Genomic DNA, 72,089 nt, shown 5'->3' with positions numbered 1-72,089 from the left:
CTGTTTTTTATATCAGAAATATATCATTTTGTAACTATAAATTTATTGAAATATTATGCCTTTATTAATATATTGAAACAGCTTATATCATGTCCACATTGTGGAGGAAGATAATTTATGGAAAGTAGAATTAAGATGTTAATAGTAGTCAGCAATCTGAAGTAGGGTCAAATACTTCATGAAAGAAGTTTTAAAGAAAATTTACATGGTACTTTAAAATGTTGCAAATATCTTGAGAGCTAAATAGTTGCAATTTGTAGAAAGGCCTCAGATAAGTACTGTTTTCTTTTTAACTCACCTGTTTATCATGCTTATTATGGGCCATAGCCAACATGAATACAGAAAACAAGAGAAGAATAAATGGGAATAGTTGCTTGGGGGTATGAGGATTTATAGAAGAGGAATTGAAATGATATATTGGAAAATTTTTATTTGGGGAGAAACTGTATACTTATACTAAAGTTGATTTTCCTTATTTCTTCCAGTTTACCTTCAAAATAGTCTTCCATAATATTTCAGTCTTACAAATAGATCCTACCAAATTAATCTATGAAATGATACCATGGGGATAGAATAGCATGAGTATGCAGAGGAAATCATGACATTTGAAACCTTAAGATCACTTCACCTGTCAGGAAATCATGTCTAGAAACCTCAGCTAAGGAAAATAGAGAAGTTTAATGAATATATGTCACAGTGTTCCATTATATTACTCATGAGACTAACAATCATTAGATCCTCATTCCAAGACTATTTGTATACGATTCTCATAAGCTTGAACATAAAAATGTACATAGCTATAACAAATTATAATGGATTTGAGAGACAGTTAAGAGATGAAAGAATAATAAGTGACAGCAAAGATCCTGAAGGTAAAGGAATTATAAAGCATGAGAGTAGTCAATTAACTTTAAATGTAGCTTTTCTAGAATCAGAGGCAAGAATTGTATTCAAATAGAGTCTCAAATATGTCATGAAATTATCTCAACCATTACCATGACTGAAATTTGTAAAGAAATAGAATCATCATGTAAGCATTAAATTATATATATTAAATATGTTGAATTTATTTAGAAAACCAAATATTATCAGTATCAAAATAGAATAATATTCCTCCATACTATAAAGCAATATCTATTTATCTATATCTATCATCTATTTATCATCTATTATCTATCCATCATCTTTCTAATTTCTATATACAATGACATACTGATAGCTACATGCTTGTTTTACTTCTCAAATTAACACCACCTGTAAGAGTCATTAATCTAACCATTATTTCATGTCCCAGCTAATTATAAATGCTGTTGAACAAGACATGACCTAGCATTGATCCATACAAGTCTTACTACAAATTTCCTTAAAATGCAGTGTACTGCCATTCATCATGAAATTTGCTTAGGAAGTGTCCTTTACATTTCATTTCATGCTACAGTACTCATTTCCAAGTTGATCCTTGGACTAGATTTTCAGCTGGTCTGAGCACAAGTCTAAGGTCAGAGAACCAATCCTCTTAACTCAGCTAACTTTTCAGGGAGCAAATCTGTTCCCAAGTCATAAGTTATGTCTCTCTCTCTCTAGTTGACAACAGTATGTTTCTATGTGGACACAGAAACCTCTGGGGAAGTATTTCTAAAATTAGTTCAAAGAAATGATAAGTGTACTCTTAATCCCCTTTATCTCTTTCACCCATCCCCTGCCCACCTCCCCTCTGGTATCTACCAGTGTGTTCTCTGTATTTAAGAGTCTGTTTTACTTTTTCTTTCTTTCTTTTTTCATTGTTTGTTCATTTGTTTTGTTTGTTTCTTAAATTCCACATACAAGTGAAGTCATATGGTATCTGTCTTTCTCTGACTTATTTCATTTAGAATTATACCCTTTGGTTTCATTCATGGGGTCACAAATGACAAGATCTCATTCTTTTTTTATGTCTGAGTAATATTCCATTATATATTTGGAATATTTCTTCTTCTTTATCCATTTGTCTATTGATGCACAGTTGACATAGTTGAGCTATTGTAAATAATGCTTCAGTAAATATAAGGATGCATATATCTTTTCAAATTAGTGTTTTTATATTATTTGGGTAAATACCCAGCAGTGGGATTACTGGATCATATGGTATTTCTATTTTTAATTTTTTAAGGAACCTCCGAATTGTTTTCCACAGGTGTGTACTATTGCATTCCCAGCAACAGAGGGTTCCTATTTGTTCACAACCTCAACAACACTTGTTATTTCTTGTGTTTTTGATTCTAGCCATTCTGAGAGGTATAAGTGATTTCTCCTTGTGGTTTTAATTTGCATCTCCTGGTGATTAGTGATGTTGAGCATCTTTTCATGTGTCTGCTAGTTGTTAAATATAATGTTTTAAGACAAACATAATTAAATTACAAATACAATTAATTTTACTGTATTGATTAGCTGTTTTATTTTCATTACACCATCTTTTTTGTCCTGTTTATAAAATTCCACCTACTGGATTCTTTTCTCTCTAACTTACTGGAAATAAAAAACAAACAAACAAACAAACAAAAACAAAAACAAAAATTTCCAGCCATTTATTTTCCTACTGAAGGGTCAGCTTCAGTTGATTGAAGTCCTTTCTGCTTAAGCCAAAATTACTAGATATATTTTGTTTCCTCAGTCCATCTTCTGGTTTGTGGGGGAAATAAAAAAGCCTGTGTGGGGATTGTGAGACAGGATAAAAGGCAAAACAAGCATGTTCATCAAAGAATAAGTTTAAGAAGAATAAGAAAAAGGAGAAGAAGGTGGATAAGGAGGAGGAAAATTTAGAGTATCAGAATGCTGTATGTGTGCCCTTTGTTACTGCACGAGCCTTAAATGTCTTTACACACTTACTCCCTGCAACAATGATAACCATTAGCAATATTGTTAACTCCATTTTATACATGAGGAAGTGGAGGCATAGATCTTTCAGATAAATTGCTCAAGATTTCACAGTTATGAAGTGGTCAAGCCTGGGATACTCAGTTCAAGAATTTGTGCTCTTAGCCTCTAAGTACACTTCCTCTACATGCAGAATCCACACTATCTTTGCTGACACCTATATTTTTCCCCTAAAGAAGCACAAAAACACTTTTACCTGGTAAATATAGTAAAAGAACAATTAAATGCTAGCTGCTATAACAGATAAATCTAAAGAAACCTAAAGAAACAAAAAACAACACTCACAGTAATATAACTTAGTAATTGTATTTATCGCTCAAGTTCCACTCCAATGAGGTGTTCCTGGTTGGGTGGTGCTTATCTGAGCAGTAATTCTTTTTTTTTTTTTATAGATTTTATTTATTTATTTGACAGAGAGAGACACAGTGAAAGAGGGAACACAAGCAGGAGGAGTGGGAGAGGGAGAAGAAGGCTTCCCACTGAGCAGGGAGCCCCATGTCGGGCTCGATCCCAGGACCCTGGGATCATGACTTGAGCTGAAGGTAGACGCTCAAGGACTGAGCCACCCAGGCGCGCCTATCTGAGCAGTAATTCTGATGACAAAGTTTCTTCCATTTTGTGACCAGGCCATTTTCCATGTCATAATGCCAAGTACGTGTAGACTCATAAGTCTTCAAGAGCCAGGCCTGAAAGTGGCACACATCATCACCCAAAGCTCATCACATGAGCACTCCTAATTTCAAAGGAAACTGGAGAAATAAAGTAGCTGAGTGCCCCAGAAGGAAGAAGAGAATGTTTTATGGAATATTTAGTTTTCTCGACAACTGGGAATATTAATATCCTATGATTGTGTTCTTTCCATGTAGAGAATAATTTTTGAGTTTTATCTTAATTGTTCAATTACCTATATGTCTATCTGCCTGCCTACCTATCATTCTATTCTATATTCTGCTATTATTTTAAATTTTATTATGTTATGTTAATCAGTATTGATTTATTTGGTTATAATTAGGCCATTCTCTAATTCAAAAACAAACAGATGGGTCCAGCCTTGTTAATAGCAAGAAATTTGTTCTGACAAAATAGGATCAATGCTAGAAAGTATTATTCACAAATTTGTAGTTAATTTTGTGATCAAACCTTTTAGTAGATATTATACAGAATTAATGCATTAATAAAAACTGTGGGGTATTGTCAATTTTGAAGTTTGTACAAAATTTAAGCAAGATTAAGTAGTAAATTTAGTTTCCCAAACAAGGACCTTCTACATATTTTAAATATTCAAATTATCATCACTGCCATATTCTTTTCTGTAAATTTGAATCAGTCATCCATATTCATATTGCTTCTCTCTTGTTTTTCTATTCCTCTGTAACAAATTACTCTCAAAGTTAGCAGTTTGAGGCAACATGCATTTCTTTTCTCACAGTCACTGTAGTTAGGATCCTGGTAATGGCTAAGTAGGTGACTCTGGTGCAAGATTTCCCATTAGACTGTAATCAAGAGGTCAGTCAGGGATAAAGTCATCTGAAGGCTCAACTGGGGAATGATCCACTTTCAAGTTCACCCACATGGCTGTTGGTAGGTTTCATATCCTCCCTGGCTTTTGCCTGAACACATCAATTCATTGCTGGGTGGATAGTTTCTTCCTCTCAGTGCAAGAGCTTCAAGAGAGCTTCAGGAGAAAAATATAGATGTCAGCAAATAATTACTTCAAGAGTAAATAAGGGCATCCATGATGAAAGCTTCAACCTTTTTACAATCTGATCTGAGAATTGACATCCTGCCACTTGTGCTATATTCTAGTCATTAAAAGTGAGTCATGAGAACTGCCCATAGTAAGGGAAGATTTCAGAAGAGCATGAGTATCAGGAGGCAGAGATCACTTGGTACTATTTTAGAGACCTACCACACCTTTAAAACATTCATTAAATTATTTAATACTATAAACCATGCTTGCTAGAATAAAATTAAGGAAAAAATATGCTATCTTAGAAATTAATCAAATAGTCCGAGATGCTTCCATTAGAATTCTTTGAGTTAATCTTGTACCCTTTGCACAATTCTAAATTTAATATGTCCTTCCAGCATATACAACAGAATATTTCCTTTGAAATAAATTGCTCAAACTTTGTGATTTCCTGTGGCAGCAATTTACTTTTATTCCCATTGACATTTTGTAGCTTCCTTTTTTCTCTTTTCTCCCCAGTGTTCCCCTTCATTATTTGAAAATCCCAAAGTGGCCTTGCTTTGATCTTTCTTTCTGGACTCAAAGTTCTCTTGTCTTTGGGATTTTTAAGCTAATGCATATTTTAATGTACAAAAGATTATTATATTTTCAGGGACCTCATGGAATATGTGAACTTGATCATTGACCTTATTGTTTAGGAGCATTTGTTTAAGTGGATAAAGTAATGAGTTGTAAAATAGAAATCATATCATGGTTCTTCGTGCCCATTCAGGAATGCCTGTTTTAAATATTCTTAAAAACCTCAAAATATATTATAAATGGTATAGAATCTTCTATGGACACTATATTATACTACTTGGAATATTTCTTAGTTCTTTTTTCCTCAAAAGATAGACTATTTTTCTTTTGAAGTGAATTTAATGAGTTCATCATAACACTTCCCATTTTTCTTAACTTATTTTAATAATAAACTGATTGTAATATTGCATACAGCCTATTTTAATACTACTATAAGGCAAACATGTATCACATTTATTATATGGCACTTAAAGAAGAGACATCACTCTAATGCAGAATAATTTTAACTAAGATTAGGAAACATGAATCTTTCCTAAGGGGTCTTGCAATTCTTTATATTTGAAAGAAAATTAGGAAAACATTAAAATGAATATTAATGGTATATGTTTACAGCGATGTTAATTTATTCCATGGTTAAGAAAAATTGAATACCACATTGTAGCTGATTTATATAAAGTAATGGTGTTTAATATATTACATGATATTTGTGGCATAGATCAAAAATATTTTTGATTCATCTGTCTTTATAAATCCTGTGATGTAGCTCACCAAAGTAAAATGAGGTTTGTTTTTGTATCTATGAGAGAATAATTAACGCTTAGTGATAGAAGGGATTTTAAGCATCATGTAATCTAATTAGTTGGGGGGCAGTCTGGTGATAGAAACCACACAATATTTAGAACAGGAAAAGTTAAAACAAAAAAAAATAACTATAAAAAGGATTCAAGTAATAGCAGATTGGATAGTGAGAAATAATGAGAACTGTAGTGAGTTGAGGAATCACAGATATAAAGAATAGCCACTATCTGTAAGGCTGAAGCAGAGTGCCATACAAGAGAACTCATTGGAAAGACACCCAGTGGAATGTTATTTATGGGTGGTCCCTCAACTGTGGCATTCCATGAGAAGATGGTGGGTGTACCTGAGAAAACTGCAGGTGCTATGCTCTGGAGAAGCCCTTCAATTTAGTAGATAGGTTTTGGAGAAATCATACCCTACCGGAGCTCAGTGGCTGGTGAAGCTATTCATTGCAGGAACAGACTTGGGAGGACCACTGAGCTGCAGGAGTTCAGCACTGGGGAAATTGCATGGTATAGGAATCTGGTTGAGAACAACATACTAGAACCTGGAAGAGAAAAGCTCTTTGCATCTCCAGTGTCCCTTCAACACCCCCTTCTGACAATATTTAGCATTGTACCAACTGGCAAAGGAACATTCTTTAAAGGAACCAGATCCACTTTTACAGAGAAAGCAATGAAGTATGGATTTGTAGTTGAGATGCAGTATGTTGATACCTGGGAAAGTCCATCCCTTTGGCTACTCAGCTTTTATATATAACCTTCTGCACACATCTGTATGACAATTAATGTCTAACCAGGTATTTATATCCACTGAACAGGGTATAGCTATCCTTATAAGTGAGAAAGTTATCACACTTACTCCCAGATTAAGAGAGGCATGGCCCAACAGTCATTATGTCCCCTGCTGACAATATTAACTATTCCTTAAATTTCATACAGTGCCACTGAATACTTACCACCCTACTTCAAAATCTTTGGTGGTGGCATTAATTTTCACAACTCGCTCAGGAATGTCATATTGCTTCTAGTTCATGTTCTTGCTAGGGAGTAATGTTCCAGGGACTGTCACCTAGACATTTCTAACATAATGAACCTCAATCAAAGTTCAGAGAGGCAATATGGGGATTCTGTAGTACCCAAGTATGTTTATTTCATTTACATATTCAGGAACTAGGGAAGTAACTATAAGGTGGATCTGTGGATTAATTGGTCTCACTGAGTCAGACTTGAGCTAAGACTATAGCTATCACTTGACTACCATAAAATTCTACTTGAGCAACACTAAAATTTTGGGTCCCCAGGAATTAATATCTTTTAAAAGCCAGTGTCTTGTAATCATCAAGAAGTCTGGGCTTTTCTTTTCTCCCTGTGAATAGTTCCTCTAATAAATGCCCATTGGCTAATTGGGGAAGGTTTAGAGAAACATTTGGGTATTATTTGCAGGAATGGTGCAGGATCCTTCTTCAAGAAATCCTATCTTCCTTTTCAATCTCTGTATTAATTTAGGTCTGGGAACTGGAGAGAGGCTGACTCTCCACTGTACGAAATCAAGTCAGGATGTTTTTGACTATAAGACTAAAGTTCTTACTCTTATGTAGCTCAAGTGCTATTCTAGTGGTTTTTCCATCTATTACATTCCCATGGACATCATGATCAATTAATCACTCACTGCTAAGATCTCTGAGGGTCAAGGCATTCTGTTTACCACTACATCCCTGCTTTCCTTTATAGTGTATGTTTCTACCTCATCTTTGGCAAGTTAAATTCTGCCACTTGTCCTCTGCTATTCTAGAATCTCATTATTCACATTAAATTAGAGAACTTATCTGAATACTGGAATCCTCTACAACTATATCTCGCCTAAAAAGGAAAACTATCTCAGAGTTTTTTAAGGATACAGGTCTTCTCCTCATTAATGAATTTCTCAATGCCTTATTGGAGGGTATGTCTTTTGGATTTTTTTTATGAATGTATCTCAGAGTTGGGTATGCATGTCATATATGACAAATCCTACCTTTGCGTTCTCTCCTCCACATCATGCCAGGAAAGATCTGGCTCCTTGACCTCATTAACTATAGGCTAGCTTTGTTCCCAAGGTTTAGTTAACCAATAAAGAAAGTAGTTAGAGCTACCTCCAGATGAATGAGCCAGCATTTTAGGTCCAGAGTCTCCATTACGTACATTCATATTAATAAGTTCAGCCTGATCTAACACTCTTAGACTCTTTCCTGATACATGTTATCTAAGTTTCCTGATACATGTTATCTAAGCTAATATTTTATTAAATTTTTTGATAATTTTTTTGATGTCTAACCTCTTTTGGGGGGTCAGTTTGTTTACTTGTCTCCTCTCATAACTAGGGGTTATGGGTAAAGTGACCACAAGGAGTAGTTATACGGAATCATGAGGAGAATTATTATTCTCTTTGAAGGCATCTACCTTAGTTGAATGTAAGAAAGTTGTTATTTGTTTTGTTTTTGTTTATTTTTTATTATGTTATGTTAAACACCATACATTACATCATTAGTTTTTGATGTAGTGTTCCATGATTCATTGTTTGCATATAACACCCAGTGCTCCATGCAGTATGTGCCCTCTTTAATACCCATCACCAGGCTAACCCATCTCCCCACCCCCCTCCCCTCTAGAACCCTTAGTTTGTTTCTCAGAGTCCGTAGTCTCTCATGGTTCATCTCCCCCTCCGATCCCCCCCCCTTCATTTGTCTCTTCCTGCTATCTTCTTTTTCTTCTTCTTCTTTTTTTTTTAACCTATAATGTATTATTTGTTTCAGAGGTACAGGTCTGTGATTCAACAGTCTTGCACAATTCACAGCACTCACCATAGCACATACCCTCCCCAATGTCTATCACCCAGCCACCCCATCCCTCCCACTCCCCACCACTCCAGCAACCCTCAGTTTGTTTCCTGAGATTAAGAATTCCTCATATCAATGAGGTCATATGATACATGTCTTTCTCTGATTGACTTATTTCCCTCAGCATAATACCCTCCAGTTCCATCCACATTGTTGCAAATGTCAAGATTTCATTCCTTTTGATGGCTGCATAATATTCCATTGTATATATAAGTGACTACTTCTTTATCCATTCATCTGTCGATGGACATCTTGGCTCTTTCCATAGTTTAGCTATTGTGGACACTGCTGCTATAAACATCGGGGTGCACGTACCCCTTCGAATTCCTACATTTGTATCTTTGGGGTAAATACCCAGTAGTGCAATTGCTGGGTTGTATGGTAGCTCAATTTTCAACTTTTTGAGGAACCTCCATACTGCTTTTCAGAGTGGCTGCACCAGCTTGCATTCCCACCAACAGTGTAGGAGGCTTCCCCTTACTCCGCATCCCTGCCAACATCTGTCGTTTCCAGACTTGTTAATTTTAGCCATTCTGACTGGTGTGAGGTGGTATCTCATTGAGGGTTTGATTTGTATTTCCCTGATGCCGAACGATGTTGAGTACTTTTTCATGTGTCTGTTTGGCCATTTGGATGTCTTCTTTGGAAAAATGTCTGTTCATGTCTTCTGCCCATTTCTTGATTGGATCATTTGTTCTTTGGGTATTGAGTTTAAGAAGTTCTTTATAGATTTGGATACTAGCCCTTTATCTGATATGTCATTTGCAAATATCTTCTCCCAATCTGTCGGTTGTCTTTTGGTTTTGTTGACTGTTTCTTTTGCTTTGCAAAAGCTTTTTATCTTGATGAGGTCCCAATAGTTCATTTTTGCCCTTGCTTGCCTTGCCTTTGGCGATGTTTCTATGAAGAAGTTCTAGGAAGAAGTTCCTGTGGCTGAGGTTGAAGAGGTTGCTGCCTGTGTTCTCCTTTAGGATTTTGATGGACTCCCGTCTCACCTTTAGGTCTTTCATACATTTATTTTTATTTTTTAAAGATTTTATTTATTTACTTGACAGAGAGAGACACGGCGAGACAGTGAGAGGGGGAACACAAGCAGGGGGAGCAGGGGAGGGAGAAGCAGGCTTCCCGCTGAGCAGGGAGCCTGATGTGGGGCTCGATCCCAGAACCCTGGGATCATGACCTGAGCTGAAGGCAGATGCTTAATGACTGAGCCACCTAGGCACCCCCTTTCATCCATTTTGAGTCTATTTTTGTGTGTGGTGTAAGGAAATGATCCAGTTTCATTCTTCTGCATGTGGCTGTCCAATTTTCCCACACCATTTGTGGAAGAGACTGTCTCTTTTCCATTGGACATTCTTTCCTGCTTTGTCGAACATTAGTTGACCATAGAGTTGAGGGTCCATTTCTGGGCTTTCTATTCTGTTCCATTGATTTATGTGTCTGTTTTTGTGCCAATACCATACTGTCTTGATGATTACAGCTTTGTAATAGAGCTTGAAGTCCAGAATTATGATGCCACCCGCTTGCTTTTCTTTTTCAACATTCCTCTGGCTATTCGGGGTCTTTTCTGGTTCCATACAAATTTTAGGATTATTTGCGCCATTTCTTTGAAAAAAGTGGATGGTATTTTGATAGGGATTGCATTGAATGTGTAGATTGCTCTAGGTAGCATTGATATCTTCACAATATTTGTTCTTCCAATCCATGAGCATGGAACATTTTTCCATTTCTTTGTGTCTTCCTCAATTTCTTTCATGAGTATTTTATAGTTTTCTGAGTACAGATTCTTTGCCTCTTTGGTTACAAATCAGGTCTCAATCGGTACCAAAAGATTGGGATCATTCCCTGCATATTTTCAGACCACAGTGCTTTGAAACTAGAACTCAGTCACAGGAGGAAAGTTGGAAAGAACTCAAATACATGGAGGCTAAAGAGCATCCTACTAAAGAATGATTGGGTCAACCAGGAAATTAAAGAAAAATTTAAAAAATTCATGGAAACAAATGAAAATGAAAGTACAATTGTTCAAAATCTTTGGGATGGGGCGCCTGGGTGGCTCAGTTGGTTGAGCGACTGCCTTCGGCTCAGGTCATGATCCCAGAGTCCCTGGATCGAGTCCCGCATCGGGCTCCCTGCTCAGCAGGGAGTCTGCTTCTCCCTCTGACCCTCCCCCCTCTCATGTGCTCTCTCTCATTCTCTCTCTCACAAATAAATAAATAAATAAATCTTTAAAAAAAAAAATCTTTGGGATGCAGCAAAGGCTGTCCTAAGAGGAAAGTATATAGCAATACAAGCCTTTCTCAAGAAACAAGAAAGGTCTCAAATATACAACCTAACCCTGCACCGAAAGGAGCTGGAGAACAAACAGCAAATAAAGCCTAAACCCAGCAGGAGAAGAGAAATAATAAAGATCAGAACAGAAATCAATGAAATAGAAACCAAAAAACAGTAGAATAGATCAACGAGACTAGGAGCTTGTTCTTTGAAAGAATTAACAAGATTGATAACCCCCTTGCCAGACTTATCTAAAAGAAAAGAGAAATGACCCAAATAAATAAAATCATGAATGAAAGAGGACAGATCACAACCAACACCAAAGAAATACAAACAATTATAAGTACATATTATGAGCAACTCTATGCCAGCAAATTAGATAACCTGGAAGAGATGGATGCATTCCTAGAGATGTATCAACTACCAAAACTGAACCAGGAAGAAATGGAAAACCTGAACAGACCTATAACCACTAAGGAAATTGAAGCAGTCATCAAAAATCTCCCAACAAACAAAAGCCCAGGGCCAGATGGCTTCCCAGGGGAATTCTACCAAACATTTAAAGAAGAATTAATACCTATCCTTCTGAAACTGTTCCAAAAAAAGAAATGGAAGGAAAACTTCCAAACTCGTTTTATGAGGCCACCATTACCTTGATCCCCAAACCAGACAAAGACCCCATCAAAAAGGAGAATTACAGACCAATATCCTTGATGAACATGGATGCAAAAAATCTCACCAAAATACTAGCCAATAGGATCCAACAGTACATTAAAAGGATTATTCACCACAACCAAGTGGGATTTATCCCTGGGCTGCAAGGTTGGTTCAACATCCACAAATCAATCAAAGTGATACATTAACAAAAGGAAGAACAAGAATCATATGATCCTCTCAATAGATGCAGAAAAAGCATTTGACAAAGTACCGCATCCTTTCTTGATCAAAACTCTTCAGAGTATAGGGATAGAGGGTATATACTTCAATATTTGTTTGTTTTTTAAGCATAAAAAGTCAGGTTTCCTAAGACATTGGAGGGAAAGGTAAAGAAGGCTCAGGGTGATTTGGAAGCTCAATACCATCTTCTAGATCCAACCAGATATCCTCATTCCAAATTCCAGGATCACATTTCTTCCAGTCAGTACTCTTTCACATGAGGAATTAGTGAGACTTTGAATTCAGCTGTTTTTATAATACAGCAGACTGCACAATTAAATGGGTTTTATTTGCAACAATATCAACCCTGTAAGTACAAGAACTACGAGATTCATTTTGGCTGTCATGGAAGCACTCTGGTTCTGGCTCTCAGATCATGACTTTAATGAAAGTGGACAGATCTAGATTTGTCATTTTATTTTTGTATGTGCTCAAGTGCACTGAAAGATATGCATCTCATACTACAGTCCTGATAGTCATTATCACTGCTCTTATGGTCTAGTGCAGCAGACACTTGGCTCCCAAGGCACTTTCTTCAATTAGCACTTCATCACAATCAGCCGCAGGAGATAGCATAGTTAATTATGCCATTGCATATCATAGGTTACCAGAATCCCTTTTGCATTGTTAAGTGGCATAGCACTATCCTCAAGCCTAAAACCACAATCAAAGTTTCCCCCAAATCTCAACTTTCAGAGTCTATCTATCTTCCATCACTCCAGATCCAACCAGCAAACAGAAACCACATAGTTCTTGGATAGGAAAAGTTTAGTATAAAGCAGAGATGGGAAATCTATGCCCAACGGGCTAAATCTGGGTTAGACCCTGTTTTTGTATAACCTATGAGCTAAGAATCACTTTCAAATTTGTATAGGATTTGTTAAAAATCAAACAAAAGTGAAGAATTAAACATATGTGAAAGGGACCATATTTGGCCTACAAAACATGAAGAGAGAAGTCTCAAAATTAAAAATTAAAAAGGAACCATTACATGTGATGACACAGATATACAAAAAATCTAAAAGACTACCATGAAGGGCGCCTGGGTGGCTCAGTTGGTTAGGCGACTGCCTTTGACTCAGGTCATGATCCTGGAGTCCTGGGATTGAGTCCCACATCGGGCTCCCGGCTCGGCGGGGAGCCTGCTTCTCCCTCTGACCCAATCCCCTCTCATGCTGTTTCTCTCTCTATATATCTCAAATAAATAAATAAATAAATAAATAAATAAATAAATAAATAAATAAAATCTTTAAAAGAAAAAAAAAGACTACCATGAACAACTATAAGCTAGTGAACTGGAAAATCTAGACAAAATTGAATGAATTGCTAGAACTATATAACATACCAAGAGTGAATCATGAAGAAGTAGAAAGTCTGAACAGACCTATACTAGCGTAGAGATTGAATCAGTAAACAAAATCTTCCTAAAAAGAATATCCTAGGACTATATTGCTTCATTGGTGAATTCTACCAAACACTTAAAGAATTAACACCAATCCTTCTCAAACTCTTCCAAATAATCAGAGGAAGGATCATGCCTAAACTCATTTTATGAGGCCAGCATTACCCCGATACCAAAGCATTAAAAAGACACCACAAGAAAAGAAAGCTACAGGCCTATATTCCTGATGATTATAGTTGCCAAACTTCTCAACAAAATACTAGCAAGCTGAATTCAACATTAAATTCACATTAAAAATCCCATCCTGACACTGTGGGATTTATTTCCAGGATTCAAGAATGATTCAATGTATGAAAATCAATGAATGTGATATAATACATTAGCAAAATTAAGGATAAAAATGACATGATCATCTCAATATATGCAGAAAAAGTGTTTGGCAAAATTCAACTTTTATGACAAAAACTCTCCGCAAACTAGAGTACTTAAACACAGCAAAGGCTATATGTGATAAGCCTGTAGCTATCGTTATACTCAGTGATGAAGAACTCAAAGCTTTTCATCTGAGATCAGGAACAGGGCAAAGATGCTCATTCTTATCACTTCTATTCAACATAGTACTGGATGTCCTAGGCAGAGTAATTAGGCAAGGAAAAGAAATGAAAGACATCCAAATTTGAAAGGAAGAAGTAAAATTTTTCCTGTTTGCAAATGGCATGATCTTATATATCCAAAATCCTAAAGACTCCCTTTAAAAAGCTGTTAGAAGTATTCAATGATTTCAATAAATTGCAGGTTACAAATCAATATACAAAACTCAGTTGTATAGAAAAAATATTGTTAAAATGTCCATACTACCCAAAGCAATCTATAGACCTAATACAATTCCTATAAAAATAGCAACATCATCTTTCACAGAACTAGAATAAACAATCCGAAAATTCAGATGGAACCACAAAATATCTGGAATAACCAAAGCAATCTTAAAAAAGAGAACTGGAAGTATTACAATTCCAGATTTCAAATTATATTACAAAGCAGTAGTAATTAAAACATTATGGTACTGGCATATATAGAATAGAGCAGAAAACCCAGAAATAAACCCACAATTATATGGTGAATTAATCTTTGACAGAGAAGGCAAGAATATGCAATGGGAAAAAGACAATCCCAGCAAATGGTGCTGGGAAAACTGGACAACCACATGCAAAAGAATGAAGCTGAACCACTTTCTTTTACCATACACAAAAGTAACCCAAAAATGGATCTAAATGTGAGATCTAAAACCATAAAAATTCTTGAAGAGAGCACAGGCAGTAATTTCTCTGACATCAGCCATTGCAATATTTTTCTAAATATGTTTCCTGAGGTAAGGGAAATAAAATAAAAAATAAACTATTGGGACTGCAACAGAATAAAAAGTTTCTGTAAAGCAAATAAAACAACCAGAAAAACTAAAAGACAACCTACTGAATGTGAGAAGATATTTTCAAATGACATGTCTGAGAAAGGGTTAGTATCTAAAATATATAAGGAACTGATAAAGCTCAACACCCAAAAAACAAATAGTCCAGTTAAAAGATGGGCAGAAGACATGAATAGGCATTTCTTCAGAGAAGACATACAGATGGCCAACAGATACATGAAAAGACACTCAACATCATTCTTCATCAAGGAAATACATATCAAAATTACAATGAGATATCACCTCACACCTGTCAGAATGGCTAAAATCAACAACACAAGAAACAACAAGTGTTGGTGAGGATGTGGAGAAAAAGGAACCCTCTTATACTATTGGGGGGTTGCAAACTGGTGTAGGCACTGTAGAAAACAGTATGGAGATTCCTCAAAAAATTAAAACTAGAATTACCCTATGATCCACTTACTACACTACTGGGTATTTACCCAAAAATACAAAAACACTAATTCAAAGGAATACATGTACCCCTATGTTTATTGCAGCATTATTTATAATAGTTAAACTATGGAAGCAGCCCAAGTGTCCATTGGTTGATGAATGGATAAGGAAGATGTGGTGTATATATACAATGGAATATTATTCAGCTATAAGAAAAGAATGAAATCTTGCCATTTGCAGCAACATGGATAAGCCAGAGAGCATAATACTAGGCAAAATACGTCAGTCAGAGAAAGACAAATACCATATAATTTCATTCATGTGGAATTTAAGAAACAAAACAAATGAGCAAAAGAAAAAAGAGAGAGAAACCAAGAAACAGACTTAGCCATAGAGAACAAACTGATGATTACTTGAGGGGAGGTGGGTGGGGCGATGGGTGAAATAGAGGATGGGGATTACAGAGTACACTATCATGATGAATAAATAAATAAATAAAATGATAAAAAATGAACAATCCCCCCATCTCAGTTAATAACAATGAACTACCTGAAAAGGAAATTAGGAAAACAATCCTATTTACAATAGCTCTAAAAAGAATAAAATACTTAGTAATACACTTTACTAAGAAGGTGAATGGCTTTTGAATTGAAAACTACAAAACATTGATTAAAGAAATTAAAGAAGATGTAAACATATAGAAAGACATCCAAGTTTATGGGCTGGAGAACTTAATATTGTTAAAATGTTTATACTACACAAAGCAGTCTACAGATTCAATGCAATCCTTATCAACATTTGAATGGCATTTTTTATAGTTATTAAAAACAACCTTAAGTTCATATAGAGCCACAAAAGTCTATGAATTGCCAAATCAGTCTTTAGAAAGAATAAGCTGGAAGCATCACATGTCCTGATTTTACAGAGCTCCAGTAATCAAAACGTTATGGTATGGCCATAAAGACAGACGGATAGACTAATAGAATAGAATTCAGAGCCCAGAAGTAAATACACACATATGTTATGTGATAGTTAATTTTGTGTGTCAACTTGAGTGGGCTAAAAGATGACCACATAGGCGGTAAAACATTATTTTTGGGTGTGTCTGTTTCTGGAAGATATAGCATTTGTTTCAGTAACCTTAGTAAAGAGACCCACTCTCATTAACGTAGATTAGCATCATGCAGTCATTTCAGGGCCCAACAGAACAAAAAGGTAAAGGGAGGGCAAAATCTCTCTTTTCTTAAGCTGGAACGTCCATCTTTTCCTCCCCTTGCACATCAGAGCTTCTCAATCTTGGGCCTTTGGACTTGGATTGAATTATACCCCCAGCTTTCCTGGTTCTCCAGTTTACATATGTCAGATCATGGGACTTCTCAACCCCATAACCAGGTGATCCAATTGCAGTAATAAATCTCCCTATAAATATATAGGAAGTGCCAAGAATATGCATTGGGAAAAGGATAATCTATTCAATATATGGTGTTGGGAAAACTGCATATTCACATGCAAAAGAATAAAGTGGACCCTTATTTTACACCATACTCAGAAATAAACCCCAAATGAGTTAAAGACTAAAACATAAGACCTGAAATAATAAAACTCCTAGAAGAAAACACGGGGGAAAGCTATATGACATTGGTTTTGGCAATAATTTCATGAATGACAAAAAAAAGCACCAGCAATGAAAGCAAATACGGACAAATGGAATGCCACCACACTAAAAGCCTCTGCATAGCAAAGACAACAGACTGAAAAGAGAAACTACAGAATGGGAGAAAATATTTGCAATCGTATATATGATAATGAGTTAATCTCTAAAATATGTGAGGAAGTCTTATGATATTTTGGTTGAGCAGATGTTTTTAATTATAATGAAATACAACTTAACTTTTTTTTTCTTTTGTTGTTAGTGCTGTTGGTGTCCTAAGAAAATTTTATATATTACAAGGTCAAAACCATATTATCTTTTGTTCATTTACAGATGGCTTGTTGCTTTAGCTTTAACTTTTAAATCTATGATCTGTCCACATTAATTTTATTTTTATTTTATTTTTTTCTTATTATGTTATGTTAATCACCATACATTACATCATTAGTTTTTGATGTAGTGTTCCATGATTCATTGTTTGTGTATAACACCCAGTGTTCCATGCAGAACGTGCCCTCTTTAATACCCATCATCAGGCTAACCCATCCCCCACCCCCCTCCCCTCTAGAGGCCAGGTGAGCATATTAGTTTTACATGTGATATGTGGTAGGAAACAAGGTTTATTTCTTTTTTTCTAATGGGTGTTGTTCCATTATTATCTGTTGAAATGATTTTTCCTATGCATTGATTTGCTTTAGCACCCGTTTCAAAAAATCAATTAACTATGCATGTGAAGGACTATTTCTGTATTCTGTTCATTCACTCATTTGCTCATTCATTCATTCATTCATTCATTCATTCATCTTGATTAGAACACTATACCCTATAGATTATTGCATTATCTGTCTTACCTCATTTTTAATATTTGCTGAATTTACATAGTAAAATTATGGCACAATGTGTTCATTACTTATTGTATTAACAAAACTGTTAGTTGCACTCAAATTTTTAAAAAGTTGATTTTTAATTGAAAGATGTTTGACATATAACATATAAGCTTAAAGTGCAAAGCATGTTGATTTGATGCACTTGTATATTGTAATATGATTGCCATTGTAGTGACAGTTAGCACCTCTATCAAGTCATATAATGATGATTTCTTTATTGTAGTGGGAATAATTAAGATCAACTTGCAAAATCATATTGAAAAAAAGGTAGTGCTAACACAGATTTCTGACTTGGTTCATAATTTAAAAAAATAGCTTTGACATTTTTCCACTTCAGATGGTGCTTATTTTTCCTTTTTGGTAAATATTTTGTTTGATACCATTGAGAGCTTATTTTATAGCTCTCTCAAAGCTGCCTTCCCACCCCTAATTCCATCTCCCAATATAGAGGTTAAAATAATTAGCGATCCATTTTTCCTAGGCTCCTTTGCATCTCTGTGTGGCTTTGTGTGAATATCCTTAGGGTTTTAGTCAATATTTTTCAAACTCAAGGTCATAAGTGTAATAAGAAATCAAATTTAAGGGTAGCAACCAAAATTTTTTAAAAGCAAAAAATAAAAAGGAAATATCAGAATGTAGTGCATGTAATGTGTATAACTCTGATTTTTGAAACATTGCTGCAGTTTATATGTATGGATATATGTGTACATTAATACATCAGGTTTCATGAAAAATATTTCTTTGCATGGTTTAGGTTCAAAAATTGTGATGTCCCTTGTTTAAATCATAGTTATTTGAATTTGTGTCATCTCTAGCTAAATGTATCTGAACTGGTTCCAAAATTGTTACATGGCAATAGTGTGCTTTAGATTTGGAAGTAGTTGTATACAGGTGGTTAGGTGCCCATTAATCGATTCCAGTTGGGAAGTCTGTAGCCCTTGATATGAAGTGGAGAAATATTTTATCAAACTCTTTTTTATAGTATCTTGGGATGCATAAACAGATGGTATACTCAAACCAGGTAATTGAGGAGCACTTTATGAATGGACCAATTAACAAAGATGTTAAAGAAAACTAACAATAAAATGTAAAGCATCCCAAGGATAGCAATAACAAGGAGGCATTACCAATGCCACACCTGAAGAAGTAAGGGGGAAAAGTGAGACTCACAGCTATAGAAGAAGGCTGTTCTGCAGTAGTTGTGTCCTCTGGTAGAGAAGGACTACCCTAACCTGAATCTATTTCTGGTGTCTTTATTTGGTTGGATCTAAAATGAAACTAGAGATAAAGGAGCTTAAGCTTTATATCCATAAAGATTAGCCTCTGCCTGAAGGCAGAAAACATTAGTAGAAATGAAGAGGATCTCTCTAAACTGATCCAAAGTTCAATAAATAAAAAAATATGCAAAAATCATAAATTTATGTGTACCTATTATCAGCCTCAGAAATATTGAAAGAATTCATAGAACTGCAGGGGGAAAGTGGACAAATGCACCATTTAAATGGGAGATTTTTAATATAACTCTCTTGGTAATTGATAAATTAAGCAGAAAAAAATCACTAAGTATACAAAAGATTTGAATAATGCAATCAACTAATTTGATCTAATGAATAAGTGTACATTACACCCGACAACAGACGAATACATTTTAAGCTTGAAAGAACATTTATGAAAGTTGACCAAATACTGGGGTGTGAAGAAAAGCTCATCATATTTCAAAGCTTTGTTAGGCAGAAAACAATTCTCTCTGTACACAATAAATTAAATTAATGATCAGTTATTAAAAAAAGAAGAAGAAGAAGATAATTAGAGGATCAAATAGAGGATCAAAGTTCCCTGGGAGAGGGGAGAGAACGCAATATTAAGTCAGGCTGTGTGTGAGATTCCTTAAGAAAGTAACCATTGAGGGCGCCTGGGTGGCTCAGATGGTTAAGTGTCTGCCTTTGGCTCAGGTCATGATCCCAGGGTCCTGGGATCGAGCCCCACATCTGGCTCCTGGCTCAGCGAGGAGCCTGCTTCTCCCTCTCCCTCTACCTCTCTCCCTGCTCATGTCCTCTCTCTCTCTCTGTATCTCTGTGTCTCAAATAAATAAATAAAAAATCTTAAAAAAAAAAAGAAAGTAACCATTGAGGAAATACTTGGATATAATGAAGAAGATATCAAGTAGCTATCTTGTAGAATTCTATTCTAGGCAGATAGAAAAGCTGCAGCAATGGCCTTATATATGGCTTTTGTAATTTAAACATGGAGGCCAGTCTGGAGTGAAATGAACAAGAAGTAGTTGGAAAGTGAACAGGAGGTCTCTATCAATAATAAAGGTCTTCCAGCCATTTTTATTTTATTTTTATTTTATTTTTTTTTAAGATTTTATTTATTTATTTGAGAGAGAGAGTGAGAGAGAGAAAGAGCACAAGAGGGGGAGCAGGAGAGGGAGAAGCAGACTCCCCGCCGAGCAGGGAGCCCGATGCGGGACTCGATCCTGGGACTCCAGGACCATGACCTGAGCCGAAGGCAGTCGCTTAACCAACTGAGCCACCCAGGCGCCCATTCCAGCCATTTTTAAAGACTTTGGTTTTTACTCTATGGAGTAAAAATGGAGAGTCATTGCAAGATTTACAAGTAACAAAATTTTATTTATGCTTTGATGGGATCACTCCCTTCTGGCTTTTTCACTGTAAGGAGACCATAGGAGGGGAAAAAAAAGTATCATTTGGATGGTTTATTAGGAAGTTATTGCATGATCCCAATAAGTGATCTTGTAGCACAGACAAGATAGTCACTTGGAAATAATGAAAAATGGTTGTGTCTGGATATATATTGAAGGAGAGTCAACATGATTACTTATGGTATGAGAAAAAGGATGACTCAAAGATTGTTGACTTGAGAAAATAGATATGAAGAGTTGTTATCAAAGAAGACATTAAATTCTGCAATTAGAGTCAGTCACGTGGGGAGGGTCAAGAGTTCGGTTTTGGATATATTTTATTTGGAATGAATATTGTATATCAAGGTTGAGATATTGAATAATCAATTGGCAGTGTAAGTCAACCTGAAGTTAGGGAAAGAAGCCTGTGCTAGGCATGTAAATTGGCATATGGACAGCAAAAAAAAAAAAAAAAAAAAGGTATTTAAACTTCTTGGACTGGATAACATCACCAAAGGGATAATTATTAATTGAGCAGATAACATATATTATAGTCCAATATAATGAAAAGCAACCAGTAAAGAAAAATGAGGATAAAGACAACTGAAGGAAAGTGAGTTAAGAAGGAGGGAATAATCAATTATGTGTATTAAATGATAATAATTGGTTGAATACTATGAGCACCAAGAGTTGATGTTATATTCAACTAATTGGCAATCTTAAAGAACACAGTTTCACTAGGAAACCTCCTGTGAAAGCTTAGATTAAAATGGTTTTAGGTGAGAATGAGAAAAAGTGAATTAGAAAGACAAACTATAGACAAATTTTTCAGGAGTCCAGGGAAGAAAAGAATGGATCAATAGTTGGAAGAGGAACAGGGTCAGGATGATATGCATGGATAGTAATAAGTAGAACATGAAAAATTCATGATGTAGAAGTTATGTATTCATTCTCTGGATCTTGGGCAGCTTAGAGGAAAATGAAGAAGAGAACAAAAAAATATTCACTTGAAGAAAGGGATTAATCAGGAAATACACCCATGGGGTAGATGGAAAGTCCATGGGTATCCATGGTAAAGGATATACCTTACCCATTCTCTTAACCACTGTTTTTTTTTTTTTAATCTTCATCATCTTTTTTGAACCCTTAGTGTTATATTCCTGTTCTCAATATCACATTTGAGTCATTATTAGTTGAACCTTCCCAGGCTTCTACTGTGGGAGAGTAACTGGTCAACACTGAAATAGGCATAATTAACTCTTTCCAGGTTTTTCCACTCCTATTCTTGTGATCTCTATTAATTATTTTGGTCATCAGTGGAAAACTGTTGCTTGAAAATATCTTTTAAAACATTGAATTAAGAAAATTATATTTAGTATTTGAATTTTTCCTGAAAATTAAATAAAATATGCATTAGTCAGTCTCTGGATTGTGGAACACTATGTTTGTCTTCGTATGCTGCCTTATCAAAAGTTTTGTGACTTGTGTTTTGGAGTTGCCTATAGCTGAGATGTTCACCTATTCTCTGTTTCCCCTTTATTCCTTTGGTAATACAATATCTGAATGTTAGTTGGTCCCAAACTCCCTTGCATAATCATTTCATTTCCCTTTAGAGAAAGGTGTTGTCATGTGCCCTGAAAATTCTGGCTAATAGGATGGAGCAGAATGATCTATCCTGTTCCTACATTGCATTCTTTAAGTTAAGGGTTATATTCAATACTTCCTTTTTTTTCTTTTTATGCATTGGTTGAAGTGCAGACACTATCAGCAGAACCAGGGCAGCCATTTTGGTCTATAAGTTGCAAGCTCAAGATAGTTTGGCAGTACAATTAGATAGAAGAATCTGTCTACCCAGACTTCTTTAGGTAAAGGAGACATTGTTTACCTTATTAAATTCACTAGTATTTTGAACCTCTCAGTTATGCTGCTGAACTGACAACCTAAATAATGTGTTCTTTTAGCCTCTACTTTATAATAATACTCGAGGATTGCAAGGAATATTGATGCTAAATAGAATTGGGATGTTGTCTAAGTCAGAAATTAAATACTTCTGAGTAAACTGTGACATTTTCCAAACCAGAAATTCTGTATTTTCTATTTATCAGCAGAGTTTGTATGTTTTATAAATAATCATTTGGATCTGGTAGTGAGTTAAAATAATGTTGGGTATTCATAGATTGCTGATTTACTGTATTTTGAATTAGGTGATTGGAGTCTGTATATGGTTAAATATGCAATAATTTCTTAGCTGTTTCAGATGATTAATACTGGAACTGGCTCAACATTTCACTCATTGCCTATGTATACTTGTCTACCAGGATGATAAAGTACTAATAGATTCTTATTACTATCCAGGGGCAAAATGTGTTTCTCTTCAGCATTTCTCTGACTATCCTAACATTTTACGATGAATGCCCAAGGCAAAATGAAAGAGTTGGAATATAATAGAGTTGAAGCAAAAAGTAAATGACAAGGCGGGGTGCAGAGATAGATATTTTTAGATAAAAATTATTCAATATAACTCTTTTCTTCTGGGTTATTAGAGTTTTCAAATTACTATTTTATAGAATCATAGGTGTTAAAGCTAAAAGGCGTGTTGAATAATAATCTATTGCAAACCCCATCTCTCAAGCAGGTAAGGCATTAATATCCTTGGTCTGCACATTGGTTTATAACATTTCCCAAGATTACAAAGTAGAAAAGTCAGCATCAGATCTAGATTTCTAGACTCCTGATGTATGAACGCTTGTAACTTCTTGATAAAGTAATGATGTAAAGTTAGACTTCGTGATTCATTTATTTTTATTCATTTTTTTACTCAATTCATTACTTTTAAGGATTTAAGGGTATAGATTGGGCAACAGTTAATAGCCAGGGAATGATGTATTATGTGGCCAGTATAACAGTGGAGTATAGCAAAGTGTTAAGGAAACCTTAATAGAAGCTAGTTCAATTTTAGAAGCTAATCAGTTTTTTTTTTGAGCATTTAATAATCTTTAGTCATTAATTTGATTTTGTATAAATATTTTATAGTTATAAATATTTACATTATCAATTATTAGTTTTCTGTAAAATTTTAATTTTGTAAATACTCAAAGAAGCATTTGATATAACCAGGCTTTCCTTTACTTTCTTAAGTAAAATTGGTAATCAGTTAAGTTTTTACATGAAGGGATAGTTCTGAGTTTATTATTAAGAATAGTTTATGTTTTAGATAGGAGAAAAGAATAAAGAAGGACATTCCAGCTAGAAGAAGTATCTTGTGCAGAGGAAGGGAACCATGAAAGGCCAGGGTGTGATTAAAAATATGAGCAGACTAATGCAGCTCAGATATTGAATGAATTGGTGGAGGTGTTCAATGTGTCAGCAGGGATGGTGTGTAGCCTAATTGGGAGTTGCTTTGTAATATAGCTAAGAAATCTGGGTTTGTATCCTGTAGGAAATAAAGAAGCAAGAAAGATTTTAAGTATGAAAAAACATGATTAGTCTTTTTTTTTTTTTTTTAAGATGACCCCTGTTATCTTCAGAGCTGAAGGTTAATTGAAGTGGAGAAATACTTGGGGTATAAATAACATAACAGTTTTAGACATAATACAAAATTTTCCTGAGGTGGGACAGTGCTGATGGAAGGAAAAGGACAGGCTTGATAGGAATTTCTAAATTAGAATTTACAATTAAATATGGGGGCTAGAAATTGGGGCAACAGTGACATTAATAGAGATTAAGGGTATGAGATGAGATTGAGATTGATTGGGAAGTGATGAGAACACATTTGTCTCTGCTAAATATAGATTTCCCAAATTACTGAATCTTTCTGAACCTCAGTGTTTTTTTAAAGTAAACTGGCAATAAATATCTATCTCAAAGGATTATTAAACTAGCTACTACACACTAAGTAACCATGAGTGCCAGCTAAGCAGTAGGTATTAAATGAAATTCAGTATTTCAATTTTTATAATTGAATTGAATTGAACAGTTCAATATTTGTTATTATTATTGTTTTGTTGTTATTATTGTTATTTTACCATTGTTATTACTGCAGTGAATTTAGAAAAAAGCATGTTACTGGAAAATGGAAATAAAAATCTGAATCTTAGAAGAGAGGTCAGGGATGTAGATGTCTATTTGGCAGTCATTACTGTAAAGGTGTAGTTAAAAACACAAGATTAGACATAATTCTAATAGACCTTTGTTCTTTAGTTGTTTTCTTGAAAAAGAAATTGATTTTTATGAACTTTGAACATCCTAAGTTAACATGAATAAGCACAAGAGCCTGTTAGCTATTAGCACCAAGTCTACAGAAACAATGGAACTTCTGCATTTGTGCCTAAGCCTGAATAAATAAATTCCAGCCTTCAAAGCATTCTCTGAGTAATAAAGTAGGCTGGCTTTAGGCCAAAATTCAAAATATGCAAGGTTTGTCTTCAGACGCTGACTTTTCAAATCCATCACAGGGAGAGGAGGGGGCGGGCTTATAGAATAAGACTTGAAAAATCCCGAAGGGTTTTTAAGTTTTTAGGCTTATCATAGCATATTCTATTCTTTCCATCCTATATTTTCATCAAAGTAAAATCAAGTTAAATGAATATTTGAAATTGACTTGAATGAAAAAGGAAATCTCAGAAGGGAAACAGTATTAGGTAAGCACAGGGAATTGTATAGGAGACTTTACTTTTATAGGGATGGAGTGTACTGATTCTTGGTATATAAAACTCAAGCCGTTTGTAGCAGTTATTCACAGAATCATATCCTTTGCTGACAACAGGCTTAAGTTACTGGTTAAACTTGAGATTCTGGTGAACTCAAGACATGATCTCCAAAGACAACATCTCCAGCACATCTGAGATACATATTTACTTTCCATGACTGGACGCTACAGACAAATGACTCTCTCCTTCCATTCTTAAAAGGAAAAATCACCACCGTCATCACACTATCAACATAATCATAGTCACAGACACTTACAAGACACTTCAGTTGAGCCAGATCCTCTTTTAGTTACTGTTCAATTCTTAACTTATTTGATTCAACAAACTTATGGGGTAGGCATTATTGATAGTTCTGTTTTAGAGGAAGAACACAAGCTGTAGAGTTCACAGAACATTCCCAAGGTCACACAGGAAAATCCCTTCATTTTAGTTGGCTATCGTTTCCATGGACCAAAAGTATCTTATGGCTATTCTGATTATCCAAGGCAAATAATCTTCTTATCTGTTGGGAAGCAGTGGTCCAGAATGGTCAAAGAGGGTTGCTGAAGCCGTCACTAACTTGCAGGCGAAAATGCATCATGTTCTGACTAACTCTATTGCCTTAGAAAATATATAGAAACATTTTGAACCTGAATTTCTTCATCTGTGAAATAAAGACAAGGGTAAAGGAGAAAATGGAAAGTGTGTTGTCATTGCAAATGCCCCTAATTGGACCTAAATGGAAATCCCCTAATTAAGGGGAGATGGACCCAGTGTTTTTATAGCAAGAATTCCCAGACCCAGAAGGCACATATATGGTCATCATATAGAAACAACTCACTGAGTAGCAGAACTATTTTTGTAGATGACTGTAGAAGTTCTTTCTGAGAGATAATATGGATGGCATGTAATGGCAGTGAGCCCATAGTTCCATGATTCTCTAAACTCATTAACGTCTCAGTCTGTAAAAGCTGCCAAGACCACCAAACTTCAGGGGCATTTCTTTGAGATATGAGACAATGGGGAGACTTGTTCATTCACTAGCGTTGTTATTTGGTTTATGTATCTTACCTTGTTTATTGGATGACTTCCAAGAATACAAAGTTAAAATAACGAACAAAGTCACCAAGTAATGTTTTCACTCACACTTGGATTTGAAAAAGCCTATGTATTCTAACCTGGCTCAGTATATCAAGCACTTAGGACTCTACTTAATAGTACATATCAGTAATGGCTATAATATCTCATGAGAGGAGAGGGGCTTTAGAAGACTTTTCAAATTATATCATCTCTGCACCTGCCTAATGTAATTAGGATGCCCCTACTTAGTAGGTAGGTTCTAGGAATAGTAAGCAACACTGTATTTGTTTTTACAGATTAGGCTTAAACTTTTCTTGGTTTGAAACTTCACTCTGAAATTCAGGATCCATAACATTTTCAACACTCTCTCCAGTAATCTAATGGACTACTATAAATATCCACTGTACTACCATCAAATCAAGTTGAATCCAGTTGAGCATATCTGTTTCTCTCCTACAAAATGTGTTTTTATTCAGTTACTTATTTTTCTTTTATTTGCCTGCTGGACTTGTGATAATTGAGACAGTATTATGATTTTTTTTACATTCCATCTATAAAATGAGACTTGCAATTGACTATGGATTTGAAAACTTTTAAATATTTACCTCATAATTTTGTATTTTTCTCCATAAGCTCTCTGAAATTAGTAAACATTTTGAGTTGGAGGAATTAGAAACAGGGTTAAATTATTTGCAAAAACTACCGAATAAATTAGAGAAACAATTCACAAAGTGAGGTTAACCAAATCAATCCTAAATGAATTTAAATTCATTTTTACAATTATTATTAGATTGTGATTCTAAAAATTAACTGGTATTCCATTAATGGAATCATTGTATTTGTCAGTATTTTCACTAAATATTTTTGCAGATTTAAATCTACTCATTGGACTACTTTATTCCTAATTCCAAACCTGCCTGGGTTATATATGAATTCAGATTGTGAGCCTCAATCTAATCAAAACTGCAAGCTGGGTTAAAGCCTGATATTATTTTGTTTATTTATTTATTTATTTATTTTTAAAGATTTTATTTATTTATTTGAGACAGAGAGAATGAGAGACAGAGAGCATGAGAGGGAGGAGGGTCAGAGGGAGAAGCAGACTCCCTGCCAAGCAGGGAGCCCAATGCGGGACTCGATCCCGGCACTCCAGGATCATAACCTGAGCGGAAGGCAGTCGCTTAACCAACTGAGCCACCCAGGCGCCCATTTCTTTGTTTATTTTAATAAAAACTAACACTGTTTGTGGAGCATGTTAGCCCTTTATTAGTCTGATATAGAATGTTTATTCTTTCTATCTGCTCTAATATCTGCATATATCTTCTGTATATTAACAGAGATATGGAAACAAAGAGCCTGAGTTTTTCCTTGAAAGAATGATTCACTGTAGGGGGAAGGAGGGTCTCATAATGACTTACCTAGTAGCTTTTTACACAGTCATTTACAAAATATCTGACATCTAGAGCCATAAGATAATTAGTTTTCTTAATAATTTTTATTGAAGCATATTTTGTGTCAGATACTCTATTAGACATTGCCTTCAAGGAGATTAATGTCAGACTGTTTGATGATGATGGTTTAGCTTCTTTAACTTAGTTTAATGCTTTGGAGATGTATTCATATTGTTGAATCTATCTGTTCTTTTTTATTTCTGAATATTATTTGCTTGTTTGAATATTACACAATTTTTTATTCATTCATTAGTTGAAGGATATTGGGTTGCTTTTAGTTTTTCTGATTATGAATAAAATGGCTATAAACATAAAAATAAAAAAAATAGAAAAAAAAATGGCCATAAACATTTGTACCCGTGTCTTTGGGCTGATGTGTGCTTTCCCCCTTTGGGATAAATTTCTAGGAATAAACTAGCTGTGGTAACATGTGTGACAGCATATGGTTGAAGATATCTCAATATACAAGAAACTGCTGAGTTTGTTTCCAAACTTACTGTACCGTTTTGCATTTCTATCAGCAGTGTATGAAAGCTTCAGTTTCTCCACGTCCTTGTCAGCACATGTTACTGACAGTCTTTTTAATGCTAGCTAATCTAGTCTGTGTAAGGTAGCCTCATACTGTCATTTCAATTAGCATTGCTGTAGTCATTAATAATGTTAAGCATTTTTTATGTATTTATTTGTTATCTCTATAACTTCTTCAGATGAAATTATGTTCATTTTATTTTATTCTGCTTATTGTTTAAACTGGGCTGCTTGTCTTTGTTTTATTACATTAAAGGTTCTCTGTGTTCTGGTTATAATTTTTTCATAAGGAATGTCATTTGCAAATATTTTCTCCCAGTCTGAGTCTTATCTTCTTATTAACTGAATGTCTGTCAAGGAACAGCCCGTTAACACGATGATATGATAAGTTTTCTTTTATGTTTCATGCTTTTATTTGTATGATATGATATGAAGGTTATAAATATTTGTCCTACTTTTTCTTCTAAAAAGCTTTATAGTTTGAGCACTTACATTTTACTCTATGATCAATTTAAAATTAATGTTTGTATATGGTGCAAGGTAAGGTATTTTCTTTTGTATGGGTCTACCAATGTTTTCATTGTACTTTTCCTTTATGGGATATTCAGGTTTTTGCAGCTGTGGCTCCTTGTCCATCATTAATTTTGGAAAATTTTTGTCCATAGGTTTTCAAATATATCTTCTGTTTCCCCTCTTTACTTCTGGGACTCCAAAGACATACATATTGGATTCCTTCATATTGTCCCACAGTTCTTTTTTGTTCTGTTTTGCTTTTGTTTTGCTTGTTTGATTTGCTTTTATTTTTTCTCTTTGTTTCAGTTTGTATAATATCTAGTTTTCATTGTTCAGGTTCATCAGTTCTTCACCTAGGGGTTTTCATTCTGCTGAAAAACCCATCAGAGGAATTCTTCATCTACGATATTATGTTTTATTATTATTATTATTGGTAGCATACCTAGCTGACTTTAAAAAAATAGTTTCAATCACTGCTCTAAAATTCCTTATCTGCTCATGGACATTGTCCACTTTTCACACTATGTCCTTTAAATATGAATCATAATTATTTACAATCCCAGTTTAATTATTCCATCATTAGGACCATTTCTGGCTCTAGTTCTGTGAATTCCTTCATCTCTTGGTAGTAGTTAGCAGAACCACATCCAAGGATGTGTTGCTCTTTTTTTCTCTTTCTTGTGTCCTATAATTTTTTACTTTATGCTGAACATCATGTGCAGAAGAACAATAGAACGTGAGGTATAATATTTTTGCTTGGCAATGGATACTCCTCTTCTTCCCTCAGGCAGTTAATATGATGGATTGAGCCAATGTAGACATTGGTTTGTCTGGTTTGGAGTGTTTTTGTTGTTGTTGTTGCTGTGGCTATCTTCAGGGCTCCAAAATGTTTAAATCCTTCCAACACTGGGCAGCAGCTCTTGTGTGCTTAAAATGAGGCCTGGAGAAACATACTTTTTTTTTTTTTTTTCAGTGTCTCTGTACCTTCCTTGGTGTGTGGCAGGCATTGCCTTCTCAAAACTTCTGCTTTTCTCTCTTCTGATAAATAAGCTCTGCCATATATTGCTGGTAGTATTGTTTTATTTTGAAATATACCTTCTGTTTCATATTGTATTAGTTCTATTAATTTTTCACTAATATATTTAAAATATTTCCTGTTTTTCTATGTTTTGCTTTTGAAACTGATATGATACTTTAATAATCTCACCATCTACATATTTGAAAACTACAATGCACAAACATAAAAGCAATACACTGTGCTCTTTAGAAGCCATGAGGCAGATGCACGTATATTCATTACTGTGAAGTGAAAAGAGCAAGTTGCAGAGCAGTGTATATGTTTTACTCTATTTGTGTGAACAAAATTGATTTTTGTGTTTACATATGCATAGACCATCTCTGGAAGATTGCAGAGGAAACAGGAATAGCAACTCTTGGAAAGGTAATCTGATAGGTACAGAAGTTAGAAGACTTACTTTTCACATCACATGTTTTGATAGTTTAAATATTTTTTCATTTTTAATATTACCTAGTCAAAATTAATGAAAGACAATATGTAAGCAGAACAATTTCATGTTTGAATCCTAATGTATTAATGTGTCATTTATGTAAATAAATACTTCAACTAAGTCTATAGAAAGTGTGTCTTAAATCATTCCCAAAATATCTCTAAGGTCCAGAGTTCTTATGTAATAGTCAGGAACTTCTGGCCAGATATGTGGTTCACAACTCTGATTACACATTAGCATAACCCAGATACCTTTCTAAAAATGCCCAGGTTCTGTATCAGAATCTTGATTAAATTAGTATTGTACATGCACCAAGCATTAATCTCTTTTATTCAACATTCTTTTTTACTTCTTTTGGGGGTATAAATGGAAAACATTTCAAAAGCAAATATAAAGAGTTTAATAAATAATGATAAAGAAGCATATGTGTGTGTGACCCAAGTCAAGAAATAGAACGTTGTATTAAAGAGGGCACATACTGAATGGAGCACTGGGTGTTATGCACAAACAATGAATTATGGAACACTACATCAAAAAATAATGATGTAATGTATGGTGATTACCATAACATAATAAAATTTTAAAAATTAAAAAAAGAAAGAAATAGAACATTGATGGCCTTTCCAAACAAAATTCTCCCTCTCTCCCTTTTCCCTCCAGCCACCACCTCTAGATAATGACTACCCAGATTTTTGGATTAATTACGTCTTTGTTTTTCTTTATAGCTGTGCCACTTAAAAATATAATTTTTTATTCCTAATTAGGTTTTATTTGGAACTGAATCTCAGAAAAAGAGAATCCTACCATATTCTTTTAGGTCTTAATACTTTCAATCCACTTTATATTTCATTTATCTCTGTTAGGAGGTAGAGGACAGACAGTAAAGTATCCCTCAAACTGAGAAGGAACTTTGAGCCTGGAAAACAAAGGCGGTTACTCCATACAGTTTACACAGTTTTTATTCAAGGTAACTTTTCTGGAGAAGCCTGATACACTGAGCTATCTTATCATTAATTAAATTGAAGTCCTCTCCATTCTGTCTCCGTTCTTTTCTAATTTTGTCTCATGGAAATGATATAGCTTCAAATATCTCTCATAACACTTATGAGAGGACTTCTCTTTCTGGTAAGCTTTTCCATTCAATCTTTCTCCTACTTTTTCATATTTCATGCTTTCCTCAAATGCAGGGTGATCCTTTTAAGGCCGATTGAGAAGGTCTTTGTATGTGGGAGGGCTTGTTGCCTGGTAAGATTTAGTTTAGAGAAAATCTGGGAATTGAGGCATTTTTAGGGGAACCCTCAATGCTTGAGTTAAGAGGACATTACTCCGAGGTTTTACCATTCATTTTCTCTATATATCATTTGATCATTTACAAACTTTTTCTAGAAGAAAAACTACTGATCATTTCATTGGTGTTATAATTCCCACTTCATTCAGATGCCTGCTTTTTTCTCACCTTCTATTTTTGTGTTCAAAGCTGCTCCTGGCTTAAGCAAAATAGGTTGGATTCATCTTCTACTTTCTCTCTTAGCAAATTCTGCTTTATTTACTTTATATTTCATAAATCTGTTGACATTTCTGTTTTACTCTTTTTTCTGATACCACATGTATTTAATTTTTTTCTTACATTGAAATCTAGAGTCAAGAGAGAGGAAAGTTACTTTATATATATTATGTATAATATTATATACGTATAACAATCCAATATTTAATCTGAAAGCCAATTTTATGCATTTAAAATGATAGTAAATAAAAAACAGTTCTACATTATTGAATATTTTGCTGGAAAAAATGCCTTTTTCTATGCTTTCGATTTCCATGTATTTCCCATCATTTACTCTGTAGTTAAAAGCCATGACCTGCTAAAACAGACAGCATAAATTGCTATTTTCCTACCTTTCTAGTTTCTGCCTCTTCAATTAATGATAAAACTTAATTATCTCTGATGAAGTTAATGTAGGCATAGAAGAAGAGACTTGGTAAAGCTCCTACTATACACTTGATTAAACAGAAGCCCAAAGCTGATTATTAATATTGATTGCACTGCTGAAATAATACATGTCGGAAAGCATAGATTTGGTTGTAATATGTGCACTTACAAAGGAAAGACAAGCTAAACTATGCTGCAGAATAACAGCTGTAATAAATGCAATAAATGGATCTATATATACACTTTTAAGTCATATATAGACTTCTGAGCTGATTTGCAAAATCAGAATCTTTAAATTCAGCACTCCATAATTTCAGAGTTTGTGCCATTACGTTCAAGTTGTATAAGCATCTAGACTCAATTACCCATCTCTTAAATTATTCCCTACATTACTTTGTGTTACTTAGAAGACATGGAGAAATTCTTCTGAAACCCAAATGATCAGTGAATGTAGTATAGCTCTCATTTCATCTCTAGAGGCATTAAAATTAAAAAATTAAAAAACAATATGTGGAGGATTCTGGGAAGATGACAGCAATGGTAGAGTTTAGAATGTCCTAGGGTTCTCTTGTTAAGCAGACAATTAGCAAAAACAATAACTCAAAGACATTGCAGATATTTACAACAAAACTGTTGACAAGGTATCCTGATGAACCCTAAAATACAGACATGCACTGAAAACCTTCAACATTTATGACTTGTGTGGAATCAGTTTTATGTAGAAGGAAGCAGAAAGGAAAAAGGAGGAATATGAAAAATCTGGAAAGAGGGAACATTCAAAATACTCAATAATTATTCACTGAGAAACCAAAGCCACAAGTGGGAAAAGTTTTGCCTGTTCCCTTGGCTGATGAGTGTGAAGGATCTGAGGTAGCGGCTGAATTAGCCAGTCCAAGTGTGGTTATGCTTCTGCAAAGCTAATCAGCCAGGGCTAATTTCCAAGGGAAGGACATTGAGGAGAAAGTGTTGAGCATGGCCAAAAATTAAAAAGCACAGAGGGGCAGCTGGGTGGCCCAGTCAGTTAAGCATCTGCCTTCAGCTCCGGTCATGATCCTGGGGTCCTGAGATCGAGCCCCGAGTGGGGCTCCCTGCTCAGTGGGGAGTCTGCTTCTCCCTCTCCCTCTGCCCCTCTCCCCTACTCACGCTTGCTCTCTCTCAAATAAATAAATAAAATCTTAAAAAATAAAATAAAATGCAGAGAGATAATAGAAAGGAAGAAAATATTTTATTAACGTTAAGATAACAGAGCAGAGAGTGATCTCAGAAAACAAACCACTATATGTGTGTGTGTGTGTGTGTGTATATATATATAATATAATATATACATATATTATATTATATATATGCTATATGTATAGTCACTACACAAATAAAAAAGAAGGCTATATCAAATTAGAAAAGCTACCTGAATAAAAGGTCCTTCTAAAAGTTCAGGGAAAGAAAAGTCACGGACATTATAGAAGTCATATAAATTGTACTTAACTCCCTGATAAAGTGATTATGAGTTAAATGAGAATGAAAAGCCAAATGATCTGCCTTGCTTATAGAATAAATACTGAAAGTAGAAGACATGTTTACAAACAGAACAAAACTATAACCTATTATTTCAGAATGACTTAACCAAAAATTCTCTAAAAACTTCTACAAACTCAGACCAATTTACATTTTTTTCCATTTACATGCTCCTCTTCTTCCCCTTTTGTTCTCATCTCAGGTCATGATTAGTAGTATCAATTAGTCTGAACTAGATCCTAGAAAGCATCATTTTCTCCTCGATCTTCAACACCTCCCTCTTTCTAGTCAGTCACTAAATGCCAGAAACGTTTCCTCCTAAAGATTTGAAACTAGCTTCTCCTCTCTACTCTCCCTATCACTGACTTAGTTCAAGAATTTACCATCTTTCATGTATATTATTGAGTTATGCTCCTCAGTTGTGTTCCCAATTCCAGTTATAGTCATCTCCCATCCATGTTGAAATTGATTCCACGGAGAAATCATATAAAATACAACCTAAACTAATATTTATCAGATCATGACATGAATGACCTCTTATCTTCTTACTGTAGTCTGTCTCTCCATCTCACCTTCCATCATTCCTCCTAATGCATTTTGTAGAATACTTACATTTATTTGTATAAATCATTATTTTCCACATTGCTATGTTTTCTTCTTTAACTTTGGTAGAATTCCTTCTTTTTGCAGTTTTATTGAGATACAATTAACATATAGCACTGTATATGTTTAAGGTACAGAAAATGGTTTGACTTATATGTATTTTGAAATGATCACTACAATAAGTTTAGTTAACATCCATTATCTCATATAAATATATAAAAAATAAAAAGAAATGTTTTTTTCCTTGTGAGGAGAACTCTCAGGATTTGCTCTTAACAGCCTTCAAATATACCAGACAGTAGTGTTGACTATAGTCATCATGTTGTGCATTATATCCTTAGTCCTTATCATAGGACTGGAAGTTTATACCTTTTGACCCTGTCATCCAACTCCTCTACCCCCCCCAACGCCCCACCCCCTCCCACCCTCACCTCTGGTAATTACAAATATGATTTTTTTCTATAGTTTTGCTGTGTTTTTAAAAATTTGTTAGATTCCACCTATAAGTGAGATCATAAAATATTTGTCTTTCTCTGTCTGACTTATTTCATTTAGTATAATGCCCTCAAGGTCCATCAGTGTTCTTACAAAAGGCAAGGATTTCCTTCTTTTGGGGGCTGAATAACATTGTTACATATACTATTTGTTTCACGACTTGTTTGTTAATCTATTCATCCTTCAATGGACAATTAAGTTGTTTCCATGTCTTAGTTATGTGAATAATGCTGCAATGAATACAGGGATGCTGTCTTTTAAAAATGTTTATTACTATTGGGACCTCATCAGATAAAAAGCTTCTGCACAGTGAAGGAAACAACCAACAAAACTAAAAGGCAACCTTTGGAATGGAGTAGATATTTGCAAAGCACATATCTAATAAAGGGTTAGCATCCAGAATCTATAAAGAACATATCAAATTCAACACCCAAGAAACAAATAATCCAGTTAAAAAATGGACAGAAGACATGAATAAACATTTTTCCAAAAAATACATACAGATGGCTAACAGACACATGAAAAGATGCTCAACATCACTCATCATCAGAGAAATATTTTATTATTTTTAAAATATTAAGGCGTACAACATGGTGCTTGGATATACATATGCACTGTGAAATAATTAGTACAGTCAAGCTAATTAACATACTATCTCCTTACATCGTTACCATTTGTGTATGTGTGATGGTAGCACCTGAAATCTACTCTCTTAAGAAATTTCCAGTATTTGAGGGGTGCCTGGGTGGCTCAGTCCGTTAAACATCTTAATCTTGATTTCGGCACACGTCATGATCTCGGGTTTGTGAAATCCAGCCCCACATCAGGCTCCTTGTCGAACGCAGAGTCTGCTTGTCTCTCTCCTTCTTCATGACATGTTCTCGCTTTCTCTCTCTCTCTCTAAAATAAATAAGTAAATGAAATCTTAAAAAAAAAAAAATTTCCAGTATTTGGTATGGTGTATTAACTATAGTAACCTGTTCATTAGATCCCTAGACTTATTCATCCTACATAACTGCCACTTTGTTCCCTTTGACCAACACCTCCCCATTTTTCCCTCCGTTGGTAACTACTATTCTACTCTTCACTTCTCATTATTTGACATTTTTTAAATTCTACGTGTAAGTGAGATTATGTTCTTTCTGTGTCTGGCTTATTTCACTTAGCATAATGTCCTCCGGTTTCATCCAGTCGCTGCAAATGGCAGGATCTCCATCCTTTTTTTTTTAAGGCTGAATACTGCTCCATTTTTTATATATACCATAATCTCTATGCATTTTCATGTGTGGTGCACTCTGCTTGAACTGCCCTATCTCCTCTTGTCCACCTGTCAGACTCCAGCTTAACTTTAAGACTCAATTGAAATATCAGCTCCTTTAGGCAAAATCCCCTGACCCATAGGTAAAGCTTGACACCCCTTTTCCTTCATATTTTATATGGTGGAAATATATAATTTTAATGTTTTGTTGATATTATTTCTTTGCCTGTGAAAGTTACCTTCGGTTAGATCAGTGGTCAGCAAATATTTTTCTGTAAAAGGCCAGGTAGTAAATAGTTCAGACTTTGTGGGGCAGTTCCTGTCACAACCTCTCAACTTTCACAATAATGTAAAATAATATGCCCCTAACAATAAACATAAACAGCCATAAATAATATGTAAATGAACACACACAACTGTGTTCAGGTTAAACTTTATTTACAAAACAGGCAGCCAGCTGGATTTGCCTCTAGGCCATTGTCTGCCAACTTTAGAGTTAGCAGACTAAGACTTACTTGTGGGGCTTCCTCCAAAATACATATGATGGGGTATTAGTATTTATTATATCTTAATAAATATAGAGTCCAGTCTGTTAAACAGACCTTGACTTCTCAGTGAAGACACTTTTTTAAGTGGTTGTTTCTCATCATCAACATGGATTCTTGTACACCATAAAACTAAAACATCGCAAGCTCTATGAACAATTATGTATACTATAACAAAAATTAGACATAGCACATTTTGTTATATTACCATTCAGAAAATGGCTGTGAAAGGAATTTTTCAAGAAATGTACATCCCGGGCGCCTGGGTGGCTCAGTTGGTTAAGCGACTGCCTTCGGCTCAGGTCATGATCCTGGAGTCCCGGGATCGAGTCCCGCATCGAGTCCCGCATCGGGCTCCCTGCTGGGCAGGGAGTCTGCTTCTCCCTCTGACCCTCCTCCCTCTCATGCTCTCTGTCTCAAATAAATAAATAAAATCTTAAAAAAAAAAAAAAAAGAAATGTACATCCCCATTATATGTGTGACTTCCTGTACACAAATCATAAGGTGCCAGGTTGGTGCTATGCTCAGAGTACTGCTTTATCCCATCTGCCTCACACACCCTCTCAGAGGTTCTTCACTCTTAAGAGTGTTACAGCTTGTTCAAGAACAATGGAAGGACAAAAATTCACACATACTAAAAAAAAAAAAAAAAGGCATTAACTTCATTTTCATGTAAATTATTTTAGTTTATAATAAGATCATTTTACCATAGACCTAGTTTCCTTTTTTCCCAATGATATCTGCACTGGGTGATTTTATGATCACAGTAAGTTATTCTTGGGTCTTGTGTCAACAATAATCTTTCTAGCCTTCAGGTAGTGATAATTTTGTCTTTGACCTAAAAACTAGGACAGGAGCAATGCAGAAAACATTAAAGCATACCATATAAAACCTACTGTAACAGATTGCTTTATTTTAAAGATTAAAACCCTTAAAATCTAATAGTGGTTTCATTTAAGTACAATAAATAGAAGTTAGCAAGAATTTGAATTCTATAAAAACATACATTTCCCAAGACCTTTGAAAATGACCTAATAAAGGTTAAACTAATAAGGCAATCACTTGAAAACTGCTATTAAATTGAAATGAGGGAATATTAGTGTTTACTATATTTCAATAAATATAAAGCCCCAGAGGTATTTTCTATTCTACATTTAAATTACTTTTACTCCCAGGGTTTTCATGAGGGACATTAAAGTTAAGATGAAGTGGACTAGTCATCACGAGGATTTTGAGTGTGCCTCAGTGGATGTTTGCACATGTGTGTTTTCAGCACATTTACAACCACTTATTTGAAATAGGTATTTTTTTACTGTTGCCTGAGATAGGGTCCATAAGCTTTGGCTTAGTTTCCCATTGCTACTGTAGCCAATTGCAACAAACTGAACAATTTAAACAATGCAAATTTTCTATCTTACAGTTCTGGTGGTCAGAAGTTTGGTATGCCTCTCCCAAGCCTAAGATGGAATGCCCACAGCATTCCTTTCATAAAGTTCTAAGGACGAATTAGCTTATGTGCTTATTTGTTAGTAGAATTTTGTTCCTTGTGGCGACAGAACAAAGGTCCCTGTTTTCTTGTTAGTTATCAGCTAGGACCATTCCCCGCTTCTAGAAGCCACCACATTCCTCGGCTCAGGGTCACCTCTCTTCACCCTCAAAACCGGACAAAGTGATGGAGTCTGTATCAAGGTGTCTCTTTCTTCCACCCAACACCTGCTTCTGCTTTTAAGAGCTCATGTGATTACATTGGGCCCACCTGGATAATTTCCATATTTTAAATTCATTCCGCCTGCAACTTTCACTGCCTTTTGCTTTGCAACATAACACATTCGCAGTTCCCAGGATTGGGATATGGACATTTTTGAGGGACCATTTTTAACCTTCTACATTTGGTAATTCCCAGTATCAACAGCAGTAATAGTCAATCCAGTTACTGACCACAAAACGTTGGGATAATAATAATAGTAATAATAACAACAACGATAATAATAATGGTCACGATTTGTACTTTTTATTTATTTATTTTTATTATGTTATGTTAATCTGGCTTGTAATTCTCATAATAAATTGATAAGGAACCACAAATGCAACAGATACCTAAAGAAGGTTTTGGTACGGATACTGGTTATATGAGCTGTGGTCAAAAAATTTTATTGCAATTTTATCACCTGTGCAATAATTACTTCTAATTTTTATAACTTAAAGGAAATAATATTTATAGTTAATAATTTCTAGAACTATGACAGCTAGTGAAGGTGAAGAAAGCTTATGTGTCATTTTTTTTGTTTCAGAGTAAAAGTTCAATTGTCGTGTACAAGTGGATCTTGGAAAATATTTCTTAATGATGCAGCTTTGGTATAACCACCCGAAAAAGCCTGCCTGAAATCCTGTTATTCTCTGATATAAATTCCCAAGGATGCTTGCTCACAATACTATCTTACTGAATATTTGAAGGTACAGATTTGGCTTCAATTTTATTTTTGGATAGCTCATTTTTTCATCCTATAAAATAAATTTATAACATTTTGTACTGCTCATGATCCCCTATCCTGAATCTCAGGAGATTATTAGTTAATAGTTAAATATTTGTTTACTTGAGTTTATATCCTCAGAAGAAATTTTTGCTACCTCAGTGGTTCAATTTTTTCTATAGCAGCATCGTCAAGAATATGATGAATGAATGAGCTAATGGGACTCTTTCTTTCATTAAACCTGAACACTGATCAGACCATTTGTTTTGTATTGTTTTTATTTTGGAATATTACATTTAGGAAAGAGTAACACACTTAAGTATATCCAAAGGAGAACGGACAATATAATTAGTAAGTCTGGCAATTACACTTTTAAAAAGGTTTGATGAAATCAGAGGTGCCTTGTCTAGAAAAAATGGTAAGTGACATGTTACTTTTCTATATTTCATTGGCTTTGTTATTGAATGTTGATGCTTCTATTATGAAAGTATTTTATTATATCTTTTCTTTTAAAGACACATTTATTCAGCGTCATGATCAGACTATTACATTTAGCAATCAACAGCATGGGTCCAAAAAAAAAAAATCTACATTAAAACCCTTTGTTGGAATGCTTTACACTTTCCACAGAACAGAAACTAAAATAACCTGTTACACAGTTAGTCACAAATACAGTCCTCGAGTTTTTTGCCCATACTCATGAGTATTGTCTAAAACATGTCTTCTTTGTAGCAGCTAGGCTCAGCCACCACTGTGCTTGGCTGAGTTCACAAATCTGTCGTAACCTGTAGCTTCCCTGTCCCTCCTCTGGCTCTCTTCTCCTGCTAAGCTTTGTTTCCTGGCAATAATTAAAACCTTCTGCTGCTGCCGTAGCTACTGCTGCTGCTGGAACCACCATAGCCACCTTGGTTTCGTGGTTTGGCAAAGTATTGGCCGCCACCACCATAGGGGCCAGAGCTTCTGCCTCCAAAATTTCCTCCTTTCATGGGTCCAAGATTTCCTCCTTTCATGGGTCCAAAATTTGAGGATTGATTGTTGTAATTGCCAAAAGCATTATAGCTTCCACCATTACCAAATCCGTTATAGCCATCCCCAATGCCACCATATCCACTGCCACCTCGACTACCATCAAAGCCACCTTGACCACTGAAGTTCCCTCCATGACCAAAGTTGTCATTCCCACCAAAACCACCTCCATGACCACCACCAAAGTTTCCAGAACCACTTCGACCTCTTTGGCTGGATGAAGCGCTAACCATCTCTTGCTTAGATAGGGCTCTCCTTACTTCACAGTCGTGGCCATTCACAGTATGGTATTTCTGAATGACAATCTCGTCTACAGAGTCATGGTCATCAAATGTTACAAAAGCAAAACCTCTCTTTTTGCCACTACCTCGGTCAGTCATGATCTTGATCACTTCAATTTTCCCATACTATTCAAAATAATCTCTTAGATGATGTTCTTCAGTGTCTTCTTTAATGCCACCAACAAAAATCTTTTTCACAGTTAAGTGGGCACCAGGTCTTTGAGAATCTTCTCTTGAGACAGCCCTCTTTGGTTCCACAACACTTCCATCCACCTTGTGTGGCCTTGCATTCATGGCTGCATCCACCTCCTCCACAGTGGCATACGTGACAAACCCAAAGCCTCTGGAGTGCTTGGTGTTTGGATCTCTCATTACCACCCAGTCCGTAAGTGTTCCCCATTGCTCAAAATGGCTCCTCAGACTCTCATCGGTTGTTTCAAAGCTCAAACCTCCGATGAAGAACTTCCGCAGCTATTCAGGCTCTTTGGCAGACTCTGACTTAGAAATGACGGCGGTGGGAGGGGAGACTTTAACAATGCTTACTCGGCGGTGTCCCTGGGCAGAAAGTATTTTATTATATCTTAATGATACAATTATACTGTAATATTATTAAAATTGTGGACGATTGCTATCCAAAAACAAACAAACAAACAAAAAACTGAAGATGTATAATTTTTGACATTTAGCAATATGCTTAGAAAGGCCTTTCATGCATCACAAATATTTGTTGAGTGCCTACCTACACTGGACCAGGATACTCTAGGCACATAGGATACAATGTTTTATTAAAATACAACACAAGCATAAACAAAATAAAATAAAATAAAAATACTCCTTCCCAGAGATTACATTCTAATAGGGCAAAAGAAAATGAATAAAATGGATAAGAAAATTGTATCATACATGTGCTAGTGCCTAATTGTCCCTCAATATTAATTTCATTGGCTGAGAACATATCTGTCGGTTATAGTCTATATTTTCCAGCTTCAAAGGCAGCAATATGGGCCCGTGAACTACAAGTGAAGTATATGCATAAAACTTCTAATCAGTGAAACTACAGGTGAAGTATATGCATAAAACTTCTAATCAGTGAAACTACAGGTGAAGTATATGCATAAAACTTTTGCATCCAATGCCTAAAGGAAATCTCTTGAAGAGTTGCACTTCCAGCAATGGGGGACTAGCCAATTTAGAACAAACCTGCTCAATGTGAAAAATTATTATTATTTTTTAAAGATTTTAATTTATTTGATAGAGAGAGAGCACAAGTAGGCAGAGAGGCAGGCAGAAGGAGAAGCGGGGCTCAGTCCCAGGACCCTGGGATGATGACCTGAGCCAAAGGCAGATGCTAAACCGACTGAGCCACCCAGGCGCCCCTCAATGTGAGAAATTAAAATAGCTGGATAAGATATACATAAAGAGTATATATTTATATGCAGCTGGTCATCTGAAACTAATGATGTACTATATGTTGGCTAATTGGATTTAAATTAAAAAAAAAAGGCATTGGAGTACAGATAAAAGACAACTCCAGAGACGTGAACCTTACATTTGATGCCAAATTTTCCCCTCTACATATTTTTCCATTTAAAAGCATCATGTCTGAAAAACTAACTGAGAGCAGCAGGGAGAGGATGTGATAATAAACCGAACTTGGTAATTTTACAGGGAAAAGGTAACAACAGTAGGAGTTTATAGCTTGATAAGAAGAAATCTGATAAGAAGAAACTTAAAGCCTCATAAGAAAAAAAATCTGTGTTTCTAGTCATGACCCCGAAGGGCTATATCATAGGGTGCACTAGAAACAAACCCACATTCTAAGAACCCAAGCCTTGTTTCTTATCAGCTTAATTTCTGAATTAAGTTTACCTGTTCATAGCAAGAGCATCTGCAAAAACAAAATTACATCCCATCTGGGGGACAATAACATCATCCAGAGCCTCAAAGGAGCTCTATTTATTTATTTTCTCATAAAAGGGGGTATCCCTCAGTTAAACCTAGCAGCCACTAAAATGAAATAGAAATACAGAAGAAAAAATACATAGCAAAATAGAAATGTAGAAGACCCTTACACTGGCGTTACCAGTAATTGAGACCACTATATTTAAGGGGCTCCTGGGTGGCTCAGTTGGTTGAGCGTCAGACTCTTGGTTTCGGCTGAGGTCATGATCTCAGTGTGGAGCCGAGACACTGCTCTGTGCTCAGCTCAGGGTCTGCTTGAGATTCCTTTTCCCTCTCCCTCTGCCCCCCACTTCCCCTCTTGTGTGTGTGTGCATGCTCTCTCAATCTCTCAAAAATAAATAAAATTTAAAAAATTAAAACCACTATATTTAATATACACCCAAGGTATTAAGTGGCATGAATGGAGAATTTCACCAGAGAAATGAAACTATGAAATATCAGATATTATTTCTATAATGGGAAATAAAATTAATAGCTCAATGATGGTTTCAACAGCAGGTTAGGCACAATTGAAGAGAAAAAATGAGTAAATTAGAAAAAAAGATTAGGGGCGCCTGGGTGGCTCAGTCGGTTAAGCGACTGCCTTCAGCTCAGGTCATGATCCTGCAGTCCTGGGATCGAGTCCCGCATCGGGCTCCCTGCTCAGCAGGAAGTCTGCTTCTCCCTCTGACCCTCCTACCTCTCGTGCTCTCTGTCTCTCATTCTCTCTCTCGCAAATAAATAAATAAAATCTTTAAAAAAAAAAAAGATTAGAAGAAAATACCCATATTAAAGCATAAAAAAGATAAAAATTTTATTTTTTTAATTTTTTATTTATTTATTTGCGAGAGAGAGAATGAGAGAGAGAGAACACCTGAGAGGGGATAGGGTCAGAGGACGAAGCAGACTCCCTGCCGAGCAGGAAGCCCGATGCGGGACTCGATCCAGGGACTCCAGGATCATGACCTGAGCTGAAGGCAGTCGCTTAACCAACTGAGCCACCCAGGCGCCCAAGATATAAATTTTAAAAAGAATAATAGATACATGGAATATGGTTTAAAATCTAAATTGCATGTTACTGGAGTCTTTAAGTAGTAGACAAAAATTGGTGAAGATGCAATTTTTGAAGACATGAAGACCGACAATTTCCAAAACTGGTGAAAAACAGTTTGCCAGTTCAAGGAACTTCATCCATCTTCAGTCAGAATAATTCCAAGAGAAACTATACCCAGACAGACATTTAGAACAACTACTGAAAATTAAAAGGAAAAAAAAAAAGAGAGAAAGAAAATATCTTTCAAGTTGTAAAGACTGACTTTCTACATGTTCTCTTCCATGCTTTTTTCAACCCTTAGGTTACTTGTTACAGTTTCATGTTCCCTGAACACATTTTCAAACTTGACTTTAATTTTTTTTTAATAGTGAGCATTATTGATTTACAATCTTGGTCAAAAGTCTTTGTAGCTCCTCTGTAGTTTCAGCTGTTTATTCAGTACCCCTCCTGCATCTGTAATCGTTTTCCTGTGGACTGTTCATTGTCTAAGTTATCCAATTGGCTTCTCTGAGACACAGATGAAGATGCTATCCTCCTGAGAAGAAATTTAGTGAATTAAGTTTGTTCACCAAACCGTCTAAATGTTTTTCTAATTTTTGTTTATTCTGTGATTTTCTCAGAGATATATAACTATCTATTAGTATTACTATCTCTATGCTACTATTTGGCTATGATTGTGGTTCTTTTAGCTCTTTGGGATATATGTTGAGGCTGTTTAGACCACTCAGGTGTTGGGAATTTAGGCTTGGCCTCAAGAAGCTGATTTGGAAGAGCTACTTATAATCACGATGTCTCGGGGAACAACTGTTTTTCTCCTTCAGTAAAAACTCAGGGTTCTTTGTAATTGCCTGAGGAACGTTTACTTCTGGTTCAACCAAACTATGAAGGACTCATCTTTTGATCTTGAAAAAACTCCATCTTCAGGAAAGGATTCTTTGTTTTAATTTCTGTCCTGCTTGCCTCATAAATCCATCAAAACTGAAGTTTAATTGTGCCTGGTTCAAGGTAAAAGTGGGTTTAATGCTCCTTGTATTTCTCTGGATTCTGGTTTTCTCATGGATTTTAACTGGTTAATTCCTTTTTATCCTTTCAGAATTTGGATGCATTAAGATTTATTTTAAGTATTTTATACAGGTTATTAAAATTTTCATTTTTCCAAATGAACTATCAAAATTACCTCCAAAAATATGAATTCTGCTCACAGGTTTATTACTTTTTGCTCTTAAATGTTTTTAGTTTTATGCTCGAATTTCTTTGTAAAAAAAAGATGATTTTTTTTAAAGAAAGTAGTTTCTTGTTTCTTTTCTTTTTTTTAAAGATTTTATTTATTTATTTGAGACAGAGAGCATGAGAGGGAGGAGGGTCAGAGGGAGAAGCAGACTCCCTGCCGAGCAGGGAGCCCGATGCGGGACTCGATCCCGGGACTCCAGGATCATGACCTGAGCCGAAGGCAGTCGCTTAACCAACTGAGCCACCCAGGCGCCCTCTTGTTTCTTTTCTTAAAGATTTTATTTATTTGAGAGAGAGAGAGATAATGAGAGAGAGCACAAGTGGGGGCAGGGAGAGGGAGAAACAGGCTCCCCACTGAGCAGGGATCCTGATGCAGGGCTCGATCCTAAGACCCCAGGATTATGACTTGAGCCAAAGGCAGACGCTTAACCGACTGGGCCACCCAGGTGCCTCAAAAAGATGATTAAAAAAAAAACAGTTCTGGTTTACAACAAAACTGAGAGGAAGGTACAGAGATTTCTCACGTACCTTTTGCTGCTACATGTAACCTCCGCCATTATCAACATTACTCACCAGAATGATCCAGTTTTTACCAAGCATGAAAGTACATTGACACACCATAGTCACCCAGGTCCATAGATAAACTTAGGGTTGATTTTAGGTGTTGTATATTCTATGAATTTGGACACAAGTATAATGACATACATATATTCATCACTATAATGCATACAGAGTGTTTTTACTTTCTTAAAAATCCTGTGTACTGCTTGTTCATTCCCTGACCCCCACCTTGAAATTATTTTCTAATCTGTTTTTTGGTTTGTTTGCTTTCTGGGGGGAGGTGGGGACAGATGCATTGCCTTTAATGTACCATCTTGACTGCATCTCGTCGTCTTAAAAACTTTATAAGATTTCCCATTTAGTCTATGGATTGTATTTTTAGATATTTTTGCTACCATTTTACTTCTTGATCTCTAACCAAAGTTGACTGTGAAGAAAAAATAAATTCGGCAGACAAATCATTATTTTAAAGTTGTAACTAACTTTTTTTGGTGACCTCTAGAATTGTCAATTTTTAGAAATAGAACAGTCCAAATTTGGTTGGGTACCAGGGTTTTCCCTCTGACTCTATTTATATGTTAGTAAAGTTCATTAATTATTATTATTTTTTTTTGGTTTGTTTGCTTCCAATCTGCTATTTTCTATTTTTTGTGTCTAGTCAGACATTTGTGAGAAAAACACGTTAAAATCTCCCATTATGATTTAAAAAATTTTTTTTAGTACAGTTTTAGGTTCATAGCAAAATTGATGGGAATTTCAGATTTCCTATATAGCCTCTGCCCTCACACATGCATACAACTCTCTTATTATCAACCTCCCTCAACAGAATGGTATGACTGTTACAGTTGATGAACCCACACTGATACATCATAATCATCCAAATCCCTAGTTTACTTTATGGTTTACTCTTTCTGGTGTACATTCTATGGGTTTGGACAAATGTATAATAAGTGTATCCATCATTATGGTATTACATGGAGTATTTTCATTGCCCTAAAATCTAAAATCCTCTGTGCTTTACCTATTCATCTCTTCCCCCACCAAACGTTGGCAATCACTGATCTTTTTACTGTGTCATGAGCATACTCTGAAGGAGCACACGTGAGTTGTGTCTTTCTACAAGATCAGTTTTATTCAGTCATAAAACAAGGTTAACATAATGATAAAGCAGATTAAGATTTCCAAACTCAATGGCATTTCACCATGTGTTTAACTTGGCTTCTTTCACATCACACAAAGCAAAGCACAAGACAAGTCATGTAACAAACAAGATAAAATCAATCTTGAGCCTTTGCAGACCTCCTCTGGTTCTGAGTGTGTTGTCAGCTGGTTCTGGTCTTGGCTGCAATGCCCTTAGCTGCTTGGTCCTTACTTGACACAGGCCACTGCTTGACATGAATGACTCCATCTTGCTCTCTATGCTATCTTCATAGTTTTATCCTTTTCAGAATGTCCTATGGTTGGAATAAGAGAGTATTTAGGCTTTTCAGACTGGCTTCTCTTGCTTAGTAATATGCGTTTATGGTTCTTGCATGTCTTATTGTGGCTTGATAGCTCATTTCTTTTTAGTACTGAGTCATGTTCCATTGCCTGAATGTACCATAATTTATCCATTCATCTATGGAAGGGCATCTTGGTTGCTTCCAAGGTTTGGAAATTATAAATAAGCAGCTATAAACATCTATGTGCAGGTTGTTGTATGGACAGAAGTTTCAACTCTTTGGGTAAATACCAAGTAGACCAATTAGTGGATTGTGTGGTAAGACTAGGTTTAGTTTTGTAGGAAGCTGCCAAGCTGTCTTTCAAAGTGGCTATAGAAGTAACATTTCCACCAACAATGTATGGGACTTCCCGTTGTTCCACATCTTAGCAACATTTGCTATCGGCAGTCTTCTGGATTTTGGCCAATTTAATAGGTGTTTAGTGGTATTCCATTGCTATTTTAACTTACATTTCCTGGATGACATATCGTGGAGCATCTTTTCATATGTTTATTTGTCATGTGTTTATCTTCTTTGGTAAGGTGTCAAGGGTTTTGACCCATTTTTAAGTTGTGTTGTTTGCCTTCGTATTGTTTTCTGAGTTCTTTGTATATTTTGGGTAACAATCTTTATCAGATGTGTCTTTTGCAAATATTTTCTCCCATCCTGTGTCTTGTCTTCTGATTTTTTTTTTTTAAGATTTTATTTATTTATTTGGGACAGAGAGAATGAGAGACAGAGAGCATGAGAGGGAGGAGGGTCAGAGGGAGAAGCAGACTCCCCGCCAAGCAGGGGGAGCCCAATGCGGGACTCGATCCCGGGACTCCAGGATCATGACCTGAGCCGAAGGCAGTCGCTCAACCAACTGAGCCACCCAGGCGCCCTTGTCTTCTGATTTTCTTGATAATGGTTTTCATGGAGCTAATTTTCATAAATTCTAGCTTATTAATTGTTTATCTTATGGATTATGACTTTGGTATTATATCTTAAAGGGCATTTCTATACCTTAGGCTATCTAGGTTTTCTCCTCTGTTGTCTCCTATGAATTTTATAGTTTTACGATTTACATTTAGATCTGTGGTCCATTTTGAGTTAATTTTTGTGAAGGGTATAATATCTGGCTTGATTCTTTTTTTTTTTTTTTTTTGCTTGTGGATGTCCAGTTCCAGTTATTTGTTGAAAAGACTATCTTTGCCCCATTGTATTGCCTTTGCACCTTTGTCAGAATCAGTTGACTATATTCATGTGTGTCTGCTTTGATTTTTTTAAACATTTTTTTCTTCATGTTTCTATCAATTTTTCTTTAAATGTTAGGACACTATATTTTTAGGTGCATATGCATTCATGATTATAACATCTTCTAGTGGATTATTTCTTTAATCCTCATGTAGGAACATTCTTAATACTTATTTATGCTTTATACCTTATAATATTTTTGTTTCTTATTCATATTGCTACATCAGCTTTCAGTTGTTGAGATGATGTCTGTCTTTTCTTTATGTTTTTAGTTATACTTTTCTATGTCATTTTGTTTTAAATATATTCTTTTTAAATAGCATGAGCTAAATTTCAAAAAATACAATTTAAATATTTGCATTTTGATGTATTATTAGCAATTATTACTTTGTTTTATTTTGTGTTTCAATTAACTTTTATTTTCTTGTCCTTATTTTCTCCTTCTATGGCTTTTTTTTTAATGGATCCCACTTAGTTGTTGTTTTTCTTATTCTTTCTCCACCCTACCTTCTTATTTTTTTCCTTTAAGATTTATTTATTTATTTTGAGAGAGAGAGCATGAGTCCACTACCAAGGGGTGGGAGAAGGGATAAGGAGAGAGAATCTCCAGTAGACTCCCTGCAGAGCACAGAGCCCAATGCGGGCTCAATGTGGGCTTAAAGGGGGCCCAGTCTCGACCCTGAGATCACCACCTGAGCCAAAACCAAGAGTTGGATGCTCAACTGACTGCACTACCCAGGAGCCTCCATTCTTACACTGGAGGTACAATTTGAATTTTACCCATGAATATAATTTTTTAAAAATCTAACAAATTTTAATGTTATTAAATTTCTTTTATCCCTGAATAGGGTAAGAATTTGCCACTAAGGTGCTTGTTATTACCCGTGCTCCCTCACATTTCCTACATTACCTGTGTTGATATTTTGTTCCTAATTTTTCATCATGAAAATGTAAGTATTTTTTTTTAACAATCTGTAGTTAATTCAACAGTATATTTTGCCAGTTCCTTTGGGTTTAATTTTCTTCTTTCTGAGGTATATCCTTTACTAATAGTTCGCAGAAGGTCTTTGGGTGGTAAATGTTTTTAGCACTTTTAAATAAAAATGTAACTTCATTCTTATTGTGGACAAATAATGTTTGTGGCTCTATCAGTCCAGTTTGACAGCTATTTACTTATAGCGTCTTAAAGACGCCAGTTCATGGGGCACCTGGTGGTTTAGTCAGTTATGTGTCTGCCTTCAGCTCAGGTCATGATCCCGGGGTCCTGGGATCCAGCCCATGTCAGGCTCCCTGCTCAGTGGCGAGTCTGCTTCTCCCTCTGCTGCTCCCCCTGTGCATGCTTGCTCACTTGCTCTCACTCACTTTCTCAAATGAATAAATAAAATCTTTAAAAAAAATTAAAGATACCAGTTCATCTTCTTCTTCCATCTGTTATTGTTGCTGAGAAGTGGGTTGCCAACATCATTATTATTCCCTTGTAAGATTGTCCCTTAATGTAGCTACTAAGGTATTTACTTTCTCCTTGAAGTTATACCATTTCATTAAGATCTGTCTTGAGACATTTTGAGATCTTATTACTTCCCTTGAATAGGAAAATTCTTAGCTTTTTAAAAAATTATTTTAATAAGCTAAGCTGTTCCTTATTACCTTTCTGCAGAACCTCTTATCTATATTGAGAACTCAGCAGTTGAAATTTTTTGTCTTTTTTGGGGCACCTGGGTGGTTCAGTCAGCTAAGCATCTGCCTTTGGCTTAGGTCATGATCCCAGGGTCCTGTCATTGAGCCCCACTTTGGGCTCGCTGCTCAGCGGGAAGCCTGTTTCTCCCTCTCCCTTTGCTGCTCCCCCTGCTTGTGCATTCACTCTCTCTCAAATAAATAAATAATTAAAAATAAATAAATAAGAAATTTTTAGTCTTTTTCCATGTCTCTTAAATTACATTTTAAAAAAATTATGGCTCTTTTCCAGGTTCTGAGTTTGTTTCCCTATTTTTTTTTCCTTTTAGTCCTTCCTACCCTTCCAATTTTATCACTGGAGACTTTCTTATATAAACTTAATTTTAGGGCAGTTTCAGAATTACAGAAAAATTATGAAGATAGTACCAAGAATTTTCTCTTTTTTAACATCTTGTATTAGTACTACATATGTGTTACAATTAACAAACCAAGATTGAAACATAATTAATTGACTCCACACTTTACTCAGATTCTTTTAGTTGTTACCTAATGTCCTTTTCCTTCTCAAAATCCCAGGCAAGATACTGCATTAAGTGTAGCTTGTCATGTCTCTTGACACTCCTCTTGGCTGTAATAGTTTCTCAGACTTCCCTTGTTCTGATAATCTTGACAGTTTTAAGGAGTAGTCATTGGTTATTTTGTAGAATGTCCCTCAGTTGGAATGTCCGATGTTTTCTCATGATTAGGACAGGGTTGTGTGTGTGAAAAAGGGAGGTCGCAGAAGTAAAGTGTTGTTTTCATCACATCCTGTTAAAAGTACAAACTATTAACATGATTTACGATGTGGTGTTGATTTTGATCACCTAGCTGAGGCAGTGACTTTTGGGTTCCCCCACTGTAAAGCCATTCTTTCTACTCCCTTTCCATGCTATATTCTTGGGAAGGAAATCACCGTACAAAACCACATTTAAGGAGTGGGGAGTTTTTCTCACCGATTCTTTCCTTGGCCATGTCAAATCTACTGATGGTTTTGATTTTTAATAGTTCCCTTTGATTCTTCATTAGTGTTCCCACCTCTGTCCTTGTATTACCCATGTATTCTTGCATATTGTGTCTTTTCCCATTTAGAGCTCTTCAAATGGATCCTAGTTATTTTAAATTTTGTCTGATAATTCCAACATCTGTGTCATGTCTTGAGTCTGGTTCTAATGCTTATTTTTTTCTCTTGAGATTGCACTTTATCTTGCCTTTGGTGTGGCTTGCATATGTTGTCAAAATCTGGACATTATGTATTAGGTAATAGAAACTGAGGTAAATTGGGCTTCAGTGTGAGATTTTATATGAGTCTGGCTAGCAATTGGGCTGCTTAATGCTTGTTGTAGCTGTGGGTGCCAGAAATTCCAAATTCCTATAGTACCCCCTTTTTTCACTATTATTGCTCTGGGTCTCCCTAAGTACTCCTCAGAGGGTCTGCATCTTTCCACTCTTTCAGCTATAAAACATTATTGCTGTACTGGTATGGTGGTAGGGTGTGGGAGAGCAGGAACATGCTATAGCTTATTTTTTCAATTAAACCTTAGTATTTCATTGGGTTTGTGTTTTTTTGGGAGGTACTTTTCCAGTCTTCTTTTGGGAGATGGGGGGTGCTGTCCATCCCTTTAACACAAGAAGGCTAAATGAGGCTAGAATGAGACAAAGAGGAAAAGAGGAAGAAGGTTCTTCCCCCAAATGGGATAAGGTGCTGGTAAATTCTTTTCTTCCAAGCATAAAATTTTGTTATGGAGGATGTTCCAGGACTATTTCAAAATGATTATTTTGCCGCTCTCTTTGCCCAAGCCACAGGAAGTCCTTCTTGGTTCTTCATCATGAGAAACCGATGGGGGTCCTATAGCTATAACCCAGGAAATTCTGGGGGGCCCCTAAGACTGCAATTCTAGGAGTTTCTCACTTTTGTGCTGGTCCACACTCAAGACTCCAGCTATTCATCAAAATTGCCATGTATGTGTTCCTACCAGTTTATAGCTCCAGTGGCTTCTGCTCCAGGGAAGCAGATCTCGGTTGGGACTCTCATGATTCATCTGTCTTTCCAAATTTCAGTGCCAGTTTGCCTTGTGATCTCAGTTCTCTGATTTATCCAAGAACAGTCATTCATTGTCCCTATGCTCAGCTTTTCTGTGTAAGAAGGGGATAATGCTTTCTAAACTTCTCCCACATTACAGTTGTAAATAGAGGTTCTCATCACTGGCTATTTTAAGGATTTAGTTGAACATGTTTTATGTTTATTTTTATGTTTTGATTTTTTTTTATTTACATGACCCAAACATTAAAGTAAGTGTAAAGAGAGATGCCCTCACTGCTTTCCTACTCATCTACTTAATTTGTGTAATTCCTTATAGGTAAGTATTGTTACTACTTAGCCTCCCAGATATTTTTATGCCAATACAGCTTTGTATTATTTTCCCTTTTTTAAAACAGATAGAGATTGCTGGAGGGGAGATGAGCAGGGGGATGGGGTAACGGGTGATGGCCAGTAAGGAGGGCACCTGATGTAAGGAGCACTGGGTGTTATATGCAACTGATGAATCACTAATTCTACCCCTGAAACTAATAATACACTATTTGTTAACCAAATTGAATTTAAATAAAAAAAGTAAAAAAGAAAAGAAACCCTCTTAAAATACATTTTCTCTTTGATGTTACACTTAAGGTGATGCTAATTCCAAAGCAATTTATTCAGAGTTGATCTTCATTTTGATATGAATAGCATTCCATATTATAAATATGCCTAACATTTATAAACAATTTGTTGTTGGCATACACTGAGGTCGTTTCCAAACTTTTGCTCTTACAAAAGTTCTTAATTGAATAATCTTGTACATAGAACATTTTTCATATGCATAATGATATCTGTGGGACAAATTCCTAGAAGTGAAATACCTGGAATGAAATATATATTCATTTACAATTTTGAGAAATATTGACATAAGGGTTGAACAATTTACACTATCTCCATTAATGTATAAGTTTCTTTTTGAACTATTTTTCTAATGTAATGCGTGATCAAATTTTATGTTTTTGCCAGTGTGATTGGTGAAAATTGTATCTAAGTACAGCTTGAATTTACTTTTTTTCTTATTTAAAAATCATTTAACATAGTTAAGAGCCATTTTTATACCACTTACCCAGTTCTTAATTAGGCTGTTTCTCTTTTTTCTCACTAATATTCATGAAAATTGGAATTTTCACTATGTGATATGAATTGTAAATATTATCAGCCAGTTTATCAGTTCCCTTCCATCTTGTATGTGTTTTGTATGCAGACATATTTTAAGATGTATTGACATCTAACAATTATAAATAGTACTGTTTAGTATAATGAAATCTAAGATTTACTTTAAAAGACATCCGAGGAATAACAGATGTGTATCTGTACATGTGTGAGTGTGTAAAGAAAATCTAGCATAATGTAGAATTTATGTGGTTATAATACATTGATTCACTTTACATTTTTCAACTTTTCCATAAATTTGAAATTTTTCATAATAATGAGAAATTCTATTTAGCCACTTAAAAACATAAACTAGGAAAGATAATTTTCTGATACTTTTACATTAAGCAAGCATAACAATGATACCAGATCTTGAAAATATTGTTCGGAAATAGAACCAGACAAATACTCACATGAGTATGAAAGCAACATAACTAAATAAAGTATTAGCAGATATAGTCTAGGAAAAGTTTTAAATAACTTTGACTTATTACCAAATAGGGTTAATTGTAGCAATGAAAGGATAGTTCAGTATTTAGGAAAATCCTTAATATAATTAAATTTTAAAAGTCGTATGACTATAGAATTGAGGGTCCAGTTCTGGGCTCTCTATTCTCTTTGGTGCCAGTACCATACTGTCTTGATGCTTACAACTTTGTAACAGAGCTTGAAGTCAGGCATTGTGATGCCCCCAGCTTTGGTTTTCTTTTTCAACATTCCCCTATTTGGGTATTTTCTGGTTCCATACAAATTTTAGGATTGTTTGTTCCAGCTCTGTGAAAAATGTCAATGTTATTTTGATAGGGATTGCATTGAATGTGTACATTGTTCTAGGTAGCATAGACATTTTAACAATATTTATTCTTCCAATCCATGAGCATGGAATGTTTTTTCCATCTCTTTATGTCTTCCTCAATTTCTTTCATAAGTGCTCTGTAGTTTCTAGAGTACAGACCCTTTACCTCTTTGGTTAGGTTTATTCATAGGTATCTTATGGTTTTTGGTGCAACTGTAAATGGAATTGATTCCTTAATTTCTCTTTCTTCAGTCACATTGTTAGTGTATAGAAATGCAACTGATTTCTGTGCATTGATTTTGTATCCTGCCACATTGTTGAATTGCTGTATGAGTTCTAGCAATTTTGGGGACGAGTCTTTTGAGTTTTCCGCATAAAGTATCATGTCACCTGCAAAGAGAGAGAGTTTGACTTCTTCTTTGCCAATTTGAATGCCTTTTATTTCTTTTTGTTCTTGATTGCTGAGGCTAGGGAATGCAAGCTGATACAGGCGCTCTGGAAAACAGTATGGAGGTTCCTTAAGAAGTTAAAAATAGAGCTGCCCTATGACCCAGCAATTGCACTACTAGGTATTTACCCCAAAGATACAGATGTAGTGAAACAAAGGGGCACCTGCACCCCAATGTTCAAGCAACAATGTCCACAATAGCCACACTGTGGAAGGAGAAGAGATGCCCTGAAGATGTGGTCCATATATACAATGGAATATTACTCAACCATCAGAGAGGATGAATACCTACCATTTACATCAACATGGATGGAACTGGAGGGTATTACGCTAAGTGAAATAAGTCAATCAGAGAAAGACAATTATCATATGGTTTCACTCATATGTGGAATATAAGAAATAGCACAGAGGACCATAGGGGAAGGGAGGGAAAACTGAATGCGAAGAAATCAGAGAGGGAGACAAACCATGAGAGACTCTTGACTCTGGGAAACAGAGGGTTGCCGGAGGGGAGGTGGGGGGGGATGGGGGAATTGGATGATGGGCATTAAAGAGGGCATGAGATGTGATGAGCACTGGGTGTTATATGCAAATGATGCATCACTGAACTCTACATCTGAAACTAATGATGAATTGAATTTAAATTAAAAAAATAATATTTTAAAAAGTCATATGACTACATGTATGCTGAAAAGGCATTTAGCAAAACAACAATTCAAGATAAACCAATACTATAGAATTGATAAAAACTTCCTTGGCATGTTATACCAAAAACCAGCATTATATTTAAAAGAGAAACAATAATTTTAACAACAAAGGCAAAAACAAACAAAAACAAAAAAATGTATATTCCCATGATATAACTATTAAAATTTTTAGAATAAGTACAAGGCAACATTATCGAAGAGGAAAAAATAGTGATATTAATAAAAACAAAATTCTAAAAATTTAGAAGAGAAAAAGTAAAATATTCTTCTTTATTTGTGGAGGATAAGATCATATACCTGGAAAATGCAACAAAATATCTAAAGCTACTCTATAGAATAAATAATTTGGTTAGATTGTATGATACAATAAATTACATTTATATGTATATTATTGATAAATTAGGAGCTATAATGAAAGATATTATTTAGGAATTTGGTAAATAAGTGTGTAGGGCTTATCTAAAAATAACATAAGCACAACACTAATTCTTGGACAAATAAGAAAGAAAAAACTTATGGGATGCCTGGGTGGCTCAGATGGTTGGGCGTCTGCCTTCGGCTCAGGTCATGATCCCGGGGTCCTGGGATCGAGTCCCGCATCGGGCTCCCTGCTGGGTGGGGAGCCTGCTTCTCCCTCTGCCTCTGCCTCTCTCTCTCTCTCTCTCTCTCTGACTCTCATGAATAAATAAATAAAACATTAAAAAAAATAAAATAGTGTTATTTTTCAATTCAAATAGGAAAAAGCAAAAGAGATTATGGTATTTCCCATGTCACACAAAGATAGGGCAGAAAATACTTTCAATATCTGCAGTTAATCAAGTCAACATTAAGTGGAATAATGTACACAGGCCATTTTTTAGATACTTAAGATTTGATTGAGACCATTTAATTAGTTATCAAAATCAGTTTCACTCTAATAGTATAAAAGCACATTATGGCTTTATTGAGGTTGCAGTATTAGTCACATAAAAATAAGGAACTTGAAAATTGAATATTTCTCCAGTAATGTTATCTTGGCCATCTACATTTATGTTTAATGTATATTTACCATCAAATATCATTCAAAATAATCATAAATTAAAATAAGTAGCATTTCCCATGCAGAATTTGATCAAGTTGTTGTTTTATTTTTATTTATTTATGTATTTATAAGGTTCTATTTTTTATTTGAGAGAGAGGGCGAGAGAGCATGAGCTGGGAGTTGGGGGGTGCAGAGGGAGAAGCAGGCTACCCGCTGAGAAGATGGCCTGATGCAGGGCTCCATCCCAGAACCCCAGGATTGTGACCTGAGCCAAAGGCAGATGCTTAACCAGCTGAGCCACTCAGTTGCCCGTTATTTACTTTCTAAAAAAGATTATTTATTTATTTCAGAGAGAGTACATGAGTGGGAAGGCGTGGAGGGGGAGGGAGAGGAAGAAAGAATCTGAAACAGGCTCCACACTCAGCATGGAGCCTGACATGGGGCTCGATCCCACAACCCCTGAGATTATGACCTGAGCCGAAACCAAGAGCTGACTGCTTAACCAATTGAGCCACCCAGGCGCCCCAAGTTATCGTTTTAGAAATCCTGTCTGTTGAACTGAAATAGTCTACCCAAATAATTAATTGAGGGCAAAAACCTTTATGATTTTTGCTTCTGCATCACATAAGGTACACAGAATGACTGAAGACAAGTTATATTAATAGTTGAAACTTTGTCTGACCTTGAATTTCTATTCAATTCCAAATAGTGGATTTGTGGCTGTGGCTAATCACAGAATCTTTGTCTCACTGTCTCTACACTCCATCACTTTTTTGATTTTAGTTATCAACACTGTTCAACTCCTTCCTTAATCACTGAATTTCTTTTTTTAAAAAGATTTTATTTATTTATTTTGACAGAGAGAGAGAGAGAGAGAGAACACAAGCAGGCAGAGGGAGAAGGAGAAGTTGGCTCCAGATGTGGGACTCGATCCCAGGACCCTGGGATCATGACCTGACCCGGAGGCAGTCGCTTAACTGACTGAGCCACCCAGGCGCCCGAGTTTCTAAATTCTGTACTTTGTCTAGAAATAAAGAAACTTTCTCAGGGCACCTGGGTGACTCATAAAATATATTTTAATGCATATATATTTAATATAATTTAATATAATATAATTTAATAATATATAATTTAATATAATATAATTAATAATATAATTTAATATAATATATTTAATATATTTAAAATATAAAAATATTTAAAAAATATTTTTAATGATTTTACTTATTTTAGAGATTTTATTTATTTTATGTGGGAAATGAATTTCCTCTTAATAAAAAAGTGTAAGCCAACTGAATGAAGAAGAACCCTGATAGACGTAAAATGAAAAAAAAAAGTCAACATAGGAGACTAGAGAAAGTTTCTTTTTTTTTTAAAGATTTTATTTATTTATTTGTTTATTTATTGAGAGAGAAAGAGAGCAAGCGGGGGGAGGGACAAAGAGAGAGTGAGAGAGAGAATGTCAAGCAGATTCCTCACTGAATGCAGAGCTCAACATGGGCTCACTATCAGGGAACTGATATCATGACCTGAGCTGAAAACATGAGTCAGACTCTGAACAGACTGAGCCACCTTGGTGCCCCCCAAAAATACGTTTTAAATGAAGGGTTAATATAAGAGTTTAATTTCAATTTGTTTCCTTGGGTAGGAAACATGCTTTTGAGGAAATCAAAGATTTTCACTTCTCACACAGTAATATTTGAGTCTAAAGGGAGAAAGCACTTAATTTCTATAGGTCTAATTTTAGTTCTATAACTGCATCTCCAACTATTGTTTTCATATTGATTTATTCATTGCTCTTAAATGTTGTGCTTTCATCCATTTTAACATATCACTGCTTTCAGCTAGCATTATTCAATAGTTAGATACGGTCTCACTAATCTTTCTTCTCCATTCTCTCCCCTCTTAAACTTCATGTTTATTTACATGCTTAGAGTGCCTACTTAAAACTTTAAATAAGATAACAGATAAGATCTTTAAATAAGATAGTAACACTTACTTCTTGTTCTCTTCTAAATATGTTGAATTCCTATTATCTAAATGAAGAAATAAAAATCCATACCTACTCTGAACTCACTCCGACCTTCTATATTTTAACATCTTTTTTTAAAGATTTTATTTACTTATTTCAGACAGAGAGAGAGAAGCATGCATGAGTGGGGGAGAAGGGACAGAGGGAGAAGCAAGCTCCTGGCTGAGTGGGGAGCCAGATGCGGGGCTCTATCCCAAGACCCTGGGATCATGACCTGAGCCGAAGGCAGATGCTTAACTAAGTGAGCCACCAAGGCACCTCTATTTTAACATCTTCTAACTAAAATTAAAATGATATTTCAAAATTGGATACATTTACTTTTTATTTGTATCTTAAAACTACATTCTGTGGTGTTTGTTTACGGACTGATTGTAAAAGCTGAATACTACTGTTTACATTGTTGTAATCATGCAGATATTTTTCACTGAGAAGCTGAGTAGTATGTGGGTAGTACAGTCCTTCCACCTAGTATAGTGTTACAATCTCTATGCAACTCAGGGAAGAAGAGTAAATTCTTTATATCAAATAGATCCTCTTTGTTAAACATTATCAGTAACTTCAGAACACAGCACATTTCAATTTGCCTTGTATCTATATATTACTTTCTGGAAAAGATTTGTTTCCATAGTATCTAATTTCCTTTATCTTCATTACAGAAAGAAGAAATATATGCCTTCTTCAGTAAATTCTAGCTCATGAAACATTTTGTCCATTAAATAGAATCCATCCCATTCTTTATATTCAAAGTATTTTCCTTCCAGCCCAGGAATTTTTTATTCACATTTTGTCTTTTTTTTTTTTTCCCACATTTTGTCTTGATTATTACCAGCCTAGGAAGGATTCATTTACTTTAGGCCCTTTCCTTAAATCCACTATTTTGTTTTATCCCTCATTTATCTTCTGTGATTGCCATTATTGTTGTGTGTAAATATATCCTTACATAACCTTCTCCAAAATAGCATATAGAAGGTACATTTTCTGAGTTCTTGAGTTTCTCAAGTGGCTTGATTTTGTCATTTCTGTCTGATTCGTAGTTCGGCTGGGCATACAATTCTAAGTTCAAAATATTATTGCCTCAGAATTTTGAAATAATTATTACCATTTTCTTCATTATCCAAAATTGGTAATTGAAAAGTATGAATTAATTATGACATTAATTGCTTCATAATAATACTTTTCCTCATTTTCTCTGGGTGCATTTGGCATTGGTATCTTTTTATACTTAGTCTTCTGAAATTTCTCAATGTTGTGCCTTTGAATCATTATTCATTTACTGACACCAGCAATCAGTGGATGCTGTTAAATCTAGAGACAGGTATCTCTTTTGTTCTGGGAGATTTTCTTATTTAACATTTTTTCTCATTTTTTTCATTTATGCTCTCCTTTTGAAACTTCTGTTTATCAGATCTTGAGCTACCTAGGTTGATGGTTTTGACCAATTTATTTTCTTTTATAGGCTCTTTATGTTTTCATATATATGTTCTGGAAGAATAACTCATTTATCTTCTAATTCTCCTTTTAATTTTTAATTTGTTGATATTTTTAATTGCCAAATTTTCTCCATTTTTTGAGAGTTTTCACTCAGTTCTATTCATGACTCTTGTTTCATGGAAACATTATCTAGAACTCTTCTGAAGATATTGAATTTTTAAAAATTCTCTTCTGTCATGAATAATATCTGTTTCCTCTTTTGGTCACATTTTTGTGTGTTTGACTTAGTTTTTTCCTTTCATGCTGCTGATTTTCTTTATATATCGATTAATCCTGTTTTTTCATTCCAATTAAGGAACAAAATATTAGGTAGGTTAGTTCTACATATCTTGTCTCCTCAACTTTTGGGTATGCAGACTAAAATTTTTCACTAACATTCTTTCTTAAATAGAATATATAATACATAGGTACTGAGTGGATTGGTAAACTTCCCTTCATACTGAAATGGTGGAAAACTATCTTTAAAATGGGAGGTGCCACAGATTCAGAATCAGAGCACTTTATTCTAGGAAAGTAATGTACAATCTAACAGGTTAATTCTTTCTAAGGTGTTCACTTAGGATTTTTTGGAGATAGATTGACAATTCAGTGTGTGTGTGTGTCTGTGTGTATCTGTGTGTGTAAAGTAAACATAATTGGCTTCACCTTGTATTTCACCAAATTTTTCAGTTTTATTATTATACCTACTAAGCCCAAGTAGAAAGACTTTCTGGGTTTCAGCTGTGCATTTCAGTCACCCTTATTTTTTGCATTTCTCATCTACCATAATCTGGAATTTGAGTTACATACTTCTTCAAATTTACCAATATGATATGATTCTGTCTGCTTTTACTTTCACAAAAAGCATAGAGCTTCTCCAATATATTAGCCCTGATCCACTTTGTTCTTTTTACAGGTATGGGTTTATCCTCATTTTAATCATTTACAATTCTTGTAGGGACTTTTGAGGATGAAGGTTAGACTAATATATTTGCTTGGTCTGCCATATTTCTCAGAAACTATAAAGTATGTTATTTCCATTATAAATTGGTACAAAAGGAGAACTTGAAAGTTATTTAGCAAGATAATTAAAACCATAAATGCCTTTTGAATTTGTAATTTTATGTCAGTAATTTATACTATAGATTAACTTTTTGTCCAGATATATAGTTACAAAGATGATCAATGGAGGGTTATTATAAATGTTAAAATTAGAAAAAACTAACAATGAGAGATTATCTCAATAAAATATGACACACATAATTTTAAGCCATACAACTTATTTTATAGGTATACTCAATATTCTTGGAATAATTTTCAGTTGTTTCTACTTTATCATATTTTTTTATAACTTTACTTGATTACATTTACACTTACTCATTTAGATTTAAATTTTATTTGTTAACATAAGAATTTGAGGGAGTATAACAGGCTAAATAAAATGAAAATACGGCTAGCCATAATAAATGAAAAAAAAACACAAAACGTCTTATAGAGGAAGGGAAGATTGATATTAACAAAAATGTGAGATGCAATGATTTTTAATACCATGATCAGAGTTAGGTTCAACAGTAAATAGAAAGTAAGACAAGAACAAAGATTGATAACCTTTTGCATGGAACTAAACTCAAGCAGGAATTTATCATGTGACGTTAAAAAATGTGTTACTGTGTATGTGGTCTCACTTACATGATGGTAGAAGTCTTAATACAATTACTTGAAATGCAGTACACTAAAAAAGTGCTATTCCCCTAAAGTGTGCTTGTATTGACTCTATTTAAGGAAAAAATATCATTCCATGAAGTCCTAACTCATTGAAGTGATGTCTTCAACACTGTAACAATGTCCTTCATCAACTTTGTTTTTTGAGAGAGTAACAGCTCTTTGAGTCTCATACATTCTGCTCTTTTTCTTAAAGTAGAACTCTGTTAGGGCTGCCATTTCTGGAAGGTCTTTCAGAGTGAACACAATGCTCTGTCAGGTCCTGGTCTCTTCCATGGATTTTTAAACTCCATGGCTGAATCCCAGGCTACAAACCCAGATTTCTCCATTCACTGTGGGTTGAGTTTCCATTTTGTACACTTAGTTTTCTTTTTTTCCTGATCAGCCTTAATTAAAAGCATTCTGGTTTTGCCTAACAGATTTCTTTAACTTAGTATCTCATAGAGGAGCTGTTGAAATTTAAGTTCCTTTGGATTCCTTAAGAACCCATGTTCCTTGTAAAAGTCAATTCAATACTTATCCAGAGCTCTTTTATTGAAAAACACCATCAGTCAGTTGAAATTTTAGAGTTTTGAGGAGCATTCTGTGTAGACTTCAATTTGGAAGTCTACACAAAATATGGAAAAGATGAAGGGAGAAAAATTATGCTTTTGGATATTCAGTGAATGTGGAAATATTACCTATATTATTTGTGATATATATATCACCAATTTTCATATATATATGAATTTCATATATATATAAATTTCATATATATATATAATATATAACATGATATATTATTTCCCATGGACTTTTTAATTGTAATAATTATGCATAAAAGCAAAATAAAAATATTAAGAAAGAGATGTGATCCAGATAAAGTAAATCTAATATAAATCTATTTATAAAACAAATTATATGGCTGTGTTTGAAAAATATCAAAAAGATATCTAATTAAATATAGGAATTAATGATTGATATTTTGCAAAGCTACCGTATAAAACGAAGATATAAAAATAATCAGTTAGGTGTGCCTGCCTGGCTCAGTCAGTAGAGCATGTGATGACTCTTAATCTCAGGGTTGTGAGTTCAGGCTCCAAGTTGGGCATGGAACCTACTGGAAAACAAAACAAAACACAGAAATAACCACAAAATTTCTGTATACCACCTTCAAGTCAAAAGATTATGAAAGTTAATATAACCATAGCGTTATTAAATACGGACTGATCCTAAAATTGTTAAATATCTCTTTACAGAAAATTGTAAAACAAATTTAAGGAACTAAATAAATGGAAAATATGTCCAAGAGATTAGAAGATAATATTTTAAAGATAGCAATTCTTCCTAAACTGATTAATAAATTCAATTCAAATCCAATCACTATTTCTTTTTTTTTTTAATTTTATTTGAGAGAGAGAATGAGAGAGAGAGAGAGAGCACATGAGAGGGGGGAGGGTCAGAGAGAGAAGCAGACTCCCTGCCGAGCAGGGAGCCCCATGCGGGACTCGATCCCGGGACTCCAGGATCATAACCTGAGCCGAAGGCAGTCGCTTAACCAACTGAGCCACCCAGGCGCCCCCCCAATCACTATTTCCCCAGTAATGTAAGTCTATTTGAGGATTTGAATATTAGTGGAAATTGATAAGCTTATTCTAAATTTTAAGTGTAATTGTCAATGGCCAATGATAACCAAGTATCTTAAAGGTGGGAGGCCTTGCTCTAACTATAATGAAGTTACAGTAATTAAGATAATAAGGCAGTAGTACAAGGAAAAACAAAAAGAACATAATAGAGGGCCTACAACTAGAATCTAGCACATATGGACACATGATTTATAATAATTGTAGTCCCGTACAGTTGTGGGAAAAGTTTTGGGGGAAAATGGTATTTGTACCATATGTAAAACTACTATACACAATTTCAGGTCAATGGTACATCTAAATGTGAGAGGCAAAACAACAAATAATCTAGAAGGAATATGGGAACTTACATAGTTATAATAGAGGAACTTCATTTTTTTGATGTAGGCAAAATTTACTGAACTTAATTTAATCGAAAGTTTCTCAAACTTATTTAACTCTAAAGTGTGTGTGTGTTTGATACATTGGAAAAAAAAATTCCCTTTAGGAAAGACTACTTTGGGTCCTCTGCTTTCTTATCAAATTAGCAAAGGTCAATCCTGGTAGTTAATGGACAATGATTATGAACTAAAATAAGTTTACAAGAACAGTTTAAAAGATAAGGCTGGACCCTGGTCTGGAAAAAACAGAATCAAGACAAGAATCTTACATTTTTTCACAATAAGATCATAAGACAGGATATATTTTTGGCTTTATGTCTAGATCCATTTCTGGTCTGAAAATAAAAAGATTACTAAAGTCATATAAGTGTGTAACAATTTATGTCACCAAGAAGTATTAAGCAGAGAATTGAACAAAATTTAAGCTTTTAAGTTTTTGTATTATTAGAACAAACAGTGATTAAAAAGATATATTTGTATCATTTATGCATTGGTTCTTAAAAGTGCTCTACAATAAAAGTAGTTCAATTGCACCCTATTTAAAGTAGATCATATTAAAGGCATTTTTGTACCAGCATTGGTCTAGATACATTACTTATTTTTTCTAAAAGGCCTTTAATGGTTCTAAAACTCACGTATCTACTCTATAGACTGAGGATAATATTACCTGCCCTTAATTAAATGCTAGAGATATGTATTTCTATATAGAACCTATATCCTTTAAATAAGCATAACACAATAACAAGTGTATACAACAGAAAGAGTAATTACCCAAATTTGCATGCACAATGGGAACTTCCTTGGTAAAGTGGTTGGCTGCCTGAAACAATATATCATGGATACCATTCAGGGGGAAGTAGTCTACTTTATATGGTACAAATTGGGTACTTAATGCAAGTCTTGAATCTTTCAACTCACAGGGGAATTCTAAGAGTCAGCTAGTTGACATGTACCACAGAGACTTCTCATGGGAAAAGAGCAGTTGGTTTACCCTGGTGCTAATAAGAGGACCAGCCTATATGTCTCTCAATTACCACCAAGCCATGGGATTGAGATGGACCCTCTTCCCTTCTATTAATACTTCATTCCTTGCAATGGGTCACCCCCACCTCCAGATTACATGTAACTGATTTAGGTTTTTTTTTTTTCTCCTGAGGTTTATTTGACCTCATGTAAGTATAATATGCTTGAAATATGGATGTTACATTAATATGGATTTTATTTCTTTTGATATTAATAATGCTGAGGTATTTTGTAAGTATGTGAATGTGCCTAAAGCAGTGCCTCATAAAGGATATAATAAAAGCTAAATTTATTAAGCATTTATCATGTGAATACTGTGCTAAGTGCTTTACATGTGTAACTCTACTTGATCCAATTTGGAGCAACATAATATTTATCTTCATTTTAACAAATATAATATGAGGTCCATAGAAATCGAATATGCTGTCCAGAGTCACATCACTTTTAAATAAAGTCAGACTTTATGCTCAGATTTGTCTAAACCCAAATTCCAAATTTGTTTTGTTTGACCAGTAGGTCATTCAGAAACCTTTAGAACCAACAGTAAATATGATCTTTATGAGACTATGGGAACCCAAATATGCAAAAAAATTCTAAAAAAATTGGGATAATCATCAACAATTTATTCATATGCTGCTAACAGCTCCCTATGTTGCTTGGATATGCTTTTCAAAATATTTAAATTTGAATTTTGATTTTAAAATGCTAGTTTCCATTAATAAAATAATATAGCTGATAAATGAATAAAACGATTTAGGTCATAATCTCTGAATTTAACTAACTTAATTAGAATCTATATGTTTATTTTATTTTATTTTTTAAAAAATTTATTATGTTAGTCACCATACAATACATCATTAGTTTTTGATGTGGTGATCCACGATCCATTGTTTTCATATAACACCCGGTGCTCCATGCAGTACATGCCCTCCTTAATACCCATCACCGGGCTAACCAGCCCCCCCTCCCCCGCTAGAACCCTGTTTGTCTCTCAGAGTCCATATTCTCTCATGGTTCATCTCTCCCTCCAATTCCGCCCCCCTTCATTTTTCCCTTCCTTCTCCTAATGTCCTTCATGCTATTCCTTATGTTCCACAAATAAGTGAAACCATATGATAATTGACTTTCTCTGCTTGACTCATTTCACTTAGCATAATCTCCTCCAGTCCCATCCATGTTGATGTAAAAGTTGGGTATTCATCCTTTCTGATGGCTGAGTAATATTTCATTGTATATATGGACCACATCTTCTTTATCCATTCATCTGTTGAAGGGCATCTTGGCTCTTTCCACGGTTTGGCTATTGCGGATTGCTGCTATGAACATTAGGTGCATATGGCCCTCTTTTCACTACATCTGTGTCTTCGGGGTAAATACCTAGAAGTGCAATTGCTGGGTCATAGGGTAGCTCTATTTTTAAATTTTTGAGGAACCTCCACACTGTTTTCCCAAGTGGCTGTACCAACTTGCATTCCCACCAACAGTGTAAGAGGGTTCCCCTTTCTCCACAACCTCTCCAACATTTGTTGTTTCTTTCCCTGTCCATTTTTGCCATTCTAACTGGTGTAAGGTGGTATCTCAATGTGGTTTTGATTTGAATTTCCCTGATGGCTAATGATGATGAACATTTTTTCATGTGTCTGTTAGCCATTTGTATGTCTTCTTCAGAGAAGTGTCTTTTCATATCTTCTGCCCACTTTTTGACTTGATTATTTGTTTTTGGGGTGTTGAGTTTGAGAAGTTCTTTATAGATCTTGGATACCAGCCCTTTATCTGTAGTGTCATTTGCAAATATCTTCTCCCATTCTGTGGGTTGCCTCTTTGTTTTGACTGTTTCCTTTGCTGTGCAGAAGCTTTTTATCTTGATGAAGTCCCAAAAGTTCATTTTTGCTTTTGTTTCACTAGCTTTTGGACATGTAACTTGAAAGAAGTTGCTGTGGGCGATGTCAAAGAGGTTACTGCCTATGTTCTCCTCTAGGATTTTGATGGATTCCTGTCTCACATTGAGGTCTTTCATCCATTTTGAGTTTATCTTTGTGAATGGTGTTAGAGAATGGTCGAGTTTCATTCTTCTGCATGTGGCTGTCCAATTTTCCCAGCACCATTTATTGAAGAGACTGTCTTTTTTCCATTGCATGCTTTTTCCTGCTTTGTCAAAGATTATTTGACCATAGAGTTGAGGGTCCATATCTGCGTTCTCTATTCTTTTCCATTGGTCTATATGTCTGTTTTTGTGCCAGTACCAGGCTGTCTTGGTGATCACAGCTTTGTAATATAGCTTGAAATCGGGCAACGTGATGCCTCCAGCTTTGTTTTTCTTTTTCAACATTTCCTTGGCGATTCGGAGTCTTTTCTGATTCCATACAAATTTTAGGATTGTTTGTTCCAACACTTTGAAAAATGTCATTGGAATTTTGATCGGGATGGCGTTGAAGGTATAGATTGCTCTGGGTAGCATAGACATTTTAACAATGTTTATTCTTCTGATCCATGAGCATGGAATGTTTTTCCATCTTTTTGTGTCTTCTTCAATTTCTTTCATGAGTGTTCTGTAGTTCCTAGAATATAGATCCTTTACCTCTTTGGTTAGGTTTATTCCGAGGTATCTTATGGTTTTTGGTGCTATTGTAAATGGAATTGTTTCTCTAATTTCTCTTTCTACAGTTTCATTGTTAGTGTATAAGAAAGCACCTGATTTCTGTGCATTGATTTTGTATCCTGCCACATTACTGAATTGCTGTATGAGTTCTAGTAATTTGGGGGTGGAGTCTTTTGGGTTTTCCACATAAAGTATCATGTCGTCTGCAAAAAGAGAGAGTTTGACTTCTTTGCCAATTTGAATACCTTTTATTTCTTTTTGTTGTCTGATTGCTGTTGCTAGGACTTCTAGTACTATGTTGAACAATAGTGGCAAGAGTGAGCCTCCTTGATGTGTTCCTGATCTTAAGGGAAAGGCTCTCAGCTTTTCCCCATTGAGTATGATATTCGCTGTGGGTTTTTCATAGGTGGATTTTATGAACTTGAGGAATATTCCCTTTATCCCTATACTCTGAAGAGTTTTAATCAGGAAAGGATGTTGTATTTTGTTGAATGCTTTTTCTGCATCAATTGAGAGGACGCATTGGTTCTTCTCCCTCCTCTTATTAATGTGTTCTATCACATTGATTGATTTGAGAATGTTGAACCACCCTTGCATCCCGGGGATAAATAAACCACTTGGTCATGGTGGATGATCCTTTTAATGTAATTTTGGATCCTATTAGCTAGGATTTTGTTGAGGATTTTGGAATCCATATTCATCAGGGATATCGGTCTGAAATTCTCCTTTTTGATGGGGTCTTTGCCTGGTTTGTGGATTAAGGTAATGCTGGCCCCATAGAATGAGTTTGGAAGTTTTCCTTCTGTTTCTATTTTTTGAAACAGCTTCAGTAGAATAGGTATTATTTCTTCTTTGAATGTTTGGTAGAATTCCCCAGGGAATCCATCAGGCCCTGGACTCTTGTTTTTGGGGAGGTTTTTGATCACTGCTTCAATCTCGTTACTGGTTATTGGCCTATTCAGATTGTCAATCTCTTCCTGTTTCAGTCTTGGCAGTTTATAGGTTTCCAGGAAGGCCTCCATTTCATCCAGATTGTTCAGTTTATTGGCATATAGTTGTTGATAATAATTTTTAATAATTGTTTCTATTTCCTTGGTGTTAGTCATGATCTCTCCCCTTTCATTCATAATTTTATTAATTTGGGTCCTTTCTCTTTTCTTTTGGATAAATCTAGCCAGTGGTTTATTGATTTTATTAATTCTTTCAAAGAACTGACTTCTAGTTTCGTTGATCTGATCTACTGTGTTTCTGGTTTCTAATTCATTGATTTCTGCTCTAATTTTAATTATTTCTCCTCTAATGCGTGGCTTAGGCATCATTTGTTGCTTTTTCTCTAGTTCTTTAATGTGTAGAGTTAGTTGGTGAATTCAGGATTTTTCTATTTTTTGAGTGAGGCTTGGATGGCTATGTATTTCCCCCTTAGGACCGCCTTTGCAGTATCTCATAGGTTTTGGACAGATGTGTTTTCATTCTCATTGATTTCCATGAATTGTTTAAGTTCTTCCTTGATTTCCTGGTTGACCCAAACATTCTTGAGCCGAGTGGTCTTTAGCTTCCAAGTGTTTGAATTTCTGCCAAATTTTTTCTTGTGATTAAGTTCCAGTTTTAAAGCATTGTGGTATGAGAATATGCAGGGAATAATCTCAATCTTTTGGTATCGGTTGAGACCTGATTTGTGACCCAGTATGTGGTCTATTCTGGAGAAAGTTCCATGTGCGCTCGAGAAGAATGAGTATTCTGTTGTTTTAGGGTGGAATGTTCTGTAAATGTCTATGAGGTCCATCTGGTCCAGTGTATCATTCAAAGCTCTTGTTTCCTTGTTGATTTTCTGCTTAGATGATCTGTCCATTGCTGAGAGTGGAGTATTGAGGTCTCCTACAATTAACGTATTGTTATTAATATGACTCTTTATTTTGGTTAACAGTTGGCTTATGTAGATGGTTGGTCCCATGTTGGGGGCATAGATATTTACAATTGTTAGGGATCTTCTTGTTGGATAGACCCTTTAAGAATGATATAGTGTCCTTCTGTGTCTCTAATTACAGACTTTAGTTTAAAATCTAATTTGTCTGATCTAAGAATTGCTACCCCAGCTTTCTTTTGAGGTCCGCTGGCATGGAAGATGGATCTCCATCCATTCACTTTCGGTCTGGATGTATCTTTAGGTTCAAAATGAGTCTCTTGTAGGCAGCCTATGGATGGGTCCTGTCTTTTTATCCAATCTGCAACCCTGTGCCGTTTTATGGGAGCATTTAGGCCATTCACATTGAGAGTGATTATTGAAAGATATGAATTAATTGTTATCATGTTGCCTGTGAAGACGTTGTTTTTATAGATTGTCCCTGTAACTTTCTGTTGTATATGACTCTTGGGGTCTTTCTCCTTTTATAGAACCCCCCTTAATATTTCTTTCAGGGCCGGCTTAGTGGTCACATATTCTTTCAGTTTCTGCCAGTTGTGGAAGCTCTGCATCTCTCCATCCATTCTAAATGACAGCCTTATCGGATAAAGTATTCTTGGCTGCATGTTCTTCTCATTTAGTACCCTGAATATGTCTTGCCAGGCCTTTCTGGCTTGCCAGGTCTCTGTGGATAGGTCTGACGTTATTCTGATGTTCCTCCCTTTGTATGTAAGGAATCTCTTCCCTCTAACTGCCCTTAAGATGGTTTCCTTGGTTCTAAGATTTGCAAGTTTTACTATTACATGCCGGGGTGTTGGCCTGTTTTCCTCGATCTTGGGAGGGGTCCTCTCTGCCTCTAGGATGTGAATGTTTGTTTCATTCCCCAGATTAGGGAAGTTCGCAGCTACGATTTGCTCAAATATATCTTCTAGTCCTCTCTCTCTCTCCACTCCCTCCGGGATTCCAATTATTCTGACATTGGAACGCTTCATGGTGTCACTTATTTCTCTGATTCTATTTTTATGGATTCTGAGTTGTTTTTTCCTGGCCTCCTCTTTTCCCTTTTTATCTATTATATTGTCTTCCAGGTCGCTTATCCTCTCTTCTGCCTCAGTTACCCTAGCTGTTAGATTATCTAGATTGGATTGGATCTCATTGATAGCATTTTTAAGTTCTGCCAATTCAACTTTTATTTCTGCCCTTAGAGACTCTATGTTGCCATTAATTGATTTCTCCATTCTAGCCATTGTCTTCACAATTGCTAGCCTGAATTCCATCTCCGACATCTTGGTTATATCTGCATCCATTTGTAAATCTGCAGCATAAGTCATAATCTCTGAGTCTTTTCTATTTTGGGGGCTCCTCCTCCTAGTCATTCTGTTGATGGGTGTTTGGGGGAATGTATAGAGTCCAAATTATTGACCAGAACCCAAGCAAGATGCACCTGTGTTCTTGGGACCTGAGGGTTGCTGGCCTCTTGTTTTCCCAGCCTGTCTTCTGCGGGAGGGGCCTGCCGCACTGTTACTCAGGCAACCCTGTTTGGGCGGAGTTGCCCTGCACCCCTATGGCAGGGGATGGGCTCAGTGGGAATCAGTTTTGGGGGCTTTTGTTCTCTGGTGGCTTTCCCTGGTGGCTTTCTGCGTCTCTTCAGCGAGTCAGAGCAGAAGAGACCGTTTCCAACCCTTTGCCTCAGAGCAGAGAGATCGCAGTCTGTTCTTCAGTGAGCTCTCCAAGCCACACTGTCTCCGTTTCTGTCCATGCTGCTGTAAACTGCAGTGTCCTGGGTTGTGCGCCCCTCGGCAGCTCCCCCAGTCCTGCCTCCAAGTTGGGGCACGTCTCTGCCCTTTGTGCTTTTATTTTTTTGTTGTTTTTGTTTTTTTTAAGATTTCATTTATTTATTCATGAGAGACAGAGAGAGAAAGAGGCAGAGGGAGAAACAGGCTCCCAAGGAGCAGGGAGCCCAATGTGGGACTCGATCCCCGGACCCTGAGATCATGACCTGAGCCGAAGGCAGACGCTTAACCATCTGAGCCACCCAGGCGCCCTGCCCTTTGTGCTTTTAAAACCCCCAGCCGCTCCCAGTTCGCGCACGCGTGCTCGACCCCGCCGCTCCAGGTTTCCATCCCAGGGGGCTGCAGTTCACAGGCACGACCCCACTGCTCCAGGTTTCCACCCCGGGGGCTGCCCTAAAGTCCTTTCCCCGCCACTACCGGTCCGCGAGTCCGTGCCCATCCACAGCACGCAAGACTGTCACTCACCGGCGGTGTAGGATCCCCATGGCCAGGCACCTTCCCACTGCCGTTTATCCTCCGATATCTGCCCGCAGAATCACAGCTCTCTGCTTTGTACCTCAAAACTAACTGCCTGCGATATTCTGTTTGTAGAGATCCAGATCTTCTTACATCTCAGGCTGGTTTCGTGGGTGCTCAGAGTGGTCTGGTAGATATCCAGCTCAATTCCAGGGACCAGTTGAAATAGGGTCCCCTACTCCTCTGCCATCTTTTCCAAGTGTCTAGAATCTATATGCTTAAAAGTGACACAAGGTTTTTGAGATGCTATGTATATAATTAGAAGTTTGTATATATAACTATTACTGACCTTTTTTTTTTTTAATTTTTTATTCTTATGTTAATCCCCATACATTACATCATTAGTTTTAGATGAAGTGTTCCATGATTCATTGTTTGTGCATAACACCCAGTGCTCCATGCAGAATGTGCCCTCCTCAATACCCACCACCAGGCTAACCCATCCTCCCACCCCCCTCCCCTCTAGAACCCTGTTTGTTTTTCAGAGTCCATCGTCTCTCATGGTTCCTGACCTTTTTTTTAATAGCTGAAAGTTTATACCCTTTTACTAACCTCTCCCTATTTTGCCCATTCACCAGCCCCTGGAAGCCACTTCTCTACTTTGTTTCAATGAGTCTGACTTTTTTCACATTCCTCATGTAAATGATACCATGCAATATATTCTTTTTCTGTCTGGCTTATTTCACTTAACATAATGTCCTCAAGTTCCATCCATGTTGCTGCAAATGGGAGGATTGTCTTCTGTGTTATGGCTGAAACAATATTTCAAATAATATTCTATTGTATGTGTATACCACAATTTTTTTATCCATTTATCTGTCAGTCACTGTGAACAGTTAGGTTGTTTCCATATTTTGGCTATTGTGAATAGTGCTGCAGTAAACATGGAGGTGCATTTATCTTTTTGAGTTAGTGTTTTTGTTTTCTTCAGGTAAATACTCAGAAGTAGAATTGCTAGATTATAAAGTAGTTCTGTTTTTAATTTTTGAGGAAACTCCATACTGTTTTCCATAGTGGGTGTATCATTTTGTATTCCTGCCAACAGTGGATAAGGGTCTCCTTTTCCCCACATCCTCGCCAGCACTTGCTATTTCTTGTCTTATTTCTTGTCTTTTTGATAACAGGTGTGAGGTAATAACTCACTGCAGTTTTGTGTTTGCCTGATGATCAGTGATGTTGAGCATCTTTTCATGTACCTGTTCATGGTTTTCTT

General features: G+C 35.5%; 1 pseudogene; it reads right to left on the bottom strand.

Annotated features, from left to right (window-relative positions):
• Positions 1–39,679: 39,679 nt before the first annotated feature.
• On the bottom strand, positions 39,680–45,184 carry LOC118020592 (annotated as a pseudogene).
• Between the last annotated feature and the right edge of the window lie 26,905 nt (positions 45,185–72,089).

This window comes from Mirounga leonina, unplaced genomic scaffold, assembly GCF_011800145.1.
Source record: "Mirounga leonina isolate KUSES-001 unplaced genomic scaffold, KU_Mleo_1.0 Mir_174, whole genome shotgun sequence".
Taxonomy (NCBI): Eukaryota; Metazoa; Chordata; class Mammalia; order Carnivora; family Phocidae; genus Mirounga; species Mirounga leonina.
This window is presented reverse-complemented; position numbering and strand designations above follow the sequence as displayed.